The following is a 60,948-nucleotide window of genomic DNA, read 5'->3' as shown; positions in this document are numbered from 1 at the left end:
TTTTACTTTGACTTCTCTCATTATCTGTCAGGCCAAGTGCAGAGCATCTCTGCTCAAACCGCTCATAGAAATTGTCAAACTCGTGTCTCATACGCTCAACAACTGCAATTGTGTCCCGTATCCGTGCACAACAAAATCCAATGTCCATTGCCTTGGCCTGCAGCACTATGAAGAGAGAGTCAGTATGACAGAACATTTTTTCATATGCCATCATGTCAAAACATGACGCTTTTGAAAACCACCTGTCATATCCACTGGCCATCAGCAGGGTGTCATTATCCCAGTTGTCAGGATTTTCGCTCATGATACGGAATGCATCACGCAGATCACTTTGGTGCATACTTATTGATTGCACCAGCCTTGAATTTGAGCTCCCTCTAGTGGGCCTGCTTGAGGTAAACGCTCTCATCGTTACCACGAAAGGCCAGTTTGTTTAGCTCAAAAGCAGGTTGCATTTATGAGGTCCTTCAAAATCTCATGATTTTCCTTTAGCTTGGCATTGTGGAGGCTGATATTAAGGTCTTCATTGTTCATTCAGAGCCAGCTCAATGCGCGGAGTTCCAAAGGTTTTTCAAGAAATCTGATTTTGAATGTGAGCAGGTGATCATCCATGTTTGTCAAGGCTTCTTGGCAAGTTTTCACGTCACAAAATCCCGTATGGGTCTACAAAGTCTCACTCGTTGAGAATAAAAGACAGGGAAAGCAGAAATTATGTTTTTTTTATAGCACAGCCACAACGCCAGTCTTTACGTGTACTGTATACCATTGCGTTTGAAAAGAACGAGTAGTTTACCGTCTTTTCAAACGCAATGGTATACACAAACCTGGTAGTTCTGACGCTGGTCTCCCAATATTTATGATTTCCTGCTTTGTTTGAAAGTCCAGCTTTGAAAAATGTCTGAGTTTGGAAATGAAATCCTCCATTTTGAGGGTGTGAAATGACAGCTTGTTGAGACGCTGATGGAGAAAGACAAACTTAATATTATCATGTTTAAAAGTTTCATTTCAGTATATGCTTGATTGACCTCGAACAGTATGTTCTCATAACTTGTACACAATGGAGCACACAGAAAAAAGGGCCAACTTGAGCTGAATAAAGCCAAGTCCTCGTTAACTGATAATGTCGGCAGGAAGGTTCAACTTCGGGAGGGCAGCATGATGTCTTCAGTTTGCGAAATCTACCCATTGAAGTAACAAGGTATCCATTGTCTGTACCGAGAGATGTTTTGGCCTCTGAGGGACGTATCGGTGGGCTGGACTGAGAGGCATGACATGTAAATGAAGAAGGGAGTGTTTTTCTGATTTACAGTTCACCGTGACCTGGCTGGTGGCAGGCTATCAGGCTGCTAACTAGCTCTGCCTTCCTTGAAGCAGAGGTACTGGCTGCTTCAAGGCAAAGCATTTTTCCTGGGGATTTATGTCATATCGGCTGTCCATGCCTCATCTCTCATCTCCAAAGGAGACTCCATTTAAAAACAGCCAACATACATTAAGAACCACAGCACACACAGAGGACAAATATTGATACTTGTGTCAGTTTATTATTTTTTTTTTTTTTCCTCTAATGATGACGGGGAGTCACAGCCTCACCTGGCTCCATTGACTGCACATCACTGTTTCAAACCCCAGTTTGAACCCTAATTTGAAACAAATATTTAAAAACTCAACCCTAGTTTAAAACCTTAACTTGAAACCTTGACCCTAGTTTGAAACCTTATCTTGAAACCACAACACAAATTTAAAACACTGCGATTGGCTGGCAATCAGTTCAGGGTGTGCCCCGTCTACTGCCCGAAGACAGCTGGGATAGGCTCCAGCACGCCCCGTAACCCTTGTGAGGATAAGCAGATCAGAAAATGGATGGACAGTTGGATAGTTTCAAACCCTCGTTTCAAACCTTAATTTAATACCGTAACCCAAGTTTAAATCCATAAATTTAATTCCTCACCCCAAAAGCACACAGGTGGATTTTGAAACGTTTGGATGTGTGGATAGAGAACAATAATTCTTAACTCATTGAATACCACCCCTTTTCACTGGAGCAACCCCCTCAATCCCTCACATTTTACTGAATTTTGACTGATTTGCAAGGCCCACAGAATTTTCTGTTCTATGGCTATATATACATGCAACCTGTCAAAAGAAAGGTGAGACTCTCTTCTTTCAGCAGAAAAAAAGGTTTGTTTCTATCTTTCTTCGTTCGTTGGCAATCAGCATTAGAAAACTGCTAAGTTTTATGGAAAAGGCCGATTTTCTGCAGAAATCCACAGAAAATGAGCTTTTTGTAAAAGCATGCATTTAAGATTAAGATATCCTTTATTTGGCCCGCAATGGGGAAATTACAATCAGACTTCAGAAAGGAAAACGCTGGGTAGGGAGAGGGAAAAAAAAACCACGCTCGAACTATCCTCTTCTGAGGATAATTTAAGTCCAGGATAAAAAAAGACCCTAGCACATAAATAAGCATATGACAGTTACAACAAGTCATAAGACATAACATGTAATAAGGGGGAGGATGAATGGGAAGGGGGGGAGGGGGGTGACCGCGACGCGGTCGTCCTGACCAGCTGCACGGCACACGTGCGCTCTGCAGATCGAACCACGTCACGGGGGAAAATAATCGGAGCGATGAAGACGGTGATAACAAGGATGTGTATGCGCGTGTGGTTGTCCAGTTGTGTATGTGTATGCGTGTACAGGTCATAGCTGCTTCGTCGAGGTCTGCTCATCATGAAGACAGTCCCGGCTTATCAGTCCATGGCCGAGAAGGAGGGGGGTGATGTTGGGGGCCCTAGATTCCATGCGTACTTCCATCCAGGGGAAAGGCCAGATAGCGTTGTTTGTTTTGGAGGGACGGCCGCCAACAATTTCAGACAGCCTTGAGTCCGTGGTCTGTATCTCTTCACTGGCGCCGATCAGCCCGAATCCGAAAACTCTTTCCGCAGCGCGGATTCCAACTTCTCCATGTTGTTGTCGATCGCGCGGAGTCGCTCCAAAACCGCAACAATATTGCGGTTGAGCTTAGTCCCCGCTTGAGTCTGAGTGTTGGACATTCGCGCCAAACCATCCAGAATGACCGGCAGCCTCTTCACTTCCAATAAAGCCGCTCCCGTCGGTTGAATTTTGCGATAGAACAGAAAGCTACCAACACCAAACAGCAGCATACCTGTTATCAAAAGGCCAATAATGTAGATGTCTTCCACATCCTCCATGGACAGTATTGCCAGGCACACCGGTCTCCACTTTCTCCATGGATCCAGGGCGTATCCGGCAGCAAACGTCCCCGGAGGGCAAGCAGGCTCCCCACTGCCTGCTCTTTCCGTCGAAAAAAATTTGTCGATTGCATCGAGAGACCAGCCAACTAATTCCATGGTTAGTTCTTCGGATGAAAATACGGTAGGAGGCTAGGAAAAAGTTAGACAAAGACAGCACAAAGACTAAGTGGCAAGCAGGGAGAGGGTGCGGGGTGGGGACAGGAGCTGTGCGAAAAAGCGTCCGCCTTCGTCGAGAGCCAAGCAGAAATTTCAAGCATCATTTCAAGTTTCACACTATTTTTTGCTTTAGTGACAACTCAAATACCTCAATAATGTGTTCCTCCTACAAAAGAACATTACAAATAATGGTTTTGTAGCAAAATAATTTATTTGCACACAACAAAACTATTGAACTATGAACAAAAGTGCAGCTGTGGAGAAGATGGTTTTTGGCTTCCATCCAGTTTGTCACCATCGATTCATCCCACCACGTCCAGATGCACGACCTATAAATTATAGAAACATAAAAAGTTGCAAATATATCTTGCTGCAGAGTGAGGTACAATCATTTTATTTACCTTTCTTTCCACCACCAAAGAGAGGAGTCTTCATCTTTTGGCTTCTGGTTGGACAATCTGTAATGTATAGAAGTATGTACAATTACCACACTTTTATTTTTCTATTTTTTTTATTGTTGCTTTCCACTTACATTTCAACATCTCTCACACACACACATACATGCTCGCACACTGCTGTTTACACCATTCATTCCACGTTGCTCAGCATCCAATTTGAAATGAAATGGAATATGAATTTAACACTAGTGGTTTTAACACAGCTGAGCGAACCAAATGTGTCCTGTTTTTTTTTTTAAACCTATGGCGACATGCAAGTCAGCGAATATTTTCATCCACGTCTACGAGACGCATAAGAAGTGATGAAGTTTTGAATGGGAACTTGCAAGCTAGTCAGCAGTTACCTCCTCGTTCCAGTGGCTCTGGCGAGGACTCTCAGCTGCTTTCCGTTATGTCCGAAGGCACATATTCGTCCGACATATCGGGATCCAAATCGCTCTCCAATTCATCGTTTTCGCCGTCGTCTTTACGAGACGATTCCAACGAATCGCTGACGTGTGCCCGGCGTCGGCCATTCGAAGCAATGCAGCCTCTTTGCCGTCATCGCTGGAAGTCGCCGGGGAGACGATTTGTGGGCGACGTGGGGCATTGGGAGGCACAAAATGCTCTGCCAAGCGATGATCGCTGACGTGGAGCAAGTTCATCTTCATCAGATGAACTCGAAACTCGGCGTGAGCTATGCGGGCCGCGTGTAGCACGCCATGTTTGTGCAGGCCGACGTTCGTTTGATGGGTGCCGCTTTCGATTACGTGACCGAAGCGTCATTTTCTCTTCCACACAAACACCATCTCCTTTGTTGTTTTGTTTCGAGGACGCTTTTATACCGAAAAAAAAAATCATTTTTAGTTAGTTATTGCCTTTTCTCCATCGTTGCTAGTTGCTAATGTTCCAATCCACTATCCACATACGCCCCTCCTTCACTATACGCCCTTTCTACTACTTCTGCGGCGTGATCCTGGTTGATTTTTGCACCACTGCCACCCGATGGCCATTTTTTTGCTATTTAACATTGCCGTCAAGCCTAATCCTGTGGTGAGAAGTTGCATCGGACTCTCTTGCACCCTCCCCCATGAAAACACGTGATTGACGTATTAATACATCATGGGGAGGGAACTGCTATGCGCTAATTGACGAAATTTATACGTCAAAGGGTGTAAATGAGTTAAGTGTGATGGTAATGCGGCATTCATTTATCTTCAACGTGAATAAATTTTTTGTGTTCCACAAACCACAATAAAACCCGTCAAATGTCAAAAGAATAATAATTTTAAAAAAGCACACCGAGGTGAATTTTGAGACATCTATAAACAAAAATCTAATGCAAAAGTCTGATAGAATTTCAAATGTTGTTTCTTTGAATTTTTATTGCTTCCACATGTGTTTGGTTTTGGTGTCGAGCTACTAGTATTGCTTGTGTTCATTGGGTTGTGATTTTGTGTTGTTGCTGATTTCTAGAGGTGAATAAGAAATAATAGTCTGACCAGCAGAGAGAAGCGATCACCACTTGCCATGCGCGGCCAACTGGAGCTCTCGCAATTCAGAGCGAAGAAGAGCCACATTAGAAGGCATAAACAGCTAGGAAGAGCGAACGTTGTGAATAAAATATAACTGTTTTGGTGTTCAGAAACAAACAAAAAAAAAAATCTGTCAAATGGCACACGATTTTAAAAAATCTGACACGAGGTGGATTTATCAATGTGTGGATTTAGAAAAATTATGCAAAAGTCTGATGGAAATGTGGCATTCATTCATCTTCAAAATTGGTTTATTTAGATGTAACCAGGTGAACCATACTTAGACTCAGTGGCGGGCCGTGCATTTCAACCTTAGGCCTTCAGTGACGTCACAGACTGTACATTAACACAATATAGGCTCGTCGGGCAGCACTTAATTTCAGGAGCATTTAAAACCATCAAGTATGCATTCACAATTAAGAGCAGGAAACTAAATTTACAGAGATTGTCAAAAATTAAAACGATTTAAAAAATACTAAATAAAATGCCACCCAAATTACGCTGTGTGTTGATCCTACTGCTGCGGAAGTCTCTCGCTGGTCATGTGTAGGGATCATTGTTGGTGACTACACTCGGTTCGAGGCACAAGACTGGAGACGTTTCTTATTTTTCTGTGTGGTCGCTACCACTGAGCCGCTGAACACCCAACGTGCCTCAGTGCACCGTCACTGCCAGAAGCGAACTGCAGGGAAGCTCCACCCCCTTTATTTATATACACCCCATAACATGGTATCCCTCCACACAAAATGGTACCAAACATTAAGCAATAGTGCCAGTGGCATGCATCGTCACTCAACACTGTGTGATCATAAACAAGTCTGCCCAACAAATTGCACAATGTCGCAGTTTCATATAAGACACCAACCACACAATAACAAAACACACTATTCTTTGAAAATAAAATTAACAGATCATTTGCATTTTGAGAATAGGCTATACAACAGCAAATAACTGAAAATGTTGAGCAGCTGAGATTGAACGAATTTTAGTGCACGAAGCTGACTACAATGCGCTATTATAAATTGCAGGTGAGCTGATTTATTTGATACATTTTTGTATCTTTGTCATTTTATTTTGTGACCATTAATACTAACGAAATAAAATAACAAGAAGAAATGTAAAATAAAATTCATTTACTCACCAATGTAGTGCCTGTTCACTGAGCTGCAGATCTACGCGAGTGTCCCCAAACGTTTTTAAACGCACCGTAGCTTGTAAGTGCCCAGCCGTGCTCTGATGTTTCCTTGCTGCCTTGGTAAAACAACTTAAATTGGTAAATCCAGTGGAAGGTCCGTCTTGAAAATTGTGTGGAAAGTACCGTATTTTCACGACCATTCGGCGCACCGTATGGTTGGGCCTAGTCTCATTAATGGGTGCTATTTCTGTATTTTACACATAGACAAAATGCACTGTATTATTGGGTGCAATTTTAAAGTGGTAAAACATACGCCAGCTTAAACATACGGCATTCATGCACGCACGCTAAAAACACGTTAGCTTGAAGCATACGGTAGCATGCCAAGACATACAGATACAAGCTAAAAACACGTTTTTAAAAAGGCAACAGAAGCAAAACTGAGTTCCGTTGTATTTTATTTAGCCATCGTACAATGTACTCAAGTTTTTCGATCAATCATCACCCAGAAATCAATCAAAGTCCTCATCCTCTGTATCAGAATTGAACAATTGTGCAAGTACCGGTAATCCATCAAAAACGCCGTGTTCCCTCTCGTTGTCAGTCACTCTCATTGTCATGTGGCTCCACAGAAATGATGCCGGCTTTGCCAAAAACTCGAACAACAGTGCAAGCAGACACGTTCGTCCAAGCAGCCACAATCCATTCGCAAATTGTGGCGTAACTCGCCCGGCGCTGCCTCTCACTATTTGTAAAGTCGTGTTTGCCATCGATCATTCATTGTTCCCATGCCGTTCGCAACTTTACTTTGAACGCCCGGTTGATGCCGATGTCCAGCGGTTGGAGTTCTTTAGTCAAGCCTCCGCGAATAACGGCAAGCTCAGAGTTCATTTGCTTGACTTGGTTTTTCACCGCTGCTGTGAGATGGGCACGCATGCCAAAAGCATAACCGATGGCTTGAAGTTTGAACTGAGCTTCGTAGGCGTGTCTCTTTGTAGAATTTATTTTCGGGGGTTCTTAGAAACCAAAACCGAAGTTGTTTTGCAACAATGCACATAGCCACACTCTATACAGGTGTTGGTACCTGCTTGTAGCGTCCCTTTAGCGTCCACTTATACGCCCACCCTTCACTCATTGGCGGACTTCTTCCCCGCATGCCTGTCACTCACGTCTGCCTTTTCTCTGTCTCTCTCTCTCTCCATATATGTATATATACACGCCCACCCTTCACTGATTGGCCGACTTCTTTGCCGCATGCCTGTCCACAGTCACTTCCGCCTTTTCTCTATATAAACAGCGTGTCGGCTGTCAGTCAGGTTTTGGAACTCAGCGCATACACAAGACGCTCTGCATCATAAGGCGTCCTGTCCATTTTGGAGAAAATTTAAGACTTTTAATGGCGCCTTATAGTCGTGAAAATACGGTAGTCCTGCAACCAGATCAACGTCTTCTCCTTCGGTCATTTTGGGTCAAAATGCAGCAACAGCTCCCTCTAGCAGGCGCTAATCCAATCACCGAACGCGCACGTCAAGTGTCAACGTAAACCCTTCTAGCTGGTCCTGGTACGCAGACTCGTGATCTGATTGGCTATTGCAAGCTGACTGTGCCGGTTCATTTACAGCGCACAGGTGCCTGCTCTGTTTAATCTGAAGGCCCAGAGCAAGTTTAGTTTACCTGGCAACACAAGTTATCTGAAATATGATTGGTTAAAAATTCTACCATAATAAATAAGTTATTTATCGAGTGGCTTTCAATGTTATTTAAAATAACATTGAAAGCCACTCGACTAAGTGGAAATAATATGAGGTAAAGAATACAGAGAATAATTTTGTTGACATATATATGAAAATAAAATTACAAATTAAATTTATGTTATTCTCAGAAAAGTAAATTTATTAAATTTGAATGTTTAAGGCCAACAGAGAAGGCCTTGCTGGCCCTGACGGAACGCCACTGCTTAGACTTTTGTAGTGAAGGCTGCCTTTTTTAACAAATGTAGCACTGTCACTTTAAGAGCATGCTTGATAAAAACACGCGGGAACATATAGCGCGAGCGAGAATTAGACCAGGAAGTGAGGGGAGGATGACAGTCATGTGAAGGAAGATAGTCACTGAACTGTGTATGCCGCTCGTCCCCACTTGATACACCCATGATCGTCGTAACCCTGGCGATATTCAGAGCAAAATATCGTGGTTTGGAGTTTGAAATCTGCTGCTAGTGAGTTGTGTGAACAGCTGTATAGCGTAAGTGTTCGCAATGTTACAAGATGTAAGTATGTTTTTTTTTTTTACTGTGAAATGATATGAACTGTGTATCTGTACTTTCGAGGGGAGATCATTTGTGTTTTTCCACGTGTTTTGTATGCACCCAACATGCCGGAAAGTGTCGAGTAAGTGTGTCCTCTCATCACATTGGACTGTATGATTAGTCGGCCTGCACTTTTAAGTTTCATGGATTGTTGTGGCTTGGAAATAATGTATTTTTACTTCTCTTTCCTTATCAAGCAAGCCACTGCTGTTGTTTATTATGGTTTGATTGTCTTTAATCTGTTAGATAATTTTCTTTGATCTCTTAGATCTTTTTTCAAACTCTTTCAAAATTCAATTTACATCTCAGTCTTTCCTCTTAATGTTGTACAATTTTTTATTGTTCAGTCGGGAATAAAGCCCACATAAAAATTATTTTGTGTTCAGTCCAGTCTTTCCACGGATATTTAGTTTTGCCTTGCATCTTATGTTCATAGTGTGGTCATTCATTTTGAGTTTTTGCTGATTTTTAGAGGATAATAAAATAACAGGCTATTCTCTCATAAGGTTGAGTGCACATCGTATAAATTGTCGCGTTGTTGTGTTCCAATAACAAAAAAAATAAGTCAAACGTTGCAGGATTAAGAAAATACAACACGCTCACGTGAGGCGGATTTTGAGCCGCATTGAACCTCTTCTCTCCACAAAGGTGAATCCTTTGGTCCATTTGTCCTGAAGTGTACCATATTCGTCATCTTTTTTTCCTTTTCACCATCTTATTCGTCGAATGGTTAGCTTTGAGCTAATGACCGAGCGGTTGATTCAAAAGGGGGCGTTTTCCTGTTTCCCCAGCAACGGCCAATTTAGGCCAGTATCATCCAATTAAAATGGCTCCTGCTGCCAACTGCAGCCCTGAACAGGACATTAGCAGTGGAAAATCGATGCCATCGATTCGATGGATGGCTTAAACAAGCGAGAATATTATTTTTATCTGCAAGCCAGATACAATCATTAAAATTAAATGGCTCGAGAGCCATGGGAGCTGGAATGCCCAGGACTATTTCAGAAGAATTTAGGGAGCTATTGCAATACTTTATATATATGGGGCTTTTGCTTTTCCGTAGTTAAACGTTTCAAATAATGGTATGTCTTGGGAATTGTAGTTTAAATGTGAGTTGATGCAAATGCGTAGAACGTTGACAACAATAACACTGACTTCATTTCCCACAGTTCATATTGCTCGACGTTTTCTTTTAGCGTCAGCACTCATCATATCGTGGGCCGCGTCCGTCTCAGTCGTCAATAACAAACGTCGACGTTTTCGATTGCGTTTTCTGCATTTGTAACTCGAATCACGACACATTATTGTTTTTGTGAACAATGGAACCACATCGGAATGACTCCAAATTATCAGCGTGTGCAGGGCGAATTTAGTTCGAAGTCTAAAACTGGCATTTGGATATCCTTCCTCACGATGTATACTTTACTATCTGGATTATATAAATACATGTTTCAAAAGGACGAATACTGCATTTTAATCCTTGGATTGGATAATGCTGGTAAAACGGTGTGTTTCGCCCCATTTGTCTGGTATGCTGTGATTGTGAGGTTCGCCAATCGGTTGTTCACATCCCCTTGTGATGTTTACTTTGATCGTCTTAGTTTACCTTGGTAAAGTTGAGGCGTACAGCCCTGTTAGTTGTCCTTATAATGGAGATTAAAAGGCGAACTTGTTTCGCTTACTTGTCTATGCTTGTCCCAGTTAAACGTCGACAACCAAGTCGAGTACCCGTGTTTGATATCGTTTATGTTTGCTCATCATTGGGGCCGGCTCATCCACTACTACTTTAATGTTATTACCTGCGCCAACATTAATCGTGGCAAGAGGTTGTTTTAGTTCGATTGCGGGTGAGTCGACCTATTTCACTGAAATAATAGAACCAAATTCCACTAAAAGAAGTGGCGAGCAGACCAGAGTCAAGATGCAGAAATTTACTTCGGTTTGCAAGTGCGACAAGTGAAAGAGGCTACACGATAAGGCAGATTTTAACGACGACGTAAAGTGTGTGCGGTGGTTGACACACAGCCTGTAAATATACATGATTACGTGTAGTGGCAGTCATAGCTTGAGTGGCCTCCTTTGCAAATTCACTCCCTTTGAACCCTCATTCCTTAACACAAACACAACAGAGGAAAATACAGTATATTTCATTTGAAGTCGATTGAGTTATAGGCAAATAAGAATACAACAAACAATGTGAATAATTTTCGAATGGAAAAATACAAATCTAAAGGAATCCGATTGCAAGAATAAGATATATGTACTGTAGAGGTAGATCGCTCTGCACCATTTTCACTGGCAAAAGGTGCTACTAAATATTTTAGGAGTTCTGCTGATGTTAAGTAAAAATGCAATGCGATTTTCATGCGGAACATGCATGAATTGAGATTGTAAATTATCAAGTTATGTATTATTAATTATACATAATGTCAACTCATTAGAACAAAAACAGAACATAGCAACTTCCAATTGTTGATTGCCAAAAACAAGCACTCTGTCAACGGTTTAATTTGTGTTTTGAGTTACCAGAGACAAATTACTCTTATAGTTTAATTTACTTGTCTAACACAGAGGATTCTGATTCTCATTATACTGTTCATTCAGTGGCCCTGACATCCTTGTCTCCAAAATGATTAAATAATTATTATGAAATATTTCAACAAAAAAATAGCCTCACAAAGAAAAAGTACAGTATTTATTCTGAAAGTTTAGTGCAAGCTTGCAATGTAATTTTAATATTTGACTGAAACTATATAATTGTATTCACCTCTAAAGCTGACAGTGTATTTTGTTTTTGGTGAACCTCTTATGGTTTTGCAACATATCCACTGGATCATGTGACTGTGGTGTCATGGTAAATATGGGCTATAAATGTTCTTGTTTAACTCCTATATGTGTTATAACTGTTTTTTTGTAGACCTTTTTGGAACAAACCAAAACAAAGTTCAGCAAGAACTATAAGGGAATTAATTTGTCCAAGATCACAAGTACAGTTGGACTGAACAGTAAGTGGGTTTTGGTGTGTGTGTGTTTGCATTTGTGTTGACTATAGTCTAGTTTTCAGTTACTGCTAAATTATTAGTGCTAATATGAATCTTTTACAGTTGGAACTATTGATGTGGGCAAGGCTCGTTTAATGTTTTGGGATCTGGGAGGTCAAGAGGAGCTTCAGTCTCTTTGGGATAAAGTAAGTACTGTACTGTCTAGCAATAATAACTACCAGTTGTGCTGTCTATGAAAATGTTTTTTTTTTAAATTATGCCATCTCCCTGTAATCCAGCTATTTAAATTTATTCAAGTTCAAAGGTATCTGCTGATGTTAAATGCAATGCATCCAATACACTTGACAAGGGCTGCAACTACTGAATATTTTGGTATTCGGATGTCCAACTGAAAATGTTACTGAGTAATTGGGTATTTGGATTTAAAAAAAATGCTATGTTATAAATACAGCAGACAAAACATGGTGAGGTGTCATTTTTGGATTAGTGGTGCAAGCGTATACCCCCTGGAGAGCCATGGGGAATAAAAGTGAGTCAAGCTAATGTTTATCGATTAAAATCTAATATAGGGCAACCTCGAAACAATTAAGATTTCGAAAAGCCTCAGGCACGGGTAGAAAATGCAAACTCCACACAAGGAAGGCTGGAGCCAGAATCGAATCCCGCACCTCCGCATTGTGACGCCGACGTGCTAGTCACCCACCCTGCCGCCAGAAATGCTATTTGTAATATTTTAAGAGGTTGAAGTAGGCCTAAGTAGAGATGTCCGCCTACATTTTGGGGCCACAGTTTTGACATAATTAGTGATTTGTATACCATGATTTTGAATGGTCAAATAGTCTCCGGTCCCTATTGTGAATCCCACCAATACATGGTCATGGCCATATTGCTCTTTTCCAGTTGGTGGTTTGAAAGTCCTTAGTTTCATTTTTTAATTGATTCTCCAAATGAAATTAATATAATTGAAAATACAAGCTAATCTAATAGTACCGATTAAAAAACAAACAACAAATTGACTTTGATAATGAAAAATGTGACCATCCTGGCTCTAGAGTCCCTTTAAATTTAATTTGTGCATAGCAGAACACTATTTTCCTCTCAGGAAACATGAGTGAGATTTTACACAAATATTTCTCCATATTTCGGTCTATGAGAAGTGACGTGACAATTTCAGTGAGCCATGGCATTCTGATTAATATTGCATTTGTGGAAGATGAGTTAAGCAGCAAAGTCCTCCCATTTTGTAAGCCATTTCAGGGGACGGCCATTTTGCTACATGCTGTCCTGAAAATGACATCACAGTTGCTCAGGGCTTAGGTAATGACCATCGTGGCTCACTTGTTTTCTGAAGCTGAGCCATAATTGGTTGTAATCTGAGTCCTGAGCAACTGTGATATCATTTTCAGGTGACAGCAAGTGGGAAAATGGTTGCCCCCTGAGAAGGACAAAAAAGGGTTGATTTTCCTGTTCAACTCGTATTCCACAAACACAATATTAATCGGAATACCGTCTTTAGACTGGTGGGCTGCATAGAACTTATTGTCGAGAAATATTTGGGGTTGACTTTGGCCTTCTTGCTGTGTTGGTGGCATGTTACTGTCATGTGTAGCATGAACAATTGTTTCTGCGGTTAGCTTGGCTTCTTTCTGAGTGTACACATATAGAAGCGAGTACTCAAGGCAGTTTTAAAAAAAAATTTTTAAACAGACTCGAATTACTCAAGGAGCCGTTTCAGCCCTATAATTGACTGATATGTCATGTTTTCAATGTCTTATGACGTTACTGAAGGAAAAGTTAGAGATGTGAATTCCATTTTGGCTCACGTATCTTTGATGTTTTTCTTCTGCTATTTAAATGCACAAACAGTAAATACAGCTCTTCAAAATAGTCTTGATTGAATTTAAACTACTTCATGAAAGGTCAGTTGAGGCAAAAGGAATGCACTATTTTGCTGCATGTGGAAGACTTGGTGTTGATTCAATCTCAATTACTGGTATTTAACAATCTTACAAACATGACGTCAGTGATAGAAATGACATCCACGCTACGGCAACTCCTCTGGACAGCATACTTTTTCTTAACTGTGGCATAGAAACAGGAGTTCAGAACATTCAGAGAAAGGGAAGGATTCCCATTCATTAAACATTGTTTATTTTCCATTTAGTACTATGCAGAGTCCCATGGAGTTATCTATGTGATAGACTCAACTGATGAAGAACGACTTTCGGAATCAAAGGAAGCCTTTGGTAAGTCATCCGACACACAGCCTGGGTTTCCAGCCTACTTTTATATGCCTATGCAATTTATTTATCTGATTGGGTTAAAATAGTTGATCTTAAGGTCAAAAAAGTTTGCCCCATGTGGCAAGCTGACCCAAGTAGTAAGTAACTGCTGCAGTTCGCATGCAGACAATGCCTGCTTCGAGTGGCAACAACGGAAGACGAGCCAGATTTGAAGAGGATTGTTCAAGAGAAGGAATGCCAGAGGTCCCGGCGCGAACCAACATGCATTTTGTGTGTGCGTGCGTGAGCGTGCGTGTGTACACCCCCATTTTTATGCATACATTATCAACATGCTGACAGAAAAAAAATGGAGAAACAATCGAATCTTAACGGAAAGACAACACCATTGTTAAGAAAACCTTTATTAGTCTCGCGATGGAGAAATTCCCAATTCACAGCAGCAAAGTTATGAAAGGAAGAAGTAGAACAACAAAATATAGGAGCTGCTGGAAAGGCAGCCACTCTCGCGGCGCCATTTTGAAGTCAAAATAACAAAAATAACACAACACAACACATAGGACACAGACAGTCGTGCAATCTTCACCACCTTTCTGCATACACTTTGTTGTATGAAGCAGTTATAGATGAAAGAGGAGAGGATCAAAGTGTCCTTTCACCAGTGGATCAGAGACGTCATGCTGAAAATGTGCACACGTCTGCTACAAGCTAAGTTTTGAAAGCAAACAATAAGCTGTAGCGTCCATTGACGAAAAGAGATTAGTTCACTTCTCCTGTCCCACGTAATCCGCTTCAAACTCCAAGCCGCGACTCCCAGTTCCAAATCCGCATCGGCGCTCCGCGCTAACGCTCCTTTCTTCTCATTGTCGGCTCCTCAAGACTTACATCCATCCAGCCGCAGACCGTTCAACAGCACCGATCTCTCCGCTGAACAAAGCGGGGCTGTGAAAAATGCTGCCCATTACAGGCGCAAGACACAAGCGCCCCGGGACTGTCCAGCAATGACAGTCAAATGGCGCAGACATCCCTCCCAGTCAAAAACAGTGCTGGTATACCCATGCTGCCGAGAAGGCGCAACCACCGAGCACAGAGTCTCCTTGATGAATGTCGTGGCCAAAAAATGCTGAAAAAAGTCCACATCAGGTCCACTCGACGTAACAACAAACACAAAGTGACAAAACAAACACAAAAACAACCAAAAAAAGCAAGGCTCATGAGAGCACTTGCTGACGGCTGCCTACTTGGGCGCCATCTTGACTTCAAAGTTTACATCCAGCCCAATACCCAAACGAATGGAAATGTTCTATTACGCTTACATTTGCCAGTCAGACAAGCACAGGGCTCAGCATTGACAGGTGTTGGGTTCCCACTCCATCATATCTATTATTTCATTGGGCCCAAGTGTAAAATATGAAATATTTTGACATATAAATGTTAGAAATATTGAAGCATGGGTTTCCTCTAATATATATTTGATTTGTAGTGTTTGTTTTGATGGAAATGTTCCGCAAAATTCCGCAGCTTGAGCTGAATAGTGTGACGATAAAGGTTCAGCTGTTAATATTTGATTTGTGGTTACCACAGCATATCGTGTTTTGTTGTTGTTGTTGTTAAGTCACCCGAGGCGCCTCAGGATTATCCTGAGTAGCGCTAGACTTTTATTTGGGAGGCTTCTGAGTTCGCCAAAGTCATTCCCCAGCTGACGATGATGCCGTTCCACCATAAGCGCCAGACAGCGGAGCCACAGATGTTCGGCCGACTCTTCCTCCTCTCCGCAGAGTCGGCAACGCACGTCCTCACACCTCCCTAAGAGGTGTTGCCAGCGTCTGAGGGAGGGGTGGTGGCCGGACCGGAAGCGGATCAGGTCGATGAGGTCTTTCTTCGACACCGAAGATTCTTCGGCGAGGTTGGGTTTCGAGGATAAAAGGGGGGCAAGGCGTGGGTGGGAGGGTGGGGGAGGGATGCAGCTTCTGCGTAGAATTGCCCGTCTCGTTGAGGGGTCAGGTTCTAGGTTTGGTTGGGGGAGGGATGAGCCGAGCTTAGCTTGTTCATCCGCCAGGTCATTGCCAGGGAGGTTGCAATGGCCAGACACCCAGATTACCTGCACCTTGTCTTTGGAGCCCAAGGCCGCGAGGGAGAATTGAATTGCGGTGATCTCGGGGTCTATGGGGCTATGGTTTGAGATGCCCTCCACCAATGATCTGCAGTCTGTGATGATGGCAGCCAAGGACCAGTACAGCCCCGGTAGGAAAAAAGGGGAAGGAGGGTGAAGGGATGTGCCTCCCGGGACACAGGGGTGAGATGGATTCGCAGGTCCCGAAGGACCTCCCGCCGGACACCACGAGAAGGTTCCATGTCGTCCAGCGTTGTTGCCGCCCCCCCCCCCCCCCCCCAAGTCATTCTTTTTCGATGACCCATAAAAAAAAAAAGGATTTCTCCAGTTTGAAATGGCTCATATTTTATATCAGGTTGTGTTTTTTTTGTTGTGTTGTTTTTCTTTTTTTTCCAGCCAATTCCTGACAATATTGTTCATCATCAGGAAGCTTCAGCAGGGTTAAATACTGTGCATCTTTTCAGTGTTAAATGGTGTAGAGATAACAATATAGTCATGTAATGTACAGTGGTACCTCTACTTACGAAATTAATTGGTTCTGGAAGAAATTTCTTAACTAGAAAACTTTGTTAGTAGAGACCTGTTTTCCATGTAAATGCCCTAATTCGTTCTATCCCCCCCCAAAAAAAAATCTGACAAAAGTGTTTCCTAGAGCATAAAAATGCATCAAAATATGCAACAAATACATGTTACAATCACATTATTGCACAATAAATGGGAGTTGTGCATAATGTAAAAAACAAGGAACAAAGAATTTTGATTCTTGAAGACGCAGTTAAAATTTAAATGATGGTGGTCATTTAAATTTTAACTGCGTCTTCATCGTTTTTTGCCCTCTTTAGTCCATGTTCTCTCTCAGAAGTGGTTTTTACCTGACGTTTTGTAAAGAACTGATTCAAGGACGTTTGCTATTGTCGGCTTTTCACAGTCCTTTGAAAATGTCCAAGGCAAAAAACATCTGCATAGTGAGCGATCGTCCAACTGGTGAACACTTTTTTCCTGGGTGATTCACATTTACATATAACAATCGGAACACCTCCTGGGCGAAAGACGAGAACACTGCATAGACACCAATCTATCTATCTAAACACAGACACATACGGAAGAGGTCCCTCTTAGCCAATGATGTTTGGTAATCGCCAGTGGCAGAGCAGCTATATAAGTATGTTGCGTTCAGTAAACAACCTGCGAGTACTATCCCATATATACTGTACTTTGACCTTTGGAATCTTGAAATTTCTTTCGTAACAAGAGGCAATATTTTCCTGTTGAGACGTTTCAAAAATTGAAATTTTTGTATGAAGAGACGTTCATAAGTAGAAGTACCACTGTACCACCACCAAACAGTTCTCACAATCTCGCGACAAAATATCATTTTTTCATTGGAATCAATCACAAAGAGAGCATTATATGGTGAAGCCCAAAGTAGGCAGCCATCGGCAAGTGCTCTTCAAGAGCTGTACTTTTTTGTTGTTTTTGTCTTTTTGTTTTGTCACTTGTTGTTTCAGCGTGTGGACCTGATATGGACTGTTTTCAGCGTTTCTTTTGGCCACGACATTCGTCAAAGGAGAAGTATCTGTGCTTGGTGGTTGCGCCTTCTCGGCAGCACGCCTGTACCAGCACAGATTTTGATTGGGAGGAATGTCGGCGCCATTGACTGTCGGTGCTGGACAGACCTGGGGCGCTTGTGTTTTTTGCGCCTGTAATGGGCAGCATTTTTTACAACCTCGTTTTGTTCAGTGGAGATGTCGGCGCTGTTGGACATTCGGCGTTGGTGCGGCTGGATGGATGGCTGCTGAAGTTGAGGATGAGGAGAGAGGTGCGTTGGCGCAGAACGCCAATGCGTATTTGGAACCGAGAGTCGCCGCTTGGAATTGAAATGGATTTCCATGGGACAGGAGAAGTGAACCAATCTCTTTTTTCGTCAATGGATGCTACAGCTTCTTGTTGACTTTGAAACTTAGCTTGTAGCCGAGATGTGCACATTTTGAGCATGACGTCTCTGATCCACTGGTTAAAGGACACTTTGATTCTCTCCTCTTTCATCTCAAACTGCTTCAAACAAAGCGTGTGACGGAAAAGTGGTTAGGACTGCACGACTGTCCGTGTTTTATGTTATGTGTTGTGTTTATTATTTTACTTTATTTTAACTGTTTTGTTAAGCGCTTTGTTACAGCTGCCGCTGTTGTGAAAGCGCTTTATAAATCAGCTTGTATTGTATTGTAAGTCAGTTTAAAAGGGTAAGAAAAAATACATGGACATGGGAGTCTTACCTACACAAATTGATCATTGATCTTCTTTGAGGTTTTGAACTGGTTCTTTTTTTAACAGTTCTTCTGTAATCATTTCTCAGGTAATGCTGAATGTTTTGCAAAGTATAGCTTGAGAATTGCAAAAACAGAATACAGCCCCCCCACCCAAAAAAAACAACAACAACAATGCCATCCACATCCAATCTTTGAACACGTTGTGCCTAAACTGCCATATTTTAAATTTACATTGATAAATCTGGAATGTTTTGATCTTGTGTAGATCTATATTTAAGAATCCTGCCATTGTATGCACAAATGAGACATGACTTGAGATCTTAAATTTTTTGGTAACTCATTCCAACGTGAATTTGTATGTTTCAGGACATGATTGTTAGTTCATAGCTTTTACTCTAATCATTGAATTTCATGATGAGGGAAGGCACAACCCAACCAATGATAGCAAATTTGTAATTGAATTTGCATAATTTCTTCACATAAGATCATCATTTCTCCCACTTCAGCAGCAGTGATGTTTTTTCTTATATTTTGAGAGAAACATGCAGCTTTTGATTGTAATCTACAAAGCAATTTAATATGATCAGGATATTGTGGCAAGTATCAGTACAACTGAAGCAGTTCTCGAACAAATAATTAAAAACCACAGACATGTAACACTCACAAGTCATCCAAATAAAGGCCGTCACTGTACACTTACACGTTTTACCTACTCCCAAAAAAATTAACAATATCAGACTTCTATCACCCTACCACTTAACACAAACACAAAGTGCAATTATGCTTCTCAGACAACTTACTAAACATTTTGTGAACTTTGACCTGCCTCTTTTCATCCGGAACATGATGATCTTTTCTTTCTTATCATTGTGGCCAACTTCACTTGCCTGTTCCCTTTTCAACTTTCTCTACTTCCCTTTTTAACTTGACTTAAATATTATCATTATTTTCACTTTGCTCTCCTGATGTAAGTATCCAAAACTCTGTGTCTTCATACCAAACCTTATCCATTATTCTATTTGTCATTTTTACACATAGTTCTTGGAGTGTCCGTTGAAATAATGAAGCTTTACCGGTGGTACGAAGTTTCTTTTTAGTTGCTTTAGGTGCCGTACAAAACGTCTCTGTAGAGGGGGGGAGCTGTCAATTTGCTTTTGGCCCTCCTTGGACACAGGTTCTTTTATCTCTCTATAAGAGACAATGCTTTTGTTTGTCAAAAGCATTGTGCAGTGGGAAGGATCGATCAGCGGATGGTAAGGTCATATGGAGGAAGTCTAAGGAGACCAAAGCCGATACTGTTGGAAGACAGAGTTCAGTGGTGGGTCATCAGCTGACTTTAGCAATAGTCAGCCTTGTATCAGCCGGCATTGGGAGCAAGTGTGGTCCAGCATGTTCAGGTTCATGACAGTCTTTCAGTGAGGCCAGTGGTGATCCCTATTGTTGGGGATTCGGGTACCCATGGAGCAGATGGGTTTTGTCCATGTGGGGGTGCCGTAGCTTGTCATTGTTGTGGGTTTTTGTGGAGGAGGAGTCAGAGCTTGTTGATCATAGCCTGCGGTGCGGGCATTTACGTATCCAATGAGTCACATCACCACAAATGAAACAGCCAGCTTGGCTCCCGTGACTTCCTCGTCCACGCCCACCTTCCCGTCTCGGACCTCCCCCCAGACATGCGTCTCTGCCCTGCCTTGTGGGCAGGCCGTAATGTTGAGGTGGGGCTTGGAGCTGCGGCGGGGGTGTGATCAGCCGTGTTGGAGCCTGTTGAGAGACACTGATTGACATTTGATTAGATCTCCCAAGTTTCTCTTTTTTGCATGCATTACTGGAGACTCTCTTAGCCTCTTGTATTTGTGAATTCAAAAAGTCGTTCTGTAGCTTGGATGTTTTCTCAGTCTCTTCCTCGGCTCTCATTCGAGATTGCTGCATATAATATAGGAAATGAGTTCGCGTCATCTGAAGTGGGGAGAGTGGGAGAGTTAGTCATCATTTTCTGCACATCAGACGGACAACCCCCCAGCACCGCTTGCCTGAACAAAGCTTGATTCAATGGATGACTATTGGGGTCCTGTCCTGTGACAGTCACCCAAGCATCCATACAATTAACCAAATAAGTCATTGGGTGTACCTCAGATGTACCGGGTTCGATTCCAGCTCCGGCCTCCCTGTGTGGAGTTTGCATGTTCTCCCCGGGCCTGCGTGGGTTTTCTCCGGGTACTCCGGTTTCCTCCCACATTCCAAAAACATGCATGGCAGGCTGATTGAACGCTCTAAATTGTCCCTAGGTGTGAATGTGAGCGTGGATGGTTGTTCGTCTCTGTGTGCCCTGCGATTGGCTGGCAACCGATTCAGGGTGTCCCCCGCCTACTGCCCGAAGACAGCTGGGATAGGCTCCAGCACCCCCGTGACCCTAGTGAGGATCAAGCGGTTCGGAAAATGGATGGATGGTGTACCTCAGATAGCAATTCAAACGCCAATTGTTGTAGGGGACCCAATGGAGTTGGATAAGGGGAACTCAGTGCGTCTGATTTTCTTTCATTCAACCTAGTCAATTTGCAAGAGGCTATTCCCTCAAAAAGGTCCTTAATCTCTTTGGGTAAATACTTACACTTAAGCCAGTCTATTGCCCACAACTGTATGTCATAGTCAATTTTAGGCAAATCCAGCAACATTTGCCTCGTCAATTCAGTCTCATTAGTTATAAAAGTGGTTTCATCCCAAACACTCATGCTCTCATTATCCTGTTTAATTTGCATACATTTTTCTCATTTTAACAATTGTTTATGAACCACCCTGGCAAATCAGGGGGAAGCTTGGCACACAATGGATTCGGGTGGGGGGCCTGTGGAATGGCTAGAATGTGTTACCCCCCTTCCTGTAGGTTTGTGCTTACACGAAGAGCCCATGGGGAGCCTACACAATGATTAAAGTGCCCCTCTGTTAAAAGATGTTTATAATTTTTCTTAATTCACTCAATATCTTTAAACCACACAACAGTGTCTGCGATTGTGATGAATATAGACACATTTTCGTGTGTCTGGTGACCTCAGGTCTGCCTGCAAATTGACCATCCGCTCCAAATTCTCCTGCCTTGTCTATGTACAAATGACCACTCTGCGCTTGTAGTGGGGTCACATATTTAGCGCTCCTCACCCCATGCGGTGGAGGAGGCATCATCGCTGCCTTGTTTATCATAACTTTGTCGGAGTTACTTTGGTTATTCATTTTTTTTCTTGTTCCAATGTCGAAGGCAGTGGTCAAGCCGCCCATGAAATGCAATATAGCTCAAATTGAGTTTCACTTAGCTTTTTCTTTTTCTATTTCAAACTTGTGTCTTATTCTTACAATTTATTCTTAAAACCTTGTTTTCTCGCTTTTCTTACCTCTCTGCGCAATGCATTCGCCCTTTTCTCTCTCTGCGCAATGCATTCACCTTCCTTTCTTTCCTACTTACCACCAGACGGTATTTTAACCATTTTCTTGCCCTCAGGCCTTCCGTCCATCTTACAGTTCACCATGTTTTTATCATACTCACCGTCCAATATACTCCCTTCTGGACCGTGTGATGTCACGTAATTCTCCAATTGTAATAATGGAGCTGTCCCTAACTTGCCCTAAAAATACAGCTGTTTACTCAGACTGCGATCTCCAGTCGTCAATCCTACAATTTACCACCATCCAGAATAATCGAAATTATCTGGACCTGCCTCAGCAATAAACCACAATATTTTTAATTGCCTACGAACTCAGTTTGGTCTTTGCTCGTCCGCTACTGGCCAAACTTACGACTCAACGGTTCTACCTAATTTAAACCGCCTACTTGGTGACTCAATAACTGTGCCAATTCAGTTATCTACTACTCAGTGGCAAATTTTGGACGGTACATTGTTTTGAACATACCTCACACCAACTCTTTAATTCCTTTTTCCTGTACAGTACTTCCTTTTTCCATAATCACATAAATCCCTTAAAACTCATTATCAATTTGGTATTTGCCACCTACGAAAAATCCAATCACTATACTTGGTTCAACACATTCAGGTTCAGAGCAGTTTGATTTGATTGGTCCTTCTTGGACATAAGCCGAACCTTGACACTTCGCCCGTAATAACAGGAACAGGTTTGTCTTCTTACCTGTTTAAAGTGGAGCGCTCCTTGGTTACTGCCTGAGTCTGAAGGTCCTGAAACCGGAGTCGGTCTTTTTCCAGAGTGATCCTGTTCGTGACGCCATTTGTAGAGGAGGGGGAGCTGTCAATTTGCTTTTGGCCCTCCTTGGACACAGGTTCTTTTATCTCTCTATAAGGTGGAAGAAGACCCAACACCACGTTGTCTTTTCTTGAGTTTATCACAACGCAACACGAATCGATTCGGGCTCCTGAGAGTCTCAGATTTCATCAGGAAGCCCAGACAAAATACAGTCACGTTTATATGGGCACAGTATGTTAATGATGGGCGGGTAGTCCTTCCCCTTATGTAAAAATCAGAAACAAAGAAAGGTCAATGCAGTTCGATCTTGGCATTTTGACAAAGTACAGACCACATCTGCTGTGCACAAATCTCGAGATAAGAGTTCCTCCTCGAGGGAACTTGACAGCCTTCAGGGATTTTCCGAGGTGGGGTACGCAAAAGAAGACACTTGGGGGCTGTTAATCACTCAAGGGGAAATAGGATCTAAACTTCACACTACATTCTTTGTTTTAAGTACTTCAGCAGATGTTCAGGACAGAGACTAGTATCAATAGTTCTCATAGCAAGGTGAAATTCCTCCACAATGTTCTACTACTACTTCTAGAGGAATTATTCCGTAACAGTCTCACACTGTAAGAGCTAGAAAAATAAAACAAACATGGCACCAGGAGTCGCGCTTATCTCCACATATGTAAAGATGAAGCATATATTCTGATCACAAACATAACTCTGTAGACAGCTAAACTAAAATAGTCACTTTGTTACCACTTTAAACCGGGCTAAGTATCTTCAAACTGTTAATTTTGTCGTCCGCAAATCCGTTGATCCTCTTACGTATCGTCTTGATATACAGTGAAACTCCTCTACAACGAATCCTTCATGGGCGAAAATACCCCCCCCCCCCCCCCCGAGTGTGAAAAAATCTTAATGCATTAAAACCATTCCCACTTTTCTGCTCCCCCGACAACGAAAATTCCCCTGTTGCGTAATACTAAATCTTTTTCTCTGCCCTTGCCTACGAAAACAAGCCTTCTGCAAAAGTCTAATCCAACCTCAGCTCGGAAACTGCAACAGCAAACACCACAGTGGCTTACACATGCGCAGTAGTGAGGAAGTATTTGTTATTGTTAGTTTCAGACGCAGCACGAACTTGGATAGAGAACAATAATTCTTAACTCATTGAATACCACCCCTTTTCACTGGAGCAACCCCCTCAATCCCTCACATTTTACTGAATTTTGACTGATTTGCAAGGCCCACAGAATTTTCTGTTCTATGGCTATATGTACATGCAACCTGTCAAAAGAAAGGTGAGACTCTCTTCTTTCAGCACAAAAAGTTTGTTTCTAGCTTTCTCCGTTCGTTGGCAATCAGCATTAGAAAACTGCTAAGTTTTATGGAAAAGGCCGATTTTCTGCAGAAATCCACAGAAAATGAGCTTTTTGTAAAAGCATGCATTTCAAGTTTTACACTATTTTTTGCTTTTGTGGCAGCTCAAATACCTCAATAATGTGTTCCTCCTACAAAAGAACATTATAAATAATGTTTTTGTCGCAAAATAATTTATTTGCACACAACAAAACTATTGAACTATGAACAAAAGTGCAGCTGTGGAGAAGATGGTTTTTGGCTTCCATCCAGTTTGTCACCACATCGATTCATCCCACCACGTCCAGATGTTGCAAATATATCTTGCTGCAGAGTGAGGTACAATCATTTTATTTACCTTTCTTTCCACCACCAAAGCGAGGAGTCGTCATCTTTTGGCTTCTGGTTGGACAATCTGTAATTTATAGAAGTATGTACAATTACCACACTTTTATTTTTCTATTTTTTTTTATTGTTGCTTTTCACTTACATTTCAACATCTCTCACACACACACATACATGCTCGCACACCGCTATTTACACCATTCATTCCACGTTGCTCAGCATCCAATTTGAAATGAAATGGAATATGAATTTAACACTAGTGGTTTTAGCAGAGCTGAGCGGACCAAATGTGTCCTGTTTTTTTTGTTTTGTTTTTTTAAAACCTAGGGTGACATGCAAGTCAGCACATTTACAGCGCATATTTTCATCTACATCTACGAGACGCATCAACCGTACATAAATGATTAGTGTTACTGGCAACTTCATAGTATAGCGGGGAATGTAGCGGTACATAAAAGTGACGGAGGAGGCATAAGAAGTGATGAAGTTTTGAATGGGAACTTGCAAGCTAGTCAGCAGTTACCTCCTCGTTCCAGCGGCTCTGGCGAGGACTCTCAGCTGCTTTCCGTTATGTCCGAATATACATATGGACAACACTGCTCTTTCTCTCACCATTGACTTCACTTCTTCACTTAACAGTTTTGGTTTTGATCAATTTGTAGATTTTCCCACACACATCAAAGGTCACACCCTGGATCTGATTTGCTGCTCTGGTCTTTCCCCCTCCAACTGCACTGCTGACGAACTTCCAATAACGGACCACTTCCTTATCTCATTTAACATTACGCTCCAGCTCTCAATTTCCAAATCACCCCGGACCATCGTTTACCGTAATATTAAAGACATTAACATTGACTCTCTCACTGCATGGCTGACCACCCTGACTCCGGACATTGATTCCACTCCGGATGATTTGGTTTTCCGATATAACTCTGGTCTCATCAGCATCCTCAATACGCTCGCTCCTGTCAAGTCCCGCTCTGTCCTTTTTACTCGGTCTGCCCCTTGGTTCACCCCTCATCTCCGTTCCATGAAATCCCAAACCCGGCAGCTTGAGAGACTTTACAGGAAAAACGGTCTCACTGCTCACAAGGACATCTATGCAGTTCAACTATCCCTCGACAAGGATTCCATCTCTCAAGCAAAATCACATGACTAATCTGGACTCATCTGCTCCAATGCTGGAAATACAAAGACTCTCTTTTCCCTTTGTAACAGAATCACTCAACCCCCTGACTCCTTACCACCTCACTTTTATTCTCTTGACACCTGCAACGCTCTTCTCCTCTTTTTCAACAAAAAAATCAACAAAATCCACCAGCATCTGGGCTCCTCTGTAGAAAACTGTGGCCTCTCAGCTCCACTCCCACCTCACCGACAATAGTCTTTATGAACAATTCCAGTCCGGCTTCCGTCCCTGTCACAGTACAGAAACAGCCCTCATAAAAATCACAAACGATCTTCTTATGGCAGCAGACTCTGGCCTAATCTCCATCCTCATCCTCCTTGACCTGAGTGCAGCCTTCGACACAATCTCTCACCCCATCCTCCTCAACAGACTTTCTACCATAGGCATCACCAACACCCCTCTACGTTGGTTCCACTCATATCTCACTGGCCGCTCTCAGTTCATCCAACTTAATTCTTTTACTTCACAATCCCTCCCCGTCTCTTCTGGTGTTCGCCGGGGTTCTGTCCTAGGTCCGCTCCTTTTCATTATCTACCTCCTTCTGCTCGGAAACATTTTTCGCAAATTTGGCTTACACTTTCACTGCTTTGCGGATGACACCCAGCTCTACCTCTCCAGCAAACCCGACGCCTCTCTCCCACCCTCATCCCTCTCTCACTGTCTCTCAGAAATCAAATCTTGGTTCACCCATAATTTCCTCAAGCTAAACAGCAATAAAACAGAACTCCTACTCGTCTGTACCAAATCTACTCTAAACAAAGCCGACAGTTTTTCCCTCAAAATTGATAATGCCACTATATCTCCTTCCCCCCAGGTGAAGAGTCTGGGTGTCATCTTTGACAGTTCACTATCCTTTCACTCCCACATCAATAACATTACCCGGTCCGCTCATTTCCACCTTCGCAAATAAACCGCCTCCGTCCCTCACTCACTCCTCACACCACTGCTATCCTTGTTCACAGTCTCGTCACTTCCCGTATCGACTACTGTAACTCACTTTTCTTCGGTGTCCATCAAAAATTCCTCCATAAACTTCAACTTGTTCAGAATTCAGCAGCCCGGATCATCACGAGAACCCCCTCCTTCCATCATATCACCCCCATCCTCCGACAGCTCCGCTGGCTTCCTGTCAAATTTAGAATCAACTTCAAATTACTTCTCTATACATTCAAAGCCATCCATAACCTTGCGCCCCCCTATCTGTCAGATCTTCTTCAAATTTCCATTCCCTCTCGCTCACTCAGGTCCTCATCCTCCCTCCACCTTTTTCTACCCTCTGCCCGTCACAGTACAATGGGGTGCAGAGCCTTCAGTCGCTCTGCCCCCAAACTCTGGAACTCACTTCCTCCCAACATTCGTAATATTGACTCTTTCCATATTCAAAACCCAGCTCAAAACCCACCTATTCAGACTTGCTTATCCACCTTAATTCTTTCTTTCTTTGTTTATTATTTTATCTCTGGTTTTATTATTGCTCTTGGTTGTAAAGTGTCCTTGAGTGTTGTGAAAGGCGCTTGCAAATGTAATGCATTATCATTATTATTATTCCCAGCAGTACAATTTGCAGCGTTTCTCAGAGGCTGTGAGCCACGGGTACCGTTCATAATTGCTCGTCTGAAAATGACGGACAAACCCTTTTCCTTGCTGGTACAGGCTAGCTAGCGCAGGAGTTGGGCGACCTCTTCGCACAATATCCAGCTTTTCGTGGAAGGCCCGTCTTGAAAATTGTGTGGAAAGTAGTTCTGCAAAAAGATCGTCTTCTCCTTCGGCCATTTTGGGTTAAAATGCAGTGATAGCTCTAGCAGGCGCTAATCCAATCACCGAACGCGCACGGCCAGTCTCGATGTAAGCCCTTCTAGCTGGCCCTTGTACGCAGACGAGAGACTCGTGATCTGATTGGCTATTGCAACCTGACTGTGCCCGTGCACTTACAGCGCACAGGGGCCTGTTCTGTTTAATCTGAAGGCCCCGAGCAAGTTTAATTTACCTGGCAACACAAGCTAGCTGAAATATGATTGGTTAAAAACTCTAACATAGGAAGTTATTTATCGAGTGGCTTTCAATGTTAGTTTAAAAACATTGAAAGCCACTCGGTGAGGTGGAAATAATATGACAAAAAGAATACAGAGAATTATTTTGTTTACATATTTATGAAAATAAAATAAATTAAATTTGTTATTCTCAGAAAAGGAAAATTTATTACATCTGCCTTTTCATCACACCTCTCTGGGCCTCCGTCAATTGACTCACATGTTTCCGAGCCGCCTTGATCTTAGCCTCCAACCGTCTTTTCCATGGTGGGTAACGTATCTCATGGCTTCCATGGTTGCTCTTATAGCCAAGCATCTATAGGATCACTGATGCTGAAGCGTATATCAGCTCATTGGTTTCCGTGATCATTACGGTAGGGATCGCCCTCAGTGCTGCATTCACACTTTCCATGAGGCTTTCAGGTGGTACTTCACATAGCCATTGTAATCGGTTTCTAGGTTGCCCAGCTTTCATTCTCGCCATGATCTTAGCTTTCAGGTCAGTTGCTGCTGATATACTGTATATCAGTGATAATTTTACAGTTTACCACCAGCGAGTCCCATTATGCATTTCGAGAGTCCCAAATTTCGAATTCTGAAATGATCTACTTAATCAATTCATATCATAGGATCATAACACAAACAACAACATATACATACAATTATAAACAAATGCTGCAAAAATGTTAAATAATTCAGTAGCAGGCCTGAGGATTTCGGAAATTCACGGTAACCGTTTTTTGGTTCCGTCGGATTACCCAATTGGAAACCACGGTAACTAATTTTGGGTTCCGTTCACGTTCATCATGAGAACCCATTTCTCTATTTTGACTGATATTCATAATCAAGAATTCTGAAACTCAAAAGTATCATGTTTCAAGGGTAAATGTTTGAAAACTGTGCATTAACAATGAACATTCCATCAATAGCTGTGTACTTCAGGTTTATTCAATAAAATAAATGGATCAAAATATGTTGTGCTCGTATGTCATCATGAATACAACATACCACAAAATCTGAGTATTTTTCCAATCTCACACTGCAAAGATTAATTTACTGGTAATCATTAATACAGGTAAGTATTGATGTGGCTTGACATCCTCTTCTCAAGACGATGCATGTGTAATCTACTCTCAATACTCTCAATTTGACGAAATAATCTAACACACGTCATCATTAGTTCTACCAACAGTTAACATTAGCATTTCTACACCTTGTGACGAATGTTTTATTCCTAAAGTTACCGTGCTACAACCAGTAAATTATAGAATAACCAATACTGTTTCATAATATTTTTCATAGCGATTAGCCTATACAGTGATCCCTCGCTATTTCGCGGTTCGTTTATCGCGGCTTTAGTGCATCGTGGAGTTTTTCAAACATATTCATAAAAAAATATTTATTTTTATTATTATTTTTTGAAGTCTGCAAAAAGTCCGCAAACGGTCCGCGAAGAGCAGCGAAAGTCAGCAAAACAACAGTGAGTCACATAGAGCAACATATACAGTACATGTGGGGTGGGGGGGGGGGGGGGCTGAGAAGATGCAAAGCCATGTTGATTGGCTGTGCATCTTCTTTCTGTTTTATCACGTTGGTTACTCTTTGATCTTTCATCTGTGTCTCAGTGTTGTTTACGATGTGTGCTTGTGCGTGTACGCGCGTGTGCGTGCGTGTGTGGCTGAGAGAGAGAGAGAGAGAGAGAGGAGGCTTGTAAGAACAAAAGCAGGTCTCTTCCATCCTTAATTTTCTAATCATCATTAATTGACGAATCATAAACACGTCTGCTGCACGGTAGTGGGATCGCTGGCCTGTGTGTGTGTGTGTGTCGTAGTTTTTTTGTTTTTGTTTTGACTGAGAAATTTCCTTACGTCCCAAAAACTGATATATATAAAACAACAACATCGGACATCTCAGTCCAGAAATGTGCAGTGCTGGGAACAGCAAGGATACTGCGCAGAACCCTCAAGCTTCCTGGCCTCTGGTAGAGGACCCGAGCTGAATGAGGGACGGACACCACCCGAGGGGTGAGATGAGGATTAAAAAAAAAAAATATATATATATATATATATATATACACACACACACACACATTTTTCCCCCGTAATTTTCAGGAAAGTCCACTTTCATCTCTGTTACTTAAATCTTTAATTATAAAAAATTACAAAGTAATTAACATTTCCTTCTGAGAGAGAAGTCAAAGAGACCTTGTGTTCCTCTCACTTTACACTCTGACAGTGTAGCTGTTAGCCTCCAGCTAGTTGCTGGCCAGCTATCCCAGCGCAGCAGATGTGTTTATGATCAGATAATCGGTATTGATGAAGAGGAGGCAAAGAGAGATGTGTTGCTTTTTTTTTTTTTGACAAACCCAATCACCCCACATTCACTCTTTAAGTGACGGTTTATGTGAATATGTATTAACATATCGATAGCTCTGTGTGAATGCGGATTTTAAGTATGGACAACACACCACCGCCCTTTCTCACTTTGCTTGTTAGGGACTAGTTTAAGCAAGACCACTCAGTCTGACAGCTTTAAAGACCACTCCGTCTGTTCCTAGGTGCGCAAGCACTCATCCGCAGCTTTTAAGAATTTTCTCCTCAACAAGAGTCGTCCTCCCCACTTCAGTTTCGCATCAACCCTCAGCCTCCAGATGAAGAGTCGAAGCCCAGTCCCGAAAAGGGTATTACAGCGGTGGCCACGGTCTTTTCTGGTCTTCGACTCATCCTCTGGAGGCATCGGGTATCTTGCGATCCCGGCCAATGCACCAAGAAATGTCAAAGTAAGCAATGAGATATTCATCATAAAAACAATGAGGAGAGAAGACACTTGATTCTGGTATCAATCTTGTGAGGGGGAATGGACAGAGGCGGTAGGTTTTAATTCTCTGTATGTCACCCACTGATCTCCCCCCTCGCCCTCTCATTTATTTCTCATTAGGAGTCTATTACACGGGTGTGTCCAACCTCAGGTTGTTTGACTGTGTGTGTATGTGAGTGAAAATTACATACATGTGTGCAATCAAGTACCGTATTTTCACGACCATTCGACGCACCGTATGGTTGGGCGCAGTCTCATTAATGGGTGCTATTTCTGTATTTTACACATAGACAAAACGCACTGTATTATTGGGCGCAATTTTAAAGTGGTAAAACATACGGCAGCTTAAACATACGGCATGCATGCGCGCACGCTAAAAACACATTAGCTTGTAGCATACGGTAGCATGCCAAGACATACAGATACAAGCTAAAAACACGTTTTTAAAAAGGCAACGGAAAACTGAGTTCCGTTGTATTTTATTTAGCCATTGTACAATGTACTCACGTTTTTCGATCAATCATCACCCAAAAATCCATCAAAGTCCTCATCCTCTGCATCAGAATTGAACAATTGTGCAAGTACCGGTAATCCATCAAAAACGCCGTGTTCCCTCTCGTTGTCAGTCACTCTCATTGCCATGTGGCTCCACAGAAATGATGCCGGCTTTGCCAAAAACTCGAACAACAGTGCAAGCAGACACGTTCGTCCAAGCAGCCACAATCCATTCGCAAATTGTGGCGTAACTCGCCCGGCGCTGCCTCTCACTCTTTGTAAAGTTGTGTTTGCCATCGATCATTCATTGTTCCCATGCCGCTCGCAACTTTACTTTGAACGCCCGGTTGATGCCGATGTCCAGCGGTTGGAGTTCTTTAGTCAAGCCTCCGGGAATAACGGCAAGCTCAGAGTTCATTTGCTTGACTTGGTTTTTCACCGCTGCTGTGAGATGGGCACGCATGCCAAAAGCATAACCGATGGCTTGAAGTTTGAACTGAGCTTCGTAGGCGTGTCTCTTTGTAGAATTTATTTTGGGGGGTTCTTAGAAACCAAAACCGAAGTTGTTTTGCAACAATGCACATAGCCACACGCTATACAGGTGTTGGTACCTGCTTGTCGCATCCCTTTAGCGTCCACTTACACGCCCACCCTTCACTAATTGGCGGACTTCTTCCCCGCATGCCTGTCACTCACGTCTGCCTTTTCTCGCTCTTTCTCTCCATATATGTATATATACACGCCCACCCTTCACTGATTGGCCGACTTCTTTGCCGCATGCCTGTCCACAGTCACTTCCGCCTTTTCTCTATATAAACAGCGTGTCGGCTGTCAGTCAGGTTTTGGAACTCAGCGCATAGACAAGACGCTCCGCATCATAAGGCGTCCTGTCCACTTTGGAGAAAATTTAAGACTTTTAATGGCGCCTTATAGTCGTGAAAATACGGTAAGTTGCAGGTGGTGTTGACAGCACATCCATGTCTGACCTTGCTCTTGTCTTATTATCTTATATCTGTGCAACCACATTCTCGGAAAGGTGCTTGTGTCCCCTAACTGTCACAGAGTGCACAAAACATTCTTTATTCCAAGTATGAGTGCATCTTTATTAAGAGCATAAGTATGTATTTATTAAGTGCATAAGCAATTCTTCTTGATTAATATACAAATGTAGAACTAAAATACATCATTATTCCTTCAGGTAGCAAATGTAATTAAATGTATTGATTATTGTTTCTGTTAAATTGTGTGCAAAGTGGATTGAGCATATTGGATTATTTGAATTCTGACATACAAAAAAAAAATTGTATAATTGAATCTGAATTGAGTCTGTTAATTGTAATTTGTCATTTCTCACCTCATTGCAGAGAAAATGATCAGCAGTGATGTGTTAGAAGGTGTCCCGCTCCTTGTCCTGGCCAACAAACAGGATGTACTGGTAATGTATAGTTCTGTTCAGTTAAATTCATCCATTAAACCATCTTATTTGGGGTCAGGTTGCGGGGGACAAGTAGCTTTAGCAGGGAAGCCCAGACTTTCTTCTCCCCCAAACCACTTAATCCAGCATCCAGTTTGTGGGGGGTGGGGGGGTGCCAAGGTGTTCCAGCGTCAGCAGGGAGACTTAGTCTCTCCAGCGTGCATCCCCAGGGTCTCCTCCCACTATGCAATGTTGATGTTGTACTGCTTCCCCTTCGTGAGAATTTGTATGGTGAACCAGAATTTCCTCAAAGCCATTCGGAAGTCATTTCCATGGCCTCACTGAACTCCTCTTATGCCCATGGTCGACTTGGACTCAAAGGCCCCAGCCCTGCCTGGGACATTGTTGAAGTTCTTCCAAAGGTGGTCGTTGAAACTCCATCTGACAGGGAATGATACCAGATGTTCCCAAAAGACCCTCATCTTACATTTGTTCCTGCCAGATCAGACCAGCATATTCCCCCAACATCAAAGATAACACGTCACCAGGTGGTCGTCTGTTGACACCTCTGGCCCTCTTTTCACCCGAGTGTGCAAAACATGTGGCCACAAGTAAATGACACGACCACAAAGTCGATCATCGACCTACGGCCTCGGGGGTCCTGGTGCCAAGTGTTCATATGCTTGCCCTTATACTTGAACAAGTTGTTTGTTAGGAACAATATATTACAAGCACAGAAGCCGTTTCTGTCAATCCTGCTTTTCCAGGTCTCATTTTAATTACCCACGTGAGCATTGAAGTTCCCCAGCAGAAAGGTAAAATCCTCAGAAGGAACACTCTCCAGGACTCCACCAGGGTGGGTATTCTGAACTGCTTTTTGGTGCATAGACGCAAACAATAGTCAGGATCCGTCCCCACACCCGAAAGAAGTTGGGCGGCCCTCTACTCTACTGGGACGAACCCCCCCCAATTCACAGCCGCAGAACCAAAGATCAGCAAGTTTACGCACAACTGCTCGGCGTAGGCAAGTCCAGTCCCTCTCGAGAGCAGTTGTTCCAGAGCCAAAGTTGTGTCTACAGTGATCCCTCACTTATCGTGGTTAATGGGGACCAAGACCCTGCCGCGCAAAGTGAAAATTCGCGAAGTCGGGTTTGCCCCCCCAGGTATATTTGTGTAAGGGTTTGTGGGTACAGACATTTTTAAAATATGTAAACAGTATTTATACTTTCATATTTGAGACAATGACTGCATGACGGCATTACACATATTTACTTAAATATTTCATTATAAAAACCTTAGACAGTAGTTAACATTCATCTGCATTGCCTTTTGAGAGAGAGAGAGAGAAAGAGACTTGCTCTCGTGTGAACCCCTCCCCCCAGCCAATCAGCTCACGGGATAAATCCACTCGTGCTGTCATTGGTCGATGTCGTGCTGGGAACCAATCAAATACAGTCATGCACAAAACCTCGAGTCATTCGGCATTTTTTTCTTACAGTACTTTGGGGGGAAAAAAACGCGATGGAGTGAAGCTGCGATAATTGAAGCGCGATATAGCGAGGGATCACTGTATTTGTGGAGACCAAATCATTCATTCATTCATTTTTATGAGCCACTTGTCCTCACAAGGGTCATGGATTGGATTGGATAAAATGTACTGTTTGTGTAACATACAGCACAGATGAAATTTCTTCCCTATCCCAGCTGTCTTTGGGTAGTAGGCAGGGAACACCCTGAACTGGTTGCCAGCCAATCGCACAGTCTGGATCAAGTCAACAAAACAACAAATTTAAATCTGATCGGTGAAAAAAAAAAATCAGCAGTTGCAATGTAGAGTGGATCTCGTCTGCATTCTCCCGAATTCAGCAAACACTTTTGTTTGAGTCGTATGCCTTGTGTCTGCTCCTTCATCAGAACTGTTTGTCAGTGCCAGATATTAAAACAGCTTTCAGTGACTGTGCACCCAAGATTGGCAAGCGAGATTGTTTAGTCCAACCATGCACAGCTCTCACAGGGTGAGTCGGCAAATTCAGTTATGCTTTCTTTTCTTAGAAAATTATTTTGGAGCTCAATTGTATCTGCAATTCTGATGCAGGGATGGCGTAAATGAAGGCATCGAATGGATGGTGAAGTGTGTGATCAGGAACATTCACAGGCCACCCAGACAGAAGGACATCACATAGAAGGGCTTTGCATCCTTTTTCTCTGATTTTGGACTTTCTCATCAAGAACATTCCTTGTAAACTTTGGAATTCCCTCGTGTCTGCTGTGATTCTGAAAAGCTTGATTATATTCTAGTTTAGGACTTGGGGACAGATTGTCTCCGACTGATACAAGGATACTAAACCAAATATAGACATTGTCCTTGCCCACATTGGTAAGATTGTCAATTTAAATGGCTTTTCTAAGCTTAAACATTCCTAACTGACCTTTGCTCCATCAGATTGAACCACTGTCCGATGCCAGAGACATACCGTACGTTGAGCTATTGCTCCAAGTCGTCTTCATTGAACCATGATTTAAAAAGGAAAAAAGGGGGAGGTAATTGTTATTTAGTTCAGTCAAGAAAGCCTACAGCAATTTAAATGTGAAATTATAGTTAGATAAATATTTTCAAATGTAAAGATCTGTCACATTTGATTTCTTTTACTACCATACTCTGTCAGGAGGAAACGACTTGCATAAATCCACTGACCACATTTGTTTACAGATTGAATACTTCGTTTCCTCCCCTTCACATAAAATTGAACTTTCTTTTGGGGATTGGGATTCACTCATGGAACAAGAAACACGGAAAAAGCGTGCAAAAACCCAAACAGTTTGTCTGGTGCAATGAAAATTAAAAACTGGCTTGATATCATTTGTCATGTTAGATGCTTTTGTTTTTTTTAATGCAACTGAAGCTCATCAATTTATCAAGTAGAAATTGTAACTTCCTTGGAAGTACTTCTCAAAATGTGCACATTAGAATTTAAGGACAAGTAATAACCAAAGGAAACCCACCACAATTAGAAGCATTTTAGAAATAAAATGCCTTCAGTGACAGTCTTGACAATTAAAGATTAAGGTCAAAATTATTTGCCCCTCCAGAACTGTGAACATTTCCCCAAAATAAATAAATACACACACATGCATACCGTATTTTCAGGTATGTATGTGTGGCGCTATTAAAAGTCTTAAATTTTCTCCAAAATGGACAGGACGCCTTATAATGCCTAGCAATGTCTAGTGTATGAGCCGAGTTCCAAAGCATGACTGAGAACGCTTCTGGCCGACACGCTGTTTATATAGAGAAAAGGCGGCGTGAGTGACGACAGGCATGCGGAAGTCCGCCAATGAGTGGAGGGTGGGCGTGTAAGAGGACGCTAAAGGCACGGCCCTAACAGGTACCAGTCGCCAATGAGTGAAGGGTGGGCGTGTAAGAGGACGCTAAAGGCACGCCCCTAGCAGGTACCTGTCGCCAATGAGTGAAGGGTAAGTGTGTAGGAGGTGAAGAGAAAAATGTGAGTACATTGTAAAATGGCTAAATAAAGTACAACCGAACTCAGTTTTGATTCCGTTGCCTTTTTAAAAACGTGTTTTTAGCGTGCGTGCATGCATGCCATATGTTTAAGCTGGCGTACGCTTTACCATGCCTGGCTGCACCTAATAATACAGTGTGTTTTGTGTATAAGATAAGATAAGAAAACCTTTATTAGTCTCGCAATGGAGAAATTCCCAATTCACAGCAGCAAAGTTATGAAAAGAAGAAGTAGAACAACAAAATATAGGAGCTGCTGGAAAGGCAGCCACTCTCGCGGCGCCATTTTGAAGTCAAAATAACAAAAATAACACAACACAACACAAAGGGCACAGACAGTCGTGCAATTTTCACCACTTTTCTGCATACACTTTGTTGTCTGAAGCAGTTCTAGATGAAAGAGAAGATCAAAGTGTCCTTTCACCAGTGGATCAGAGACGTCATGCTGAAAATGTGCACACGTCTGCTACAAGCTAAGTTTTGAAAGCAAACGTGAAGCTGTAGCGTCCATTGACGAAAAGAGATGAGTTCACTTCTCCTATACACAGTCATACCTAGGTTCTCGACCATAATCCGTTCCAGAAGGCTGTTCGAAAACGATTTGTTCGAAAACCGAAACCACGCCCTTTAAAAAAAAATCTTTATTGAACACGTCTGTTCACAATGGAAGGCTACACGAGGAAGCGTCACTTCCTCATGTAAGAAAGGCGATAGGAGTCAAGTGACACATTCAAGTGTGCTCAGTTTGTTCGAGAACCGGAATTCGGTCGTCATCCGAGGCGTAAAACACTCGAAATTTCTGGTCGAAAACCGATTTGGTCGAGAACAGAGACGTTCAAAAACCGAGGTTTGACTGTGTGTGTGTGTGTGTGTATATATATATATATATATATATATATATATATATATATATATATATATATATATATATATATATATACTGTATATACATACACGCATGAATAATCTCTAAAAAGCCATATAAAGCTATATTTTCAATGATACGGAGTGCTTTTAATTTGGTTTTATTAGTTTTTAATGAGAGGCAGAGTGCATCATTTGTTGTTGGAACCACTACCTCAAGACCTCAAGTGCTAAGCCTACAGGCCTACTCTCATCCTGTTTTTCCTTTGCTCTGACTGTATCTATAATAAGCTGCTCTCGCACAACTCTAATTGCCCCACGGGGATAAATAAAGATGCTTGAACTCCGAGCACTGAAGTGGGCAATGACTGAAAAGTTCAGGAGTTATCTGCTCGGGTCCAAGTTTACGGTCATCACAGATAATAACCCTCTGTGTCATCTTCAGACTGCTGACTTAGGAGCAACTCAACAGCGCTGGGTGGCTCAGTTAGCAATATTTGATTTTGATGTAAAGTATCGTCCTGGCAGATGTAATACTGTAGCTGATGCCCTTTCTCGTCAACCCGGGAATGACGAGCCAGAACCGACCAGTGAAGATGCAGAGTTTGACAGTAGTGTAGCAATATGTGTGTGTTTGTGTGTTTACATCTGAGATCAAATTTGCTACTTTCGTGTACCTGGGTCTTTGGAAAGACTGGACTGAACACAAAATAATTTTTATGTGGGCTTTATTTCCGACTGAACAATGAAAATTGTACAACATTAAGATGAAAGACTGAGATTTTAATTGAATTTTAAAAGAGTTCAAAAAGGGATCTAAGAGATCAAAGAAAATTATCTAACAGATTAAAGACAATTACACCATAATAGACAGCAGCAGTGGCTTGTCGATACGTTCCGGTGTGTTGGGTGCATACAAAGCACGTGGAAAAACACAAATGATCTCCCCTGCTGTACAGCTGTTCACACAACTCAGTGGTAGATTTCAAACTCCAAACCATGATATTGTGCTCTGAATATTGTCAGGATTACAACGCCGATCATGGGTGTCTCAAGTTGGGACAAGCAGTAGGCATCGTTCAGCGACTACCCTCCTTCACATGCATGTCACCCTCACTGCACTTCCTGGTCTGATTCTCACGCGCTCTATATGTTCCCACGTGTTTTGATCTCGCGTGGCTCTTAAAGTGACAGTGCAACATTTGTTAAACAAGGCAGCCTTCACTACAAAAGTCTAAGTAAGGTTCACCTGGTTACATTCTCACTGTCACGTAGCATGGTGGTGGTGGACCCCAAAAAGCAGACAGGAGGGAGGAGCAGGATGGACTTGACGAATTGTATTTAAAACAAGAAAACTAAATCCAAAACAAAGTCCAAAGTAACAAACAAAAAACATGACTTAAACAAAAACTATCAATAACCAAAACACTACTAGAACAAATATGACAGCAGCAAAGGAACAGCAAACAAACAAACATGACAGTAGCAAGAGCAAACAATGACCCGACACTGAGTGTTCGGGCTGGGAGTCCTTTTAAAGCCCTAATTACCTATGACCAACAGATGTGCAGCTGCCGAGGGAGCCCTACAGTGCCACCTGTTGGTCCCTAAACCGAATCATGACAGTACCCCTCCCTCAAGGGACGGATCCCAGACGTCCCAAAGTTGTCCAAAAGCTTGCCTCGCTGGGGAACAGGAACTAAAAGCGATGGCAACCCTTGCCTCGCCGGAGAACAGGAACAAAAGCGACGGCGACCTTCGCCTCGCCGAAATACAGGAAAAATAAGCGACGGCAACCCTTGCCTCGCCGGAGAACAGGAACAAAAGCGACGGTGACCTTCACCTCGCCAGAGAACAGGAACAAAAAGCGACGGCAATCTTTTGGCTGGGCGTGGCCTGACGTGGACGGAGCTCGACGTAACGAGGGACATGGAACAGCCGGACGTGAACAGGAGCTCGGCCTGACGTGGGCGTGGACGTGGCACGGCTCGTCGTCGACGTGAATGTGACTCAGCTCCAACAGACACGTGACGAGCCTCGGCTCAACGTAGACGCGGACGGGGCTCGGCCCACCGTAGACGCGGCTTGACGAGACGAAAACAGGACAGCCGCATCACCAGCGCTGCCTGAAAGGGAAATGGGTGTCGGCCGCAGACGCGCTCCGCCAGGCACATGGTGGAATAGGGACCAGTCCTTAGTACCTGCGGGGTCCAGGTAGTCGGGTCATTCTGTCACGTAGCATGGTGGTGGTGGACCCCAAAAGCAGGCAGGAGGGAGGACCAGGATGTACTTGACGAATTGTATTTAAAACAAGAAAACTAAATCCAAAACAAAGTCCAAAGTAACAAACAAAAACGATGACTTAAACAAAAACTATCAATAACCAAAACACTACTAGAACAAATATGACAGCAGCAAAGGAACAGCAAACAAACAAACATGACAGTAGCAAGAGCAAACAATACAATACATGCTGATTTATAAAGCGCTTTCACAACAGTGGCAGCTGTAACAAAGTGCTTAACAAAACACTTAAAATAAAGTAAAATAATAAACACAACACATAACATAAAACACGGACAGTCGTGCAGTCCTAACCACTTTTCTGTCACACGCTTTGTTTGAAGCAGTTTGAGATGAAAGAGGAGAGAATCGAAGTGTCCTTTAACCAGTGGATCAGAGACCTCATGCTCAAAATGTGCACACGTCGGCTACAAGCTAAGTTTCAAAGTCAACAAGAAGCTGTAGCATCCATTGACGAAAAAAAGAGATTGGTTCACTTCTCTTGTCCCATGGAAATCCATTTCAATTCCAAGCGGCGACTCTCGGTTCCAAATACGCATTGGCGCTCTGCGCCAACGCTCCTCTCTCCTCATCCTCAAATTCAGCAGCCATCCATCCAGCCACACCAACGCCGACTGTCCAACAGCGCCGACATAGCCAATGAACAAAACGGGGTTGTGAAAAATGCTGCCCATTACAGGCGCAAAAAACACAAGCAACCCAGGTCTGTCCAGCACCGACAGTCAATGGCGCCGACATTCCTCCCAATCAAAATCTGTGCTGGTAAAGGCGTGCTGCCGAGAAGGCGCAACCACCAAGCACAGATACTTCTCCTTTGACGAATGTCGAGGCCAAAAAGAGCTGACAACAGTCCATATCAGGTCCACACGATGAAACAACAAACAACATGTGACAAAACAAAAGACAAAAACACCAAAAAAGAACAAAAAAAGCAAGGCTCTTGAAGAGCACTTGCCGAAGGCTGCCTACTTGGGCGCCATCTTGGCAAAACAATGACCCGACACTGAGTGTCCGGGCTGGGAGTCCTTTTAAAGCCCTAATTACCTGTGACCAACAAATGTGCAGCTGCCGTGGGAGCCCTGCAGTGCCACTTGTTGGTCCTTAAACCGAATCATGACTGCTACAAGTCAACGTCATCCGTGACTTATCACTCTACCACCCGTTTGGTGAAGGTCGAGGTATAGCGGACCACCCCTGCTAAAATCTGGGAGAATACATCCGGACTTAACGAGATGGCATTGCATGCTGACACGGGGAGATTGAACGGATTCTTGTGTTTCTCTGCAGTTTTCCTCTGACTTTCGCGTAGGGCAGAACTGGGTACACCTACGCTAGCAGTCACTTTTCTTTTTCCCCTCGGTGCAGGCACAGGTCTTGGGCTCTCCTCGGCCATGCTAACATCTGATGTGGCCTTAAGGTTTTGTCGTGAGTCTGTTCCCAAATGTTCTTCCTCTTTGGAACCAGTGTCAGAAACATTATCATCTGGCTCTTGGGAAACTTCCTCTTCAGCAAGTGGTTGGTTGAATTCTTCAACCAATACAAACTCGATATCATCTGCCTGGTCTTCTGATGGTGGAGCTGGGATAGGTTCCTTACCAGGTGCTTGGTGAGGACTTCTCTGTTCCGGCGCTGGTCCCACACATGGATGGAGGTTGGACTTATGCACCCTCTTTGTCAGTCCTCCATCTAGGGTCTCTACTGTGGAGGTGGTTCCTTGTACCTCCAAAACCTTGTACATCAGCATGTCCAGCTCCAGGCCTGGAGGGCCACTGTCCTGCCTGTTTTCCAACTCTCCCCGCTGCAACATACCTGCTTCAGATGGTAAGCTTATCAGCCAGCTCTGAAGCAGCATTAGAACATTCCTCATTATTTGAATCGGGTGTGTTGCTCATGGGAGAGCTGGAACAGGCAGGACAATGGTCCTTTAGGGCCGACTTTGCACACCCCTGTTGTACATGGTCGAGGCCCATGCCTCCTGTATCTCATTTCTTCCGAGAGGTCTGAAAAGTAGGTACACGAGTTTACCCACATCAACGGGTGGACAGTAGACTTTCTCCTGTTGCTGGGCCATTCTCTCAGCCGCTTTGCTCTCAGTCACCTCTCTTGCCCTGGCATGTGCATCTCTGAGTCGTTCCTGGTGTACCGCAAGCCAGTCGACTGTATCATCTTTGACTTGTTGCTCTTGGCCAAGCAAGGCATCCACTGGAAGGTGAGGATGGATGCCATACAACACGTAATGGGGTGAATGTCCCGTGGTTGAGTGTGGAGTCACATTATATGCATAGAGCAACTCTGACAGGTAATCCGGCCAACAGCGTTTCTTTTCAAGGGGAAGCATACGTAGAAGATCATGTAGGGTTCGGTTGAACCTTTCACACTGCAGATTGTCTTGGGGGTGATGGGGTGTGGTTCGGGTCTTCTTAACTCCATAGAGCTTGCACAACTCAGCCACGACAGCACTTTAAAAATTCCGGCCTTGGTCAGAGTGCAGGCGTTCTGACACACCATACTTGAGAAACCACTCTCTCAGGATGACTTTCGCAGGAGTATCGGCCTTTTGATCTCGAACCGCGATTGCCTGACTGAACTTCGTGAAAACATCCATTATCACGAGCACACTTTCACGTCCATCTGTTGCAAGTTCCAGTGTCGTGAAATCCACAGCAATGACCTCAAGTGGCTTAGTTGCCAAAAATGGAGTTTGAGGGGCCCGAATCTTTGGCTGTGGCATTTTGGTCAGAACGCACCTTTGGCACTTTTTTATCCATTGCTCAACATCTTCATGCATGCCTCCCAAAAAGCACCTTTCCTGCAGCAGACCTAATGTTCGTTCTATACCCTGATGTCCCATCTGGTCATGGACAATTCTGAGAACTTTGTCTTTGAGACAGGCGGTAGTAACAACTGGTAGCATTCTCCCAGGTGAACATTGTTAATCACTCGGTACAAGAGTCCATCTCTCTCTCTGAGACGTGGCCACTGTTTTAACAGAGCGCGCACTGGTTTTAAAAGGCCCATTCTTTCTTGATAAGATGGTTTTCTCTGATGGCTCCAAAAGCCTCGCACCGCATTGAGAATCGGGTCAGCAGCCTGAAATCCTGGAAGTACTTCCTTAGAATATCCAGGCAGCATGGGGCTATTATCTTTTACAGCTTCATCATTTACTGTCTCATTGGCCTTTGACGCCTGCAGCTGCCTGACCATCAGTGTTGTGTCCGAGGACCGGCAACCTGAGGCCAAGGCCAAGGACTTGACTCCGAGGCCAAGGCCAAGGTCAAGGACTTGGAAAATGTTCCGAGGCAAGGCCAAGGCCAAGGACTTGAGGAATTTGCCAAGGCCAAGGCCAAGGACTTGCCTCCGAGGCCAAGGCCAAGGACCAAGGACTGATTTTGAAGCCGAGGCCAAGCCGAGGACAAGGTCAAGAACCAAGGACTGATGTTGAAGCCGAGGCCTAGCCGAGGACATGTATAAAACAATGCTATCATACCACTTGGCAGGTCTTCATGATTTGCAACACCCCCCCCCCCCCCCCATAACTCCTAGCACACGTCACTCCCTAACGCTGGAATGAAGTGTGTTTATTCAAAGAGTAGAACAGTCAGGGTATGTGTTATTTATCCTGAAAAAAAAATAAAAGCATATGATATACATTTATGAATTAATGTTTTAGTGCAGTAGTTTCTTAATATGAAGTAAATCAACACTCAACAGGCATGACATGGCACGGAAGACAAGTTGAGAAATGACTTTGCATTGAAGTCATCACTGACTGCAGAAAAAGCGGTAATCTCTAAACATTCTACTACTATTATTACCACTACCACTAATACAGTACTCCTACTGTGGCATGTAACTACAGCCACAGGGTAATGTTGCGACCGCGTGACTTTACGGCTTTTAATTATTCTCAAATAAAACACACAAAAAAATTTTAATTGAGAAAATATAAAACTTCAATTTATTTTCGAATAAGCACAACACTAAGAACAGAGCTTTTTGCTTACTTGTTTAATGCTGTCCGTCGTTGCCGACGATGACATCACTTCCTGCTTCAGGAAATAATCACAGGTGGGTACGGTGGTGGCTGTAGAGGCCAATTCTTGACGCGCATGTCCTGCCACAGACATCGCATCGAAGTCTAATTCGTCTCTGTCCAGATGGCGGGGTCCTCACTCGGTGTCGGCACTCTCGGCGTCTTCTTGCTGCATCCTCAAATCTCCCCACATGATTGATTACCCCCATCTCGCATGCATCCCTCCAATTATCCCTGTTATTTGCGAGTGCTTCAAAATGTTGAGGCTCCATGTTACAGGCCCTCATGTTGGCAGCCAGCAGATCCTTGTATCTCTTCTTCTGTCCCCCCGCCCTGCGTCCGCCTCCGGCCAGTTCACCATAAAACATATGTCGAGGAAGTCTATTCTCCGGCATTCTTCGCACATGTCCCGCCCATCGCAGCTGCCTCCTAACCAGCATAGTCTCCATGGGCTCGACACCGGCACGCCTGCGTATTTTAATATGGGTCACCTTATCCCACCATTTCAGCCCAAGGATGCGCTGTAGACATTGTATGTGAAATCTCTCCAACAGCTTCAGATGCTTTCTGTACAGAACCCAGGTTTCCGATGCGTAAAGTAGAATTGAGAGACAGATGGCCTTATAGACTGCAACCTTGGTTTTGATTCTCAAGTTCTTGTTGAGAAAGACCCTCTGCGACAGCCCGCCAAATGCAGACGAGGCCAATCCAATCCGGCGATGAACATCTCCAGTTATATCACCAGTAGTGTTCAACACTGAGCCGAGGTATACGAAACTCGGTACGTTTTTCAGTGGTTCATTTCGTACAAGGAAGGTGGGAGCATCATCACCCTCCTGGCCACTGTACATCGCTTCAGTCTTGTTGACATTTATTGTTAGGCCAGCTCTGGTATAAGCTTCCTCTATGGCAGAGAGATTGTTCTGTAGATTTATGGTGTTGGCCCCAACAATAGCTGCATCATCCGCATACAGCAATTCCACCATGGAGTCTTGTGATATTTTAGTCCGAGCCTTCAGGCGTCGCAAATTGAATAAATTGCCGTCCAGTCTGTAGTTCATAGTGATTCCGTCCTCCGGGCCAATGTTTCGCCGGGCCACTGTTAGTATGGCTGGGAGGAATAAGTTAAACACAACCGGTGCAATGACACATCCTTGTCGAACACCAGAGCAAACTGGGGAGGGGTCAGATTTCTCACCAGATCCAAGGACACGAGCCATTCGTGGAGCTCCTTCACCACTGCCAAAAACGTAGGTGGGCACCCAAACTTTTGTAAAACCTCCCACAGGAGGGGCCTATTCACAGTATCAAAGGCCTTTGCCAGGTCGATGAACACCATGGCAAGATCTCGATGCTGCTCTATGCATTTTTCCTGCAGTTGGCGAGCCACAAAGATCATGTCAACGGTGCCACGGTCCTTCCTAAATCCACACTGACTCTCTGGAAGCACATCTTCAGATATATTATCAACGAGCCTTAGCAGAAGAACTCTAGCAAGCACTTTTCCGCCGGATGCCAGGAGGGAGATCCCCCTACTATTGCCACAAACCGAACGGTCTCCCTTCTTTTTGTATATGTTAACCATGTCTGCATCCTTCCATTGCTAAGGCATTTTTCTTTCCCTCCAGATGGCTCTTACAATGAAATGCATAATACCAACCACAGCATCTCTTCCAAGACGCAGCAAATCAGCGGGCAGCCCGTCTGGTCCGGCAGCCCTGTTGAGTTTGAGGGAGTCCACAGCTCTTTTCACTTCGATATATGTTGGTTCCTCATCAAGAGTGTTCATGATGGGTAACTGAGGAAGCTCCCTCACAATTTCCCAGTCCACAGGTGCAGTTTGGTTAAGGAGGTTACTGTAGTGCTCTGCCCATCTCTGCAGTATCTCAGATTTCTCCGTGTACAAGACCACACCATTTGCACTCCTGACAGGGTATTGCGCTCCCTTTTTAGGTCCGTACGCAGCTTTAAGTGCAAAGTAAAATCGCTGTTGGTTTCCGGTGTCTGCATATCCCTGAGTTTCTCTTGCCAGGTTTTCCCACCAGTCATTCTGCATTACTCTCAGTTCCCTCTGTAAAGTGCTCTTGATCTGCGACAGTGTTTCTCTATTAGCGACTGTGGGACATCTCAATACTCGGGCTTGTGCTTCGTTTTTCTGATCCAGGAGTAAGCGGATATCTTCTCTGTTCTCGTCGAACCAGTCTCTGTGACGTTTTCTCAGGTTGCCCAGTATGTTTTTGGATGTATCCGGTATTTTACTGGATATTTCTTCCCAGAAGTCCGTCATCAGCTCACCAGATGTTAGATTTGTCGTCTCGATGACTCCCCTCAGCTGCTCATCCAAGCGATCTTGAAGTTCTTGCCTTATGCGAGAGTCTTTCAGAGCTTTTACGTTCAGCTTTGGGACAGGTGCACTTTTACGCACTGGTTTTCTAATCCGCAGTTTTAGTACTGATCTAAGTAATCTATGGTCCGTCCATCCATCAGCTCCCCTCATAGCGCGAGTAACCATCACGTCTCTGCGATCGTGCTGTCGTACAATCACGTAGTCTATCAGATGCCAGTTCTTGGATCTAGGGTGCATCCATGTTGTCTTATACATACATGGATGCACCCTAGATCCAAGAACTGGCATCTGATGTTTGGGGGGTTAGATGAACTGGCAATGATATTTTCGAATAAGCACAACACTAAGAACAGAGCTAATGGTCATATGGGTCACCTGGACAGGGTTTAGAAAAATCTGGTTTCACAAACAGTAGTACCGATTACCCATCTTAGCAGTATCCAGTATACCTGAACAGCTGAAATGCATGTCAGAAGTATAAATCCCAAATGGTCCAATCCTATTATTTTCCCTCATATCACCTTCAATGATCAGACATGTTTTATACTGACAAATATGAAATCGATATGACAATTAGGGAATAGCAGACAGTGACTTAGTTTTCTACTCAATCTCTTTTGCAAGTTCTTGGCGATCAATTTTCTTCTGTTTTGCTTTGTGCCTCAATGCCTTTGACTTGACCAGGAGGCTATGACAAGTTTTACCTCTCACGGAGATGCCCTTCTTGCACACTCGGCAGTAGGCCGATGTATAATCGCCAGCAATTTTTCCGACCCAAACATGGAACTCCGGCTTCTCCAGCCACGCCACTTGAAAATAGCATTGTCCCGGAATATTTGTAGCGACACCACTCGAGCGAAGTGCGCCTCAGCAGTCGAAAGTCCGCTGCTCTCTGCTGTGTGTGCGTCCGCGCCAACATGTACGCACGCGCACGTCTTTTGGTTTCAACCAAGCAACCGACGTCACAAATCAAATACAAGCGCTTTGATCTACAACAAAAAGCTAGCCTAGCCAAAACAACTGCTAAGTTTAGCTGACGCACACACAGCAGAGCAGCGGACTATCAACTGCTGAGGCGTGCTTCGCTCGAGTGGCGTCGCTACATATTTGTCTGTCACTTGTTGAGATCGATAAATTCGATGAATAGATTTTTCCAGAAAATACGGTAATTGTTTGCCAAGCCGGCAACCAAACCATCCATTCACTGCCCCAGGATGGCGTCAATCTATTGTTGTTTCCCGGGTTGACCCGAAGTGATCACGTGATCATCGTCGGAACTAATCGGAGACGGCGGAAAAAGCAGGTCCTCCATGTTCCGACAAAACTATGAATTGGAAGGGTGGGGAAAATGACATACACAAATGAAATGAACACCGCAGGTTAATTTTTATGGATTTTAGAAGATTTCCCTGAAAATTATGGACAATTAAGAACATAATTTTACAACTTTTTATTGATTTTTATGAGCTTTAAGGACCCGTACGAACCCTAAAGTGTTGCGACTGACAATAAACGGCAATAAGATAAGATAAGATAAGAAAACCTTTATTAGTCTCGCAATGGAGAAATTCCCGATTCACAGCAGCAAAGTTATGAAAGGAAGAAGTAGAACAACAAAATATAGGAGCTGCTGGAAAGGCAGCCACTCACGCGGCGCCATTTTGAAGTCAAAATAACAAAAATAACACAACACAACACATAGGACACAGACAGTTGTGCAATCTTCACCAATTTTCTGCATACACTTTGTTGTCTGAAGCAGTGATAGATGAAAGAGGAGAGGATCAAAGTGTCCTTTCACCAGTGGATCAGAGACGTCGTGCTGAAAATGTGCACACGTCGGCTACAAGCTATGTTTTGAAAGTGAACACAGAGTTAGTTTCCCAGCCTTTTATTGTACACATTACACAACAACTACGAATACAACTGCTACTACTACTACTACTAATACGACTCCTAATACTACTACAGCACCAACACATTTTCATTACATTTGAAAAACATCAACACTTCCAGCATTTCTGCTGACAACCGTGCCCTGTGTGGCCGCATGATAATGCCCCCCCTGCTGAAAACTCTCTCAACAGGGGCACTGCTCGCAGGTACCGGTAGGATATGCTGCGCCAGCAACAACAAAGCAGGATACTTCACACTGGCCATCCCGCCAGGTCTCCAAAATGCCACGGCTCTTCGCCCGCCACCTCGTTCTCCAGATAGGAAGCTGTTAGAGGAATCTATGAGCAAAATTGTATCATGTTTAAAGTTTCATTTTAATTTGGGCACATCTAACCCCCCAAATGCCTGTGCACAAAGGCGCCGGCCACCTGGCCAGAGGGCTGTTGAAGTCCACAATTAGCACGTCAATGCAGGTGGGCGATCACAGGGGAGAGGGCGAAATTCTGTCACAAAAGGGGAATGAATCATTCGGGAACAGCGGTTGAACAACAAAAGACGAGTTGATAACACCCGTCGCGCCCAGGCGACATTGGCCATCCGCAAAGTCTGCAACATGTTAATTCGATGTAGACCAGACAGAAAAGGCGCCAACGTACTGGTGGTTCAATGTTTAAAAACAGGTAACCGAGGGGCCGGACCGGGGGTGCGGTATGCAAATATCGGGGGCAGTGTTTTCCTTGTATGTTACAATAAAAGTCTGAATTGGCGGGAAGGGGGCGAGAATCTGATCGTGGAGCAACTAAACCGTCATTCGCTCTCAGAGATCCGCTCCCGCCGATATTGAAGACAATTTTCCTGTGTGCCGAGTCATTTCTTTAACTTTGTCCGAGAAAATCTCTGACAGAAGCTAACTGGGCACGCGGACTCTCTTTGCCACCAATTTTGGTCGCTTTCTCTTCTGCTTGTATTTGGCCGCAAACTTAGACATCTTTGCCGGTCCTTCGTCCTCACTCGTGCTCCCTCCATGCTGCCCCTCATGTACCGGTGGCTGGTCTTTCCCAAACCGTTCGTACACAACCAGCTCTACACAACAAAAAAAATAAGTTATAAAAATTGCTCTGATTGCTTTTCAATAATATTTCTAATAAATTCTGTTTTGTGGGAGTAGAAAATAAAAATAAGAGACAATGAATACAACAATAAGAACATTTTACTTCCATCATGTCCACCAAAGAATATAAAGGAATACCATGGTTCTTCATCCTAATTAGGTGAAGCAGCTTGGATGCACATTGTTTTTGAAAAATTATTAATAATAAGAGCTAGCTTCTGCAGCCGAGGATCGGACCGCCAGGGTCCCCGCCTTTGGCTGCCGCCCAGCTCACATTGCACCCGACCCCTTTGGCCCCTCTCATGGGTGGTGAGCCCATGGGAAGGGGGACCCACGATGCCTCTTCGGGCTGTGCCCGGCCGGGCCTCATGGGTGTAGGCGCTTGCCAACGAGCCCCACCTCCAGGCCTGGCTCCAGAGGGGGGCCCCGGTGACCCGCGTCCGGGCAAGGGAAACTTAGATCCATTTATTGTACTCATCATCAGGGATCTTTGAGCCGTGCTTTGTCTGGCCCCTCACCTAGAACCTGTTTGCCATGGGTGACCCTGCCAGGGGCATAAAGCCCCAGACAACTTAGCTCCTAGGATCATTGGGACACACAAACCCCTCCACCACGGTAAGGTGACGACTCACGGAGGAGTCGGGGAGGAGATCTTGCCCCAAGTGGAGGAGTTCAAGTATCTTGGGGTCTTGTTCACGAGTGGGGGCAGGAGGGAGCGGGAGATCGACAGGCGGATCGGTGCAGCGTCTGCTGTGATGCGGACGTTGTATCGGTCTGTCGTGGTGAAGAAGGAGCTGAGCCAAAGGGCGAAGCTCTCAATTTACTGGCCGATCTACGTTCCAACTCTCATCTATGGTCGCGAGCTATGGGTCGTGACCGAAAGAACGAGATCCCGGATACAAGCGGCCGAAATGAGTTTTCTCCGCAGGGTGTCCGGGCTCTCCCTTAGAGATAAGGTGAGAAGCTCGGTCATCCGGGAGGGGCTCAGAGTCGAGCCGCTTCTCCTCCACATCGAGAGGAGCCAGATGAGGTGGCTTGGGCATCTGATTCGGATGCCTCCTGAGCGCCTCCCTGGTGAGGTGTTCAAGGCATGTCCCACCGGGAGGAGACCCAGAGGAAGACCCAGGACACGCTGGAGAGACTATGTCACCCAGCTGGCCTGGGAACGTCTCGGGATCCCCCGGGGAGAGCTGGAAGAAGTAGCTAGGGAGAGGGAAGTCTGGGCTTCCCTGCTAAAGCTGTTGCCCCCGCGACCCGGCCCCGGATAAGCGGTAGATGATGGATGGATGGATGGATGGATATTAATAATAAATAATTTAAATGATTACTTGTAAAGAATGACTATCATTTACTTACTATCATTTAAAGATCCTGGTAATAGTTAGTGATATGTGCAAAATCAAGAGTAAAGTAATTAGTAATAGCATTGATTGTAAGCACACACAAATACAAACAGAAGAATGTTCAATATAATTCATTTCTTTCATTTTCTTGCAACTATGTCTTGCTGTATATGCAATTACAGCCTGAAGCCGAATTAACAAAATAATTGCAGGATAATTCCATGAGAATTTTTTGGAGTATGTGATGTGAGTAATGTGAAGTATTCATCTTCCGGACCGCTTTATCCTCACTAGGGTCGGGGGGGTGCTGGAGCCTATCCCAGCTGACTTCGGGCAGTAGGCGGGGGACACCCTGAATTGGTTGCCAGCCAATCGCAGGGCACACAGAGACGAACAACCACGCACGCCCACATTCAGACCTAGGGACAATTTAGAGTGTTCAATCAGCCTGCCATGCATGTTTTTTGAATGTGGGAGGAAACCGGAGTACCCGGAGAAAACCCACGCAGGCCCGGGGAGAACATGCAAACTCCACACAGGGAGGCCGGAGCTGGAATTGAACCCGGTACCTCTGCACTGTGAAGTTGATGTGCTAACCACTGGACTACCGGGCCGCCTAAAACTTCGTAATCAAACAACACGAAGGTCCGGGACCGAACGGATGCCACCCGCTTGGCCCTGCCGGAGTAGAGGTAAGATCGGGCGGCCCGAGCCCAAGCCCGACCCTAACGTGAAGTACTCATCCTAAAATTGTTAAAGATTATCATTAGTTTTGCATCAAACAAATAAAAGCAGTACAGTAAATACATTTTTGAACCAAATTCTTCGAAAAGAATATTTCAGCAGATAATCTTATGTTATTCATGTTACATACTCTGAGCGATTCTCATGGAATTGCTCTGAACATCTTGAATTGTACCTTTCAGGGTTTCCTTTACACTTCTCCTCTTTTCCTCCGTTTCATCGAGAGACCACGTTGGCATACTGACATCATCCACCCACTCCAGCATGTACTGTGGGTCGATGACAGGGGCCATGAAGAAAAGCTTCTCGAACAAGGGCTCATCCTCAGCAGGCCCGCTCCCCTCAACAATTCACAGCATGACTATATACTGTATAGTTGAACGAGTACAGTGTGTTTTCCAGCACAGCCAATTCATCAGACAGTCCGGAGAGTTTTTGCATATTGAGGTCAAACTCATTCCCTTGACATTTTGGGCAAGTTGTAGAATTTTTCTGCCATTGTTCAATGCAGATCCTGCAGCCAACAATGCTGTGGCAACACGATGACATCATGGGCTCAACCACTAGACCTGCAAATGTGATTCAGAAAACATTTTTTTTAAATACAGAAAGTGCAATTTTTTTTCTTTTTTTCTTTTTGGACATGGGTAGTTGAGCTGCACCAGGGTTCGTATGGGTTGAAGTTTCTAAAAATCAATAAAAAAGAAGTTGTAAAATTATGTTCTTAATTGTCCATCATTTTCAGGGAAATCTTCTAAAATCCATAAAAATCCATAAAAATTAACCTGCGGTGTTCATTTCATTTGTGTATGTCATTTTCTCCACCCTTCCATTCATAGTTTTGTCGGAACATGCAGGACCTGGTACCTGCTCTGCTTTTCCTGCCGTCTCCGATTAGTTCCGACGATGATCACGTGATCACTTCGGGTCATTCCGGGAAACAACAATAAATTGACGCCATCCTGGGGCAGTGAATGGATGGTTTGGTTGCCGGCTCAGCAAACAATTACCGTTTTTTTCTGGAAAAATCTATTCATCGAATTGATCGATCTCATCAAGTGACAGACAAATATGTAGCGACGCCACTCGTGCGAAGCACGCCTCAGCAGTCGATAGTCCGCTCTCTCTGCTGTGTGTGCATCAGATAAACTTAGCTGTTATTTCGGCTAGGCTAGCTTTTTGTTGTCGTAAATCAGAGCATATTTGATTTGTGACGTCGGTTGCTTGGTTGAAACCAAAAGACGTGCGCGTGCGTACATATTCGCGCGAACGCACACACAGCAAAGAGCAGCGGACTCTCGACTGCTGAGGCGCGCTTCGCTCGAGTGGCCTCGCTACAAATATTCCGGGACAATGCTGTTTTCAAGTGGCATGGCTGGAGAAGCCGGAGTTCCGTGTTTGGGTCGGAAAAATTGGCGATTATACATCGGCCTACTGCCGAGTGTGCAAGAAGGGCATCTCCGTGAGAGGTACAGTAAAACTTGTCATAGCTTCCTGGTCAAGTCAAATACACTGAGGCACACAGCAAAACAGAATAAAATTGATCGCCAAGAACTTGCTTGCAAAAGAGATTGAGGAGAAAACTAAGTCAGTGTCTGCTATTCCCTAATTGTCATTTCAGTTTCATATTTGTCAGTATAAAACATGTCTGATCATTGAAGGTGATATGAGGGAAAATAATAGGGTTGGACCATTTGGGATTTAGACTTCTGACATGCATTTCAGCTGTTCAGGTATACTGGATACTGCTAAGATGGGCAATCGGTACTACTGTTAGTGAAACCAGATTTTTCTAAACCCTGTCCAGGCGACCCATATGGTCCATTAGCTTTGTTCTTAGTGTTGTGTTTATTCAAAAATAAATTGAAGTTTTATATTTTCTCAATTAAAATTTTTTTGTGTTTTATTTGAGAATAATTAAAACATTTTTTTTTCATTTTTCCTACCTGTGATACAGGTAGCAAAGTGAAAATTTGACATACAGTATGTCAAATAAGGGGTTAAGTGATTGCCCCTAAAAATAAAGATGTGCCCTTCCTGGCAGCAATGATTTGAACACCAGCTCAGTGATATGTGGCTTTCTGTTCAGCCCGTGTATTGCTGAGCGGGCATTAAATCCACCGTGAATCCCCCGCTGAATGGAGAAAAAGTCCTTGAAAATGGCTAAATTGGTCCTCAAAAGTCATTAAAAGGTCCATAAATAAAAAGCAAGTGGAAGAGTGGGAAGCCTGTGCACAGACTTGTCTGAAAGACAAAACTTTCATTTACTAGATATTTACTAACTGCAACACAGAATCCTTTGGCAGTCGGTTTGTTCAGTCAACAGCATACTGCCAGAAAAACGCTATCCGAAAATAGGCAACCATAACGCCGACAACGCAGTAGCTGTTACCGGTTCAAACATGTTACGCGGTCTATGTTTCGTTGAGCATTAAGGTTAGCAATTGCAGCTAAAGCTGTGTAACTTGAGTCACCCCAAGTGCCAAAATGACTGCTGTGAATCAGTCGACGCATCTCAAATTAGCGTGTTGAGGTGCGATGAGCAGTGCAACATCGGTGCAATTTCACAAAAAAGTTATTTGTCCAAATATTTAACTGGAAAATTCTGCTTATTTTGTCAGCATTCATATCCTCCTTCTTCAGGAGCTTGGCTCCTCGAAACAACAAGACATAGCTATCCATGGCTGCGATAGGTACCTCTCGTAGTATGCTGGTAATTCTCATTAGCCTACAGAAGTTCCGGGTCACGTAAATACAAGCAATTAAATATAAAAATCAAATTCAGTCAAGTGGCCCGTTTTTCCGTTTCGTATTTTTGATCTGAGCCTAAAATCGAAATGTGTAAAAACAGGCATATATTCGTTTTTCATGTTGGATTAAGAAAACGAAAAACAAAATTATCAGTCTCCTTTTTAATTTTTTGTTTTCGATTAGCAGTTGAAAAAGGAAAGAACGAAAGATACACGGATTATTATTTTAAACTATGTATTATCAATATTCATTGTTCTAAACATGAGAAAGCATTCAAAACATAACTGGAATCGAGCAAAAGGACTCCAAATCCCAACGGCCAAACCTGGAAGTGAAGTGCCGGCATGATTGACTCCACCTGTAACGCAAATTACTTGGTTCAAACAAACATTCTAGTGCAACCGCACAAACGTGACAACTGTGCAAAAATAACTAAATAAAAGACACCACTGTTACAGAAAGACTTTACACGCTCGTTAAACTGCCGATCGCGAACGGTAACTGACCGTGATTGATACTAACTGTGATGCCGCTCTTTATACGTTGCGCTGACTGTCACCTGTCACTGGCAGCCCCGCCCCTCGAAAAGCGCCAAATAAATCCAACAATATGGGTTTCCTTGGATGGAGTTTGTTTGATTTCTTCATGATTTTTGCGGTCCTCGGGCCTTCGGACCCATTTTATACCTGTGGACGAGGGGTTTCACGCAGGCACACACACGCACACACGCACACAGACACACACACACACACAAACACACATACACACCTACACACACACGCACACACACACACACACACAAACACAAATGAAGGTGTACTCTTTATTTTATTTTACTCTTTATTTTATTATCGCCTCGCCTGTTCCCTGGCGAGGCGAAGGTCACCGTCGCTTTTGTTCCTGTTCTCCAGCGAGGCGAAGGTCGCCGTTGCTTTTAGTTCCCGTTCCCCGGTGAGGCAAGCCTTCTGGACAACTTTGGGACGCCTGGGATCCGTCCCTTGAGGGAGGGGTACTGTCATGATTCGGTTTGGGACCAACAGGTCGCACTGTAGGGCTCCCCCTCTAGCTGCACACCTATTGGTCATTAGGTAATTAGTGCTTTAAAAGGACTCCCAGCTCGACCACTCATTGTTGCTGTTTGCGCTTGGCTTCTGTCTGTCATGATTCAGTTTAGGGACCAACAGGTGGCCCTGTCGGGCTCCCCCGGCAGCTGCACACCTGTTGGTCATAACTAATTAAGGCTTTAAAAGGACTCCCAGCCCGAACACTCAGTGTGTTGCTTCTTGCTACTGTCATGTTTGTTTGTTTGCTTTTTGCTACTGTCATGTGTGTTGCTGTTTCCTAGTGATGGGTCCGTGAGGCCTCATGAGGCGTGTCGACACAATGACACACTGTGTTGATACTGTACTGATACTGTGTCGCTGACCACTGCCACCTGCTGGACATTCAAAATCCCTGCAGCCAACCCACTTGAAAGACTGAACAAACTGATTTGATGATGACGTGTATACAATGCACTACGTCACTCTACCCACAATAGCCACAAGCGCCATTGTTTATGTTGTTGTTTATGCTGTTTATATTGTTTATATTGTCTATACTGTTCAGATTACATGTCTTTTTTATACAGTGTAGCTGCTATCCTTTCTTAGCTGTGTGTGTTTAATGCACAGCATGTTTGCATGCATGTATGCACTGAGGATTGAGAGGAAGAAATTTCATCTATGCTGCATGTCATACATAAAGCATATTTGACAATAAAGATGACATTGACCCTTGACAATATCATTCACATCCATGCATTCATATTGTATCATTCAATGTGTTTCAATAATGTGAAAATCATGTGAATGAGGATGCTTGTGGGCTTTGTCTTCACAAATTTTGATTTAGAAAAATAAGATGCTCCAGTGTTTTGAATTTCAGTCTGTTGCGTTTAATGCATGCTATTTCCCCTGTTGTGGAGAACACACACACACACACAATGGAATAAGACATGTCAAAAATCCGAGAGGCACTTGGAGAGACAAGGAGATTTTAATAAATACCTTATTCTCCAAAAGGAGATCAAAATGGCTCTACACGGCGGACAATTTGTATTTGTCCGTAAGCTGCTCCATAATATGCACGTACTGTAGCAACGTCACTCGAGTGAAGCGCGTCTCAGCAGTCGATAGTCTGCTGCTCTCTGCTGTGAGCGCGTGAGCGCGAGCACGTACTCGCGGCGCCGACCCAACCCACGCCACATATTAAGCTTTGAACTACGATAACAGCTAAACTAGCCTAGTCGATGTAATGATGGTCAGCAGACAAGGTTTATGTTTTATGTGACTTTTAATAGCAACGTGGCAGAGTCATCAAACATGCGGTGCGCTCACTCGCAGTCACTTTCTGGAACTCCCCCTAATAGGCGGGACCTCTCAATCAACTGGAGTATGACGTACAGTACAAACGTTCATAAAGCACTTCTCATATAATAATAGCCTATTATATGACAGCCGACATGACGCTCGAAGTCAGACGGACACATTTTTTCTGATAATCAGTGTGTTTTCTGTATTGCCCAAACATATATTTTTATTCGAGCGAGGGTGAGGTCTGGCTTGTTTCGGCAATCGGCATCGTGTCGCCAGACGCGCTTCCTTAGGATACACTGTGCGGGCTTTTGCCGCGTCAACGCCCCCTGCACTGAGTCGACGCCCCCTGGACTAAGTGGCGCAGCTTGGACTGTGCCAAGCAGCAGATGCAGTCTAAACTGCACCGGTGCAGTTCACGTGTCAATTAGCAGCCTGGACTGTGTCAACGCAGCCGATGTGTCAATTAGCAGCCTGGACTGTGTCAACGCAACCGATGCAGTCTAAACTGCGCCGGTGCAGTTCACGTGTCAATCACGTGACGTAATGAAGCAGCACATGCACCGACATGTGGTTTGCTCTGTGAGCCCGGCGCATGCGTCAACGCATCGGTGTCGCTGGACCCATCACTACTGTTTCCTCTTGGCTTCTGTTATGTTTAGTTCATTGTTATGTTTTAGCTTTAGTCATGGGTTTTGTTTGATACTTTGGACTTTGTTTTGGATTTAGTTTTCTTTGTTTTAAATACAATTCTTCAAATACACCCTGCTCCTCCCTCCTGCCTGCTTTTTGGGGTCCACCACCACCTCGCAACATGACACTGTCATGTTTGTTTCAGTCATGTTTAGTTCATTGTTATGTTTTAGCTTCAGTCATGTTTTTGTTATTGAGAGTGTTTAGTTTCTGCCATGGTGTTTGTTTGTTACTTTGGATTCGTTTTGTTTTCATGACTTTGTTTTGGATTTAGTTTTGTGTTTTATCAATACACTTCTTCAAATACACCCTGCTCCTCCCTCCTGCCTGATTTTTGGGGTCCACCACCACCATGCTATGTGACACAAATAGTACTAAGTCAGCTTGGTGTTACTGTGATTAAAGTACAGATCGGGATAAAAAATTTAAAAAAACAATTTCTGAGCTGATTTCTTGTTCAAGCCAATACATATTCTTCCATCCATTTCCCGAACCGCTTGATCCTCACTAGAGTCGCGGGGGGTGCTGGAGCCTATCCCAGCTGTCTTCGGGCAGTAGGTAGGGGACACCCTGAATCAGTTACCAGCCAATCGCAGGGCATACAGAGACTAACAACCATCCATGCCCACACTCACACCTAGGGACAATTTAGAATGTCCAATCAGCCTGCCATGCATGTTTTGGAAATGTGGGAGGAACCGGAGCACCCGGAGAAAACCCACGCAGGCCCGGGGAGAACATGCAAACTCCACACAGGGAGGCCAGAGCTGGAATCGAACCCGCTACCTCTGCACTGTGAAGCCGATGTGCTAAGCACTGGCCTACCAATACATATTGTTGTGGAAAATAATTGAGCACGCACCAGCATATATTTTTGTTGTGTATTGTGGCTACCTACAGGAAGCTCAAACAAGACAACCTTGACTGATAAGAGCCCAACAGATCATTTGTTTTCAAGACGGTTTAATTACCTCGCCTGACAGCTAAAAACTCAATTTTCAAATCATAAAAGATTTTGCTTAAAAGCAAGAATTTCAGTTTCATATTTATGAAATTTGTACTGGACGACTGAACCCACATCAAGAATGTCCGCGGTGGCCCGACAACAGTGCCACACTGGTCCAGGGCCATAAGGCCATTGGGCCACCATTAATATCGGATCCTGTATCATTTTACTTTACCTTGTACCATTACTTGGGACCACCTGGTAACATCAAAATAGATGAGTGGCTTTTGAGCGGACGTTTGAACAGAGGCAACATGATGTCAGCATCGTGAAGCCAGAGGTGGTGGGCGTGGCCAATGTGGTTGTAGCTTTGTGTCACAATGGATGTTGTTGCAAGAAGGCTGCTGCAGGCTTCAAGATTGTCTTCGGAGGCGGGACAAGCATGACAGTGGAAATCAGGGTAATCTTAACAGAAACAGTAGCAGTATTTTCCACCTCTTGTTTTGACATCATTGTCCGTGAGCACTTGCTTGTCTTTCTCCACTCTGAAAGGTTCAGCTGCTTGCTTCTGCCGAGAATCTTCTTTTATGTCTCAAGTGCTATGGCAACACCATGAAAAATTTACCCAGCTTTTTTGATGCAAATAACATCCTTCAAGACATCACAGACACATTGAGAAGGGTGTCCAGTCGACATGGATGACATGAAAGTCTATTGGACGAGGAACATTGTCCTGAGGGATGCCGCTGTGAAGAGGCTGTTGTGAAACTAGTTTGAGTGTCGCAACTGGTAAATTTTATACATGCAGCTGGAACGAGCAGATAATGGGTACGCTGACAATACATTTTATTTGTGCGTGGAAACATGAAGGTAAATGACAAATGGGATTTAGCTTGTATCACTCTTTTGAAGGCACTCAAAGCACTTTAACAATCCTCATCAGCATCAGGACCAAGTCGGGGCTTTGGTATTTTGCTCAAGGACTCCTTCCTTGGGCATGGTCACTCGGGCTCAGAATTGGACCCACGACCTTCAGGCTGGAAAATGACCGTAATACCACCTGAGCTGTGCCGCCCCATAAGGATTCCGATTGTGTTCTTGTCAAAGTTTCTCTTCAGTTTTTTTGTTGAGGGACCAACTGATGTGTGTCAGGAGCTCGGAGATTACTTTTTGGAAGCAGTACCAAACTGACTGTGGAGACTTGTAAATTTGGCTTTTATGTATCGCGACCCAAATTGTGTCACTACCTCAATAAGCTGAGATAAAACAAGATAAAATACATTTTTTTGTGTGCATTTTTTGACACCATGAAGCCTGTTGATGTTTGCAAGTTCAAACAGATCTCAGGAGGTTCTTGTTAAGGAAGCAACTAAAGTGTGACAGGATCCAACAGGTTACTTTTTGGAGGTCGAACCAGATTGATGGTGGAAACCTGTAAGTGAGATTTTTTTTGGGGCCGGGGGTTGGAAGAGAATTACATAGTTTTGTTTTAATTAAAATCCGAAAAAGAAACTGAGCTAGTTCATTTTTTTCTTGTTTAAGCCTCACATTGTCTGAATGTGTTGTCGATGTTTGGATGTGGAACGAGATTGAGTGTTGAGCCTGGTGAGTGGAAACATGGCAAAGTCTATTTGGCGGCTCAATTAAATGAAATTTGGGGATTTCGTCATTACATGTTGGCATGCTTTGTGTGAAACTTTCACAAGCTCTGTCATGAACTTAATGTGAAAGCTATTGTTTCATATTAGACATGTCAGGAACCAGCAAGTTTTGTCCAAACTACAAGTAAACACCAGAACCCAAACTGCATCACTGGAAAAAAAAATCTAAATGGTTTTATTTTCATTTTCATTTATGCTAAGCAAAAAATATAAGCCAAACACTGAAAAAAATAGCCATTCATGATTTTGGTCCCCATGAATGCAAGGTTGCAAGGTTGCCCACATCAAATGCCCGCAAGGGGAAAGCTTGCAGTTTAGCAGTATTAATGCACTTTGCGTGCACCATCTCATACATGGACGCGAGTGAGTCAATTTCTGCTCCAACAAAGTCCTTTGACTGCCTTGATTTTAAAGGGACTTAGGAGAGCCACTTGGATTGGTAAAACATATTCCACATAATGGTCATCAAAACTTTTGACACAACTTTCCCTTTAATGTGAGCATGTGGTTGGTGTTTTGGGGGAGGACTTTGAGCCATCCTTCTACAAACTTGAGGCCAGCAACCTGACGGCGTGTCTCGCCACCGCTTCAGCCGACACAATGCCACTGAGAGGCTGGGTAAAGGACACATGTTCAAGGAGTCTCGCCCCATGCGAATATCGGACGACTCGTTGTACAACCAGGTGGCACTGCTAACAGCTGCACATAACGACACGTGCGAGGAAGGTGAGGAATGAGGGGGCGAGGCGTTGAATCATTTTCATCGAGTCACCACCTCATGTTTGCTTCTTGTTTTGCCGCCTCAGGTGACAGTGGACCAGGGCAGTGCCAGGACGCATTGGTGCCAGGTTAGTATCGAACGTGCGAGAGGAGCAGTCTGTTGGGATGAGTTAAATGTGCATGTTGCCAGCAGACGAGAAGGTGAACCTTCTCTCCCTCGCCGTCCTCACCCTGCGCCTCGTCTTCGCCAAGACGCTTGCCATCAACTGTGTCATGACATTGGGTCTGTGGTTCGGCGCACCAGACTAACCAGCGCAGTGCCACCGCCTTCCTCTTCCTCCTGCGCTCGTGTTAGAACTTGTCGCTTTTTCAGTGAGCTATGAAATGCATCATTATAGCAACAAAAATTTAATAAAAGAACATGTTTTCTTTTATTAAAGAAAACTTTATCTTTCTGCTTGGCTCTCGACGAAGGCGGACGCTTCTGCACTGCTCCCCCTGCCCTCCCACCTTTTTTTTTCCCTGCTCGCCACTTAGTCTTGTGCAGTCTTTCTCTTTTTTTCCCCTAGCCTCCTACCGTGTTTTCATCCGAAGAACTAACCATGGAATTAGTTGGCTGGTCTCTCGATGTAATTGACAAAATTTTTTCGACGGAAAGAGTGGGCAGTGGGGAGCCTGCTTGCCCTCTGGGGACACTTGCTGCCGGATACGCCCTGGATCCATGGAGAAAGTGGAGACCGGTGTGCCTGACAGTACTGTCCGTGGAGGACGTGGAAGACATCTACATTATTGGCCTTTTGATAACAGGTATGCTGCTGTTTGGTGTTGGCAGCTTGCTGTTCTGTCGCAAAATTCAACCGACGGGAGCAGCTCTATTGGAAGTGAAGAAGCTGCCGGTCACTCTGGATGGATTGGCGCGAATGTCCAACACTCAGACTCAAGCGGTGACTGAGCTCAACCGCAATATTGTTGCGGTTTGGAGCGACTCCGCGCGATCGATAATACCATGGAGACGTTGGAATTTTCGCTTCGAAAAGGAATTGAGGATTGGCTGATCGGCGCCAGTGAGAGATACAGACCAAGGACTCAAGGCTGTCTGGAATTGTTGGCGCCCGTCTCTCCAAAACAAACAACGCTATCTGGCCTTTCCCCTGGATGGAAATACGCATGGAGTCTAGGGCCCCCACCACCACCCCCCCTCCTTCTCGGCCATGGACTGATAAGCCGGGACTGTCTTCATGATGAGCAGACCTCGACGAAGCAGCTATGGCCTGTACACGCATACACATACACAACTGGACAACCACATGCGCATACACATCCTTGTTATCACCGTCTTCATCACTCCGA

At 43.9% G+C, this 60,948-nt stretch overlaps 1 protein-coding gene, 1 long non-coding RNA gene and 1 pseudogene across 4 annotated transcripts in view; 2 read left to right on the top strand and 1 right to left on the bottom strand.

Annotated features, from left to right (window-relative positions):
• Window positions 1-3,630: 3,630 nt before the first annotated feature.
• On the bottom strand, window positions 3,631-5,106 carry LOC147200808 (uncharacterized). Its single transcript, XR_015101535.1, has 3 exons — window positions 4,234-5,106; window positions 3,833-3,889; window positions 3,631-3,760 (listed from the first exon to the last, which is right to left on the bottom strand). It is a non-coding gene; the product is annotated as an uncharacterized LOC147200808 (long non-coding RNA).
• A 3,542-nt stretch (window positions 5,107-8,648) lies between these two features.
• On the top strand, window positions 8,649-35,171 carry arfrp1 (ADP-ribosylation factor related protein 1). Of its 2 annotated transcripts, none has more exons than XM_086116815.1 (7): window positions 8,649-8,807; window positions 11,764-11,851; window positions 11,951-12,033; window positions 14,013-14,094; window positions 32,262-32,332; window positions 34,226-34,326; window positions 34,407-35,171. In XM_086116815.1, exons 1-7 carry the CDS (start codon window positions 8,796-8,798, stop codon window positions 34,492-34,494), a joined length of 525 nt encoding a protein of 174 aa, XP_085972941.1. In that variant the 5' UTR covers window positions 8,649-8,795; the 3' UTR covers window positions 34,495-35,171. The 2 variants fall into 2 exon arrangements, with proteins under 2 accessions (XP_085972941.1, XP_085972940.1); XM_086116814.1 differs by lacking the exon at window positions 8,649-8,807 and adding an exon at window positions 10,037-10,352.
• Window positions 35,172-58,081: 22,910 nt separating this feature from the next.
• The window catches only part of LOC147200806 (uncharacterized), a 3,796-nt pseudogene continuing 929 nt past the window's right edge, over window positions 58,082-60,948 (top strand). The window contains exons 1-4 of the transcript XR_015101576.1: window positions 58,082-58,087; window positions 59,380-59,604; window positions 59,685-59,726; window positions 59,792-60,948. The exon at window positions 59,792-60,948 is cut by the window's right edge and continues 929 nt beyond it. The product of XR_015101576.1 is annotated as an uncharacterized LOC147200806 (transcript). The remainder of the gene's footprint in view (window positions 58,088-59,379; window positions 59,605-59,684; window positions 59,727-59,791) is intronic.

The sequence above is a fragment of the Hippocampus guttulatus genome, chromosome 8 (assembly GCF_054856545.1).
Source record: "Hippocampus guttulatus isolate MCC_2025c chromosome 8, RoL_Hgut_1.0, whole genome shotgun sequence".
Lineage (NCBI taxonomy): Eukaryota > Metazoa > Chordata > Actinopteri > Syngnathiformes > Syngnathidae > Hippocampus > Hippocampus guttulatus.
The sequence above is the reverse complement of the archived record's forward strand: the minus strand, read 5'-3'. Positions and strand labels throughout refer to the sequence as shown.

Bases quoted from the DNA above. Each gene is read 5' to 3' on its own strand.
- arfrp1 (XM_086116814.1), top strand. From the start codon at position 10,182: ATGACTCCAAATTATCAGCGTGTGCAGGGCGAATTTAGTTCGAAGTCT. The intron at 11,852-11,950 runs GTAAGTGGGTTT...AATCTTTTACAG, and splicing joins AAGTACAGTTGGACTGAACA to TTGGAACTATTGATGTGGGC. The intron at 14,095-32,261 runs GTAAGTCATCCG...ACCTCATTGCAG, and splicing joins GGAATCAAAGGAAGCCTTTG to AGAAAATGATCAGCAGTGAT.